The following is a 72,089-nucleotide window of genomic DNA, read 5'->3' on the forward strand; positions in this document are numbered from 1 at the left end:
TTTGGCTTTGGTTGAGTAATTGGTGATACTTGAGTTGTCAAACTCAGCTGTTGATTGAAAATTGGGAATCGCTGATTGATTTGGATCGCTCTAAAGCTAGTCTTTCCACAGGAGTTGACTAGGACTTGAAGATCAAATTGATTGGTCCACTTGACTTTCCTTTTTTTAGTAAGGGTTAACTAAGTGGGAGCAACAAACAATTCTCATCACACCTGATAAAGGATAACTAGGATAGGATTTCCAGTTCTCATACCTTGCCAAGAGTTTTTCTAGTTATTAATTTATTTTTCTTGCCATTTAAATTACTTGTTCTCTATTTCAAAAACCCAAAAATACACGCTTTTTCCATAACCAATAATAAATCATACTTCCCTGCAATTCCTTGAGAGATGACCTGAGGTTTAAATACTTCAGTTATAAATTTTATTGGGTTTTGTTACTTGTGACAACCAAACTTTTGTACGAAAGGATTCTCTGTTGGTTTAGAAACTATACTTACAACGCGATTATTTTTATAAAATTCTTTACCAGCGAAGAATCAGTTCGTCATGGACATATAGTTTGGAGCCTTGAACGACCCATCTTTCAACCTTGCAATATTGCCAAAGCCCAAATTGTCGCCAAAGTGTCACTTCAATAACACTCCACAATGGGCCACTTCTAATACTCCAATTCTTTCATTTATTCTTCAATATTTCAAGCCTATAAGAAGAGACTTAAAATTTCACAAGCCCAAGTCAAGCCACAATTAACAATTAATCAAGCCCACAACAATCATTTAGAAGTAGTTAGAAAATTTGCATTTGATTGTAATTTCATTTGAATTTGTAATTTAGGTAGTTTACAAGTGTAATTATCCGTGCCATGTACGTGATAAAATTGAAGTTATAATTTTAAATTGTTTTATTAAAATTAATTTGAATTATAATAATTTGACTAATAAAAAAATAATGAATTATGTATTGTTATTTTTTCTTAATCTAGTGTTAATTGTATTAACTCTAAAATAGTTATTAACCAGTTTTAATAATCTAATTTCTTCAATAAATTAGACATATATACTGAATGTGACCATAAATAATCTAGTAATACCTAAATCCACCAACAAATTGTTATATGTATAAGAACATATCACAATTAACTGAAAATAAACAACAAATTATTAGAGAATTCTAATGTAGAAAGTTCTCCAATAAATAATAAATAATTTAAATCCACTAAATAAAAATTCAACACTATCCTTTGATGCCTGCAAAATATATACCTGAAACAATACTATATCAATGTTAGTATACAAAATTATATGACTAACGTAATTATAAAATTGTTTATTAGGAGAATAAAATAATACGAATGATAATTCTAATATTCTAAAGTTATAAATGTACAATAAGAATGCATTACCCATTAGTACCTAGAATTTGTCTATTTTTAAATTAATAGTAATAAATTTAATAAATTAATAAATTTAATTAAGAGATTTCATTATTATCTTTTCATTATAAGCTCTCAAAAACTTTACTATATACCACATTCATCGTGCAATTATCTTCCAAGTGTCCGTGATCTTGCAACAGCACTCGCAGACCATCTTTACTAATTACTCTTGATAACGCAACATACAATTGACCATGGGTGAAAACTGGCCTTGGAAGGTATATTCCAACTTTTGATAGAGTTTGTCCCTAAGACTTATTTATTGTCATTGCAAATGACATAATAATTGGGAATTGTCTTCTTTGAAACCTGACCGGTAATGTTTCGTTATTTGGAATTAAATTCAGTCTTGGAATAAGAATAATACCAGCTTTGTTACCGGTTAAAGTCTTATATTCTATCACATGGGTTCTCATTCTTCTAACTTGCATTCTCGTTCCATTGCACAAACCATTAGTTTGGTCTATATTCCGCAGCAACATAACAGGAGCACCAACCTTTACAACCAACTTGTGTGGTGGTAGACCTGAACAATTTATTCCATTTAAAATCTCTGGTGAGAAAGTATCTAACTCAAATTTCATATTTTCCTCCTCAGCACACACGAAGTCAGAAGTTAAGTAGACTCTTTTTTGTCCAACTGGGTTGGGTTATTTTTTACAGCTGGATTGTGTTCTTGTGGCCCATCATGGGCTTTGTCCAAACCAAAAAAAAAAAAAAAAGAGGAGGCTTGTTTTATATATTTATGTCCAGGGTCATTAAATGCAGCAAAGTCTTTGTGTCCATTATGTTTTGATGGCTTTTATGGTGATCATATTTGGTTGATGGTCCTGGCTAGGAGATTATGTAGCTAACCTAAAATCATTGTACGAAATCTTGCCCCGTTCAGGTCAAGGTCGCAGATCAATAAATTTTTCTTTAATAAAATGAAGGTAAGATATATAGTAATATGTCGATAATACCAATATTTTAATTAAAAAGTCTCCAACTTTTACTCCGTGTATCATATAACTAGTTTGTAACTAAACAAAATGAAAATATTTAGACTAAACTTATTGCGTTGATAGGATGGTTGGGTATACAGTAAATCTCCAAAAAGTAATTGCATTATCTTTCTATTATAATTATAAAAACTATTTAATAAGTTATTCTTTGGCAACCTTTCTCGTCTTTATTGCTAAAAAATTGTAATCTTCTCCAACAACATGAGTTGGTTGTGAAACCCATCTTTCACTTTCAACAGCCTCAGAAGCACTCCCAGAAGTACCTGTAGGTTCATCTGCAAAAAAATAAGCTGGGTTTACAACTAAATTCTATTTGTCCCATGTAATCGTAGCACTTCATATCATTATTATTATTATTATTAGAGTAACCGAGGCCAACTTCATATCATTATCATATTATTATTATTATTATTATTATTATTATTATTATTATTATCAACATAAATGGATCACCATTAAGGTAACAACTTGCCATTAATAAAATCATTGGATAATGAATAAGAATTAGAATTATATCAATATAATTAAAATTATTAAAAATACTTTCGAGTGATAATTAGTTTAATAATACATTAAATATTGATTTTATATAATTATAATAAAGATATTTTCTTAAATTAGTATAATTATGTATTATTCATTAAATATTAATTGCAATATTGTAATATAATTATAATAAAGATATTTTTCTAAAATAAATTTATTTAGAGAAACATAAATTGGTTATTAATAACCGGTACTGTTATCATAAAATTACCATCTCATATTATTATTATTATTATCAATATAATTAAAATGATTAAAAATATTTTCAATTGATAATTGATAAGTAGTTTAATATTTCTAATTGATAATTGATTTTAAATAACTATAATAAAGATATTTTCCTAAATTAGTATAATTATGTATTATTACTTATATGCTAATTATAGTATAATTATAATAAAGATATTTTCTAAAATAAAAATAGAAGAGAAAATGGTGCATTCATTTTGGCAGAAAAATAGATTCATGATGAATCGACACCTCATTTCTATTAGCTGGGAAAAAACCAGTTTTACTATAATATAATTAATAATTAATAAAATAAATTCATTTGGAAAAAAAATTCATGTGTAATCTTCATAAATAACAATAATTTCTTTATTTATGTATACGTATATATTAATTTTGTTAAATAATCCTAAATATTTTCTTATTTATACATACGTATATCTTAATTATACATAAAAATATTTAAATCACATATATTAAATATTTTTTGTTATAATTATTTTCTTTTATACACACACACACATATATTATTCCACAATGCATGCAATAAGCTTTTATGTTTGATATCGATATATAGTCTCCAATCCCAGTCCCATTCATATGCAAACTGTATACAATTTTTTTTAAATAGAGCAATTTTAATTTTTAACGGAGCTACTTGCTACAATTAGGTAAAAATGATGCTATTATCTTTTATTAACCTTTATAATTAATTCAATGGAGATAATTGCTCACTATATATGTTATCTACATTAATTATATGCCAATATTTTTAGAAAAGAGCTAAAAGAAGAGATATATAATATTATTGCTATATAGAAAGCAGATATAAATTGCTACGTTCTTTTTTATTATATTATATAACTTAAAGTTATAGTATCATCATGTTACTATTAATTATAGATACTTGCTACAATTATATCAAATTTAATTATAAATCTAAATAAATAAAATAGATAATAATCAATAGTATTTTTTTCTTTTTTTACATTCAATATTTACTGTAAACATAAAAAGTAAAATACCTAATGAATAAAAATATGAGTAGAAAATAAAACAGAATAATTAAAATCACTACAAGAAAAATACCCATTCAGCCACACTTTTTTTAAGCTACATTTGAAAAGCGTAGCCTATTCATAGAAAAATACCTATTCAGCCACACTTTTTTAAGCTACATTTGAAAAGCGTAGCCTATTCTATGAATAGGCTACGCTTTTCTCCGTGTTGCCTTTTTATGAGAGAAAAGGATACACAATTGTGGCATCATTTAAAAAGTGTAGCCTTAGGTATTATAGAAATCACTTATAAAGCGTAGCCCTAGATTTATATCTACGGGTTCACTTTTCGTATCAAAGAAAACGCTTTTAGAGGGTAGCCTATTTGTTAAGTTTTGGGTGCACTTAAAAAGTGATGCCTAATATATCTAGTGCCAAAAACTTGACACTTGGTAACTTTTTTCCCTCTTTTTCCCGAAAGAAAACTTACACTTAGTGAAATTTTTGTAAATTCCCTCCAAAGGTCATCACTCACCTCCAAAGCGCCTTCATCCCTGCATTGATCGTCAAGAAACCCTCTCACCACTCACCATCGCCACTGACCACTCACCATTGCGCAGAAACCCTCTCACCAACGCAAAGAAACCCACTCATCACCACTCAACACTGACCGTCACTCCTGTTCGCCCTCATCTCTGTGCTTCTCACCTTCGCCATTCTCACCGTCGCTATTGCTGCACTGACCATCGCTCTTTTTCTCCGTTCTACCCTAATCTTGTTCTGCGTGCCCTAATCGCTAATGACCGTCGCTGTTCTGACCATCGTTGTTACTGTACCACCGTCACCATCGTCATCTCCGTACTTCTAATCATCATCTTCTTTGTGCTCACATCGTTGAATATGTATGTTTTGATTTCTATTTGGTTCTGAAATTTCAGAGGTTTAGGATTCCGATTTTAGGGGTTTTAATTTGGGAGTTTTAATCTGTGAAACTATAGGTTTGTGAACTATGATTTGATAACATGCATGTTGTTGATGAAGACGTGTGGTATTTTAGGGTTCTCAGTTAAAATCTTTTTTCAGTTAGATATCAAAAAGCTCAAGAAAAAAATTGGCATGTAAATGATGGTTATAGTAAAATATGAACTAACTTCAATAATTTGAAACTGAGGATTGGATTTTGATGGAACGCTTAGACACTATTAGGATTTTTTTTCTATAGAGACAGAGAAAGAACAGAATATTTCCTGGCCTCACTTTTAGGAAGTACAAGAAAATATAAGAATTTTCTGTCTTGGAGGATAAATTTTGTAAATTTGAATAGTAAAACTCAGCTTGTAAACTTTTAAAAATTTGGTGGTAATGCCGTAAGCTCAATTTGGGGACTAAATTTGTAAATTTCAGTGTGACAACCTTTAACCAAAAGGAATAGAACATGATGTAATAGAAATTATTGAATGAGATAATAATTAATAAATGTTCTGTTGTATTGTTTTGGTGTTAGAGATTAAGTGGAGTTAATAACTCAATGTTGTGTGGAAATACAATGAAATGGGATAGTAAGACTCGGGTTCTGTTTCGGTGCTATTATTGCATTCATCTCAAATTGAAGGATAAGAAAATGAAAATTAGAATTGGATAGAATGGTGTGGATTCACTTCATATGTATGTACTTCTTTCTTCATCAGTTTCATATGTAGACTTGAGATTTGCTCGCAACATTTTGGGCCTAAAATGCATTATATTTTTGTAATTTGCGTGTTTCGCCTTGTAGATGCATAATTTGGATATTATGGGTTTGATTGTGTAAATGTGTAATTATGATGACAGGGTGAAGTGGATGCTATTTTTGTTAATGCTATACTAGCTGTGTGGGGTTCAGCAACGGAATTTTGAGGCAAGTTCTAGCTGTGTGATCCCCCAAGAAGTCAGTGCTCACCGCCTCACCCACCCAGGCTCTACCGTCATCTTCTAACTGCTTCTCACTGTTCACCCAGCACCACCAGTATCTGTTGTCTTTGCTGCCGCTCCTCTGTTTTGCAGCCTCTGAGCCACGAACTCCATCGCCGCTTCTTGAGGTTCCTCTTCTTATTCTTCTTCTTGGCTTCTTTTTTCTTTTATTATTATTATTGTTATTATCATTATGTTCATGGATGAAGAACATATTGAGAAATATTGAAAGTCACACACCTTTTTTATATTCTGTTATTAGCTCCTTCATGCATGTGTTTTTTATAGGCCTTCACCCAATTTGATGTTTTCCCTCATAATTTTTCACGTGTCTTTTGCTCAAAAGTGTTACTTTCTTAAACAATTGCAGCATTATCATAATCATAATATAACCTGGTATTCTGTTTTCACCTCACGACATGAAGCTTAGTCTAATTATTGCTGAATAATAAAAAATAATGCTATACAACTACCGAGAACCTTGCATTTATTTATTTATTTATTGCTTGACCAACTTGAGCATTGATTGATGAATTTAAATTATTTAATTATGTCTTTTCTTGTGTTTTAAATTAAATCTGAATAATTATTATTTTGTTCAGGCTATCTTCAACGGGTAGTGTGAAGTCATTGCTTTGTGAAATAGCCTACATGGCCTCCTGGTGACGAACAACTCTTTCTCCGAAGAAATTGAGCACAGAGATCTTCAGGTACATACTTTTCTCATTTTCTGTGAAAAAAATTCTTAAATTTTAGCTTCTTTCTTTCTTAGAATTTGAAGAAAAAAGAAGGTTTCTTGAATCCAGTTTTTGTTAGCTCAAATTTTTAAGACCTCTGGTTAGGATGTTTAGGGGGGGAGAAAAAGTACAAAAGGTAGACAAGAAATCACGTGGTGTATTGAGAGTAAAGCAAAGCTGAATAAGGTAGGGTGTAACTTTAACCATCATTCTATTTTATTTTACTTATTAATTTATTTTGGCCTTACTTAATGCCAGCTAAGATGTTAAGTGGAAGTTTGGTACACTTAAGAAGTTCTGTTTTAGGATTTGAACTAGTATTCGTATGCTGAAACTATATGTGGCTTGAATTCAGCTCCTGTAGTTTTTCCTTTTAAATAACAAAATGATAAAGATATTATATTGTGGCTCTTTTTTTGCAGTGAACATGGGAAATCAAAGACTGCATTTGTGACATTTAAATATCCCAAAGCGCTTGAAATTGCATTATTGTTACCAATAAAAATACTTACTTAAATCTGATAATAAAATTTGTTGATTACGAATGTCATTATGAATATTTTTCTAACTACTTTTCTATATAATTATGCAGCGTAACAATGAAGATTAAGCAATGAAGATTAAGCTGATTATTATTGTGGTTTATTGGCTAAGATAGAGTACTATTTAGAATCTTTACATGTATGGTAGACTAATGACTTTTATTAGAAGATACTTATGTATTTAGGATATATTTTTTTATAGAGTATTAGTAGTAAATTCTACGTGGTATTATGGTTATTTTGATATAGCTATGCTTACTTTAGTGTGAGATGTATGAATTTTACAATTAACTTCATTCTAGTACTTTTGGATCATTATTATAAATATATTTTAGTTAGAGATAATTTTTATTATTTAAAGAAATTATTTAGTATAATTATGTATTTATTTTTATTTTATAATATTCAACTCATTTAAATAAAAATGTTGAATTATTATACATGTAATCATATTACTAACTATTATGTTGTATTAATAATTATTAGAAAATTATATATATATATATATATATATATATATATATATATATATATATATATACAGAAAAAAAACGAGACCTAAGGCTACACTTATATACAGTAGCTATAGTATACAAAAAAAAACACAAGGGACCTATGGCTACACTTATAAAAGGTAGCCATAGTATACAATGTGGCTACGCTTTACAGGTGATGCAGTAGCGTTGAAAAGCGTAGCCTATTCTGGTAAAAATGGAAGTTGAAAAGCGTAGCCTTTAGTCTTGGAAAGCATCACTTGAAAAGCGCACCCTATTCCCAAACGCCAAAAGCGTAGCCCTTGGTGCAGAAAAGCGTAGCCTTTGAGAATAAGCAACGGCCGAATAGGCATCCCCAAAAAGTGTAGCCGTAGCCCAAAAAGCGTAGCCGTAGCCTAAGGTATCTTTTTTTTTCACTTTTGGCTACACTTTTCAAGTGTACGTGAATGGGTGTTTTTCTTGTAGTGAATTTAATTTGTTAACTAATTAATCTTGTGTCCATATATTGTTGTTGTTGTTGTTGTTGTTGTTGTTGTTGTTGTTGTTAACCACTAATTAAAGCAGAAGATAAAGAACCATATACTTAATGAACCATTATTAGGATGGGTGAGAATTATAGCATGAATTATTGTGAATACAACTATCTATTAATAAAATTGTGGATACAATTAATTATTGTAGATACAATTATCTACTAATAAAATCATTGCACATGAATGAGAATTAGAACTATATCAAATAATATAATTAGAATGAATAAAAATATCGATGATTGATAATTAGTTTAATAATACATTGAATATTAATTTAATATAATTATAATAAAGATATTTTTTTAAAATAATATAATTATACATTATTCATGAGCTAATTGTAATATAATTAGAATAAATTCATTTAAAAGAAAAAACAATTCATGTGTAATCTTCATTAATTACAGTAATTTCTTTACTTATGTATATGTATATATTAATTTTGTTAAATAATTCTAAATATTTCCTTATTTATACATACATATATATTAATTATACATAAAAATATTTAAATCACATATATTAAATAATTTTTTGTTATAATTATTTTCTTATATATATTATTCGACAATGCGTACAATAAGCTTTTATATTTGATATTCATATATAGCCTCCAATTCCAGCCCCATTCATACGCCAACTGTATACAATTTTTTTTTAATAGAGTAATTTTAATTTTTCGTTTTATTTTCTTTCACGTACATTTTCTTTTTTCTTTAAATAGTAATATTTTAATTTTTTTTCTTTTTTGTTTTAAGTACACTTTTATTGCACTGATGCAAAAGAAGGCCATTAATTTCTGAAAAAAAATAATAATATGTTATAAAATTATTTTAATAACGAAAAATTTAAAATAAGAAAATTTAAATATATTACCAATAGTTGAAATTGCATATTGTAAGACTCAGAATTTTTATAAAATTTTATTATGAATTAATTTCAATTTATTTATTCATTAAGTACTTTAATCTCAAAAATTATTTTATTAAAGATAATTGAAGCAAATTCTGATTAATTGAGTTTAAAATAATTTAAGGTTTTGTCTGATTTTATAATTATCGAATTATTTTCTATATTTAAATTATAAAGTTTAGCAAATGTAAAATAATAAGAATTTTATCTGATTTAGTTTAAATAATTGAGATTTCAGAATTTAATACTTTAATTTTTATAAACAAAGAAAATTAATTATATTATCTTATAATTTAAATTAGAATACTTAATTAAAAGCTAATTATCAAATTAATAAATAAATAATATTTTTTTAGATTTTAAATTTATACAATATACTCTAATTTTATTGAAATTTACTAAACCCTAATTTACCCAAAATTTCTAATTTTACTTTTGCCCTAAATTAAAGCCTAATTCCCAAATTAAATCCAAACCCTAACTTTAACCAAATTAAACACTAAACCCCCCTAATCTAACCCTAGCCGCCATCCATTATATTTCCCCTAACCAACCTATGGAAGAAAGAAACAAAGAAAGGAAAGGGGAAGGGGAATCAGAGGAAAGAGATAAGAGAGAGCCCTTGGGATCAGAGAGGAAGAGAGCGACAGGGAAGAAGAGAGAGATTGGAAGGGAGGGGACCACGTCCTGCCGCACCGCCACCACCATACCGTCATTGTGACTGTCGAGTCACCATCGGGGAGCTGAGTCGCGGAGAGAGTTCACAAGCGAAAGAGAGCGATGTGGAGGGCGAGAGTCATGAGTCTGGGACCGCTGCGACCGTCGCAACGCTACCATCCTCGCGCCAGTCACCGCCGCGACCGTCGGTGATGATGCTAGTCGCCATCATTTGCACCTCTGTCGCTGTTAGAACCGCACGCCGCTGCTTGAAGGATCTTCGTTGTCATCGTTGCAGCGAAGCTTGCTACCGTCGCGTCTTGCCTAGCCACCGTCATCGAAGCCTCATTGCCGTTGATTAAGCGTGTTATCATGGAGCTCAAGGATAACGCGCAGAAGTTGAATGGTGCCTTCTTTCCACTGCTGAAATCATGCTTGGCGTTCTGCCCTGTTCTGCTCGGATCCGTTCTCCATTCTGCCTCGCCTCTGTTCCATTGAGGTTTGTTGTTCTTCATGGTGAGACTGGATTTGTTTTGCTTCCTTCACCATGATAATTTGTTTTAGTTTCACCTAATAGCCATTTCATGTTACTTATAATTTATGTCAGAATAAACTGTTGTGGTGTTGATGTTGCTGCTGTTGCTACTACTAGATTCTAATGCCATTGTCGCTGTTGCTGTTAATTTGGAATAAATGGGTTTGTCATGTTTGATTTCTGAGTTCGGTTAATCAAGGTAGAGGAGTTTTTTTGAATTCATTTTACTTTCAAGATTTGTTATAAGTTGATAATAGTATGGAAAATATATATTTTTATAATTACGTGAGCCTTTTGAACTGAATTGAACTGTTCGGATGGCTGTGATTATTTATTTGATTGATTTATTGAATTATTGAGGAAGCTGGCTATTCTGATTTGCTGTTTTGGTTTGTTAAGTTGGTCATTGTTGAATTAGCTTTCCTTGAATCATTGGAAGAGGTTTAATGTTGGAATTTAGTTTAATTTTGGAAATATTTGATTTTAGAAAAGACTCAAAACTAGAATTTGGTTTGATTTTGGAAAGGTTTTGATATTTGAAGCTAGTTGGAAACGGGTTGGAAAATGTGATTTTGATGGGACCCATAAGGGTGGCATAGTCCAAATTTTAGAGGAGATGCTGTCCAAATTTTTATAAAATTAGAAACTTCATTTAAAGTGATTATTTAGAAAGATTTAGATTTTTAAGGATTTTATAAGTTGATTTTTGCTGTTGTTAAGAAAAGGGTTATGCTTTGGAGTTTAATTTATTTAGAAACGAATGAGTTATATTTTGAATTTGAATTATTGAAGAAAGTAATAAGTGGTATGATGAGAATGAGTATGAGAATGAAGATTGATTTTTTTAGCATGATTTTTGAATAATCAAATGACAATGAGAATGAATGTGAAAATGAGATTTGTATTTGATTGAGATACTTGGGTAGTAGCAAGGATGGTGGTTCGTCCCGCTTGCTCCAGGTCTATGTTTGAGATTTGATAATAATGATGATTGACTTAAACTGAATGAATGTATGTTTGAGATCATGGGCATTAGCAAGGATGGTGGTTCGTCCCGCTTGCTCCAGGTAAGTGATTGTGACGCCTGGGTAGTAGCAGCAGTAGTGGATTATTCCACTTTCTCCAGGTTGAGCTTTTAAAAACCCACCTGGGTAGTAGTTGCAGTAGTGGTTACTCCACTGGTTCTGGGTTAAGTGGGTAGTAGCAAGGGAGTTGTAGCTCAAACCCACTTGCTCTGCATGGGTGTTTCAGTCCATGGTTAGTTACCAGGATGTGTCGGGTTGGCTATATAACCGACAGATGATATCATCAGCCATAGGATAGTCATTCATCATATGCATTTGTTTGCTTTGTTTTGTTTTGAATTTGTTTTGGTTTGCCTAACTACTTAACTATCTTTAACTGTTATATGAGCTACTTGCTGTAACTGCTATCTATACCTGTGTTTTCCTTGTTTGTTTTGCCTGTGTTTGTTCTGGTGTGGTACTTTGAGATTAATTTTTGGTGTTGAATTGATGATAGTGTTGGTTGTTGGTGTGATTGGCTTCCGATTGAGATTTAGTAAAGTATGAAAAATCAAGCTGGTTTAGCATAGACTTATTGAACCTATGTTTGGAATAGATTAGTCATTCATAATGTTAGGAAACTTTTAATTTTCTTTTATAGGAAAAACTGAGTTTTGGGATTTCTGGATACTTAATCACTAAGTTTGAAAAACAGTTTTCCTACTAAATATCTTCTTATAACAAATTCTAAAAATCTTTAGTGAGACCATGTGGTTAGGTTCTTACCCCCTACAGACTTCTCTTTTCAGGAAACGGACGAAAAAGCTTTTAAAGAGTTGTTGAGTTTAGCTTATGCGATATGGATGTATTAGTTCAGTTATTATTATTCTTCCCTCACCATTAATATTATAATTTTGTAAGAGGGATAGGAGTTGTATGAGTTAGTATGTATATAACATGTATAGGCTACTTGAGTAATAAGTTATGTATATTGGTACATGCTTGTTTGTTTTCAAGACAAAGTAGTTTTTCTTAGTTTTCAAAGAAAATCAGCGGTACGGTTTCGAGTCAAAGGCTCCCATTATATTATTAAGTATATGAAGTCGTCATAATACTTCTTGTTATCAGAGTGGCGCAGTTGGAAGTGTGACATTCTGATAGTAAGGGTGTTACACATATCCGAGTTTGACACAAATTTAGCAAAACTGAACTTAAATTGAGGAAATTTAATCTCATTATGTGCTCCACTTCGAAGATCTCCGGGAAGACGTAGAAAGCATGGAGGGGATGGAACTAAAACTTTGCCTACAAAGTTCTGTGGAAATAATTCCTCAATAAAAAATGTCAAGCTGCTCCCAAGAAAACTAATTTTACCCACATTCCATTAGGTTGGTCATAATATGTGAGTAGATCCAACCATCCTTCGGTAAAATAAAGTTTACTGCCTCTTCTTTGAACGCTTACATCCATGTAGTTAGAACCCGAATCAGTGAATAGAACTCGATGAGGTTGGTGCGCGTGTATGCAAACCTCCACACTATTCGTACAGCAGCAGTACCAGCAAGTGCACTAGATCTTCCAAGTAATACCTAAGCGAGTCAGGATCGATCCCACGAGGATTGTGGCTTGAAGCATGCAATGGTTGTCTTGCAGGTCTTAGTCAGGAGGAATCAGAAGGTTGTATTTGGAGTTGGTTGAAGTATGATGATCATGAAACTATGAAAGCAAAAGGGGTAGAAAATACTGGTAGGAATTATATGCTGGGAATAGAGTTGAGAGTTAGAGTTGCTTTGCCTTTCTGAATTAATTTTGGTATCACTATCTTCTTTGCTTGTGAATGATGTTCCTCTATGGCAGGCTGTATGTGATCAAAACCATTGCCCGTGGTCATTGATCTCCTCTGCTACAGAATGAACGCCAGGGCCCTTGGTCATTCAATCCAATGGATGGTGAAGCTCTAGCAAATCATTCTCCTGGCAATACTACTCAACACGCCACAGACAAGGTCGAATCTTCAGGATCAGAGAACATTGCTTCTTTGGATCTAGCCTATACCACGGAGACCTTAATCTTCCCAGAAATCAGCTGAACTGGTGTCTTGAGAAGTCCCCAACAAAGTCGTGCAATAACCGTCTGAGAGATGTATAAACATAGTTGTTGGCTCGTGCTTTTCTTCCAGGTACTCACACGAACCCAAGTAGACGCGAGTGTTTGTCAGGCACGTTCATCTTAGTGTGGTGAATAGAGCTAATTTTTTAGATCATGCTATTCACCACGATGAAGATCGGATATACATCTTAGAGATAGATCAAACACGGATCGAAGAAGAAATAGTAATACTTTTATTCATTAATAGGGCTCAGCAGGGCTCCTCCCCTAAACCTAGGAGGTTTAGAAACTCATACTGAAAGTAAAATACAATGGTCAAAACGAAAATAGGGCTGAAGATCCTTAACAAAGTGTAATCTTCTACTTTAAATACTAAACTAGTGACTAATAAGGATAAAACAGTCTATCTAGTGTTAAAATCCACTTCTAGGGCCCACTTTGTGAGTGTTTGGGCTGAGCTTTGATGAAATCCACGTACTTAGGCTTCCTTGGGCGTTCAACTCCAGTCCTGGCACCTTTTTGGGCGTTGAACTCCAGCTTGGAACCCCTTTCTGGTGCGGGATGCTAGAACTGGTGAGATGGCTGGCGTTGAACGCCAGTTTTGGGCTTCCTACTCCGAAACAATGTATGGACTATTATACATTTCTGGAAAGCTCTAGAAGTCAGCTTTCCATAGCCGTTAAGAATGCTTCATTTTTACTTTTGTAGCTCCAAAAAATTTCTTTCGAGTGCAAAGAGGTCAAATCTAGATAGCATCTAGAGTGCTTTCTCTGTCTCTGGATCAGACTTCTGCTCCAGCTCCTCAAATTCAACCCGAAAACACCTGAAATGGTGAAAAAACACACAAACTCAAAGTGGAATCCAAAAATGTAAAATTAACACTAAAACCTGTAAAATCTTAATGAAAACTAAGTAAAACATATTAAAAACTATATGAAAACTATACCAAAAAGCGTATAAAATATCTGCTCATCAGAGGTATTTCATGGATGTGATGCATTGTAAACGATTGCGGCAAAAGACAATCGCACTTGAACATTAGATGAAAAGAATAAGTTGGAGTAAGAACAATTATTAAATTATCAAAAAATAATATAATAAAATGAGTATATAAAAAATACTATATAAAATTATAAATTATACCTTAAAAGGATCAACTTCGATGAAAAACAAAGAATACATTCTATGAAATTGTAAAAGAAGAATAATAAATTTAAAGAAAATGAGTTGACTCTCAAATCGAGGCTCATATACCACAAAAAATTCTATATATAGGCTTTATTAAAAAAATAAATATGTAAATTAGTTATTATTAAGGTAATTTTTTATTATTTACGTTAGCTATACATCATATATTTATTTTGTTGAAATTATATGCTTTTATCATATCATATCATGATTAGAATCATTGTTTTTTTTTATCATGAATATAGTAACTGGGGCCAACTTCATATCATTATTATTATTATTATTATTATTATTATTATTATTATTATTATTATTATTATTATTATTATTATTATTATTATTATTATTATTATTATTATTATTATTATTATTATTATTATTATAAATGGATCACCATTAAGGTAATAACTTGTCATTAATAAAATCATTGGATAATGAATAAGAATTAGAATTGTATCAATATAATTAAAATCAATATAATTAAAATGATTAAAAATACTTTCGAGTGATAATTAGTTTAATAATGCATTAAATATTGATTTTATATAATTATAATAAATATATTTTTTAAATTAGTATAATTATGCATTATTCATTAAATACTAATTGTAATATTATAATATAATTATAATAAAGATATTTTTCAAAAATAAATTTATTTAGAGAAATATAAATTGGTTATTAATAACCGGTGCTGTTATCATATAATTATCATATCATATCATATTATTATTATTATTATTATTATTATTATTATTATTATTATTATTATTATTATTATTATTAAAAATATTTTTGATTGATAATTGATAAGTAGTTTAATAATGCATTAAATATTAATTTTATATAACTATAACGAAGATACTTTCTAAGTTAGTATAATTATGCATTATTACTTAAATACTAATTATAGTATAATTATAATAAAGATATTTTTTTAAAATAAATTTAGAAGAGAAAATAGTGCATTCATTTTAGCGGAAAAATAGATTCATGAGGAATCGACACCTTACTTCTATTAGCTGAGAGAAAACCCAGTTTTAGTATATTAAGTAGATAAATAAGGCCTTAGATTCATCATTTTACACACACCATGGAGGGGGTGGAGGTGACTCCACTCCCTTTTCACTCTCATTCTATTCTCTTCTTCTATTTTCTTTCATACAAAATTTTGTAAATATTTTGCTATGAGTCTCTAATTTCTAACATTGGGAAAGAGAGCTCTATTTCTATTTGATGGATTAATTTATTTTTATTCTTCTTCTTCTCTTCATCTTTCTTTGATTTACTTGAATGATTTTCTTTCTTCATTTAAGCATTCAATCATCTTGGGAAAGAGATTGAATGTACATGAATTCTATGTGAACCTTGGGAAAGGAATCATAGAATGATGCTTGAAAATACTTCTCACACTTAAGTAGATTTGGGTATGGATAGGGTATTGTGACATTTAATTTATCTATTATTTGGGTCTAAGAAAGTGTGTGGTATAATTAGGGACCATTCTTCATCTCTTCTCATGAGCAATTAGATCAAGGAATTGGCAATTATTCAAGGTTAGAGAGATTGAATTACCAAGGGATTAGAATTCAATCTCTCATGATTGCCAAGAGACCAATGATTGCATGATTAAAGAGGAGATGAAAACTATTGATCCTAAGAATGCAATATCTCTTGATCCCAATGTTAATTTCATTCTTAATTCTTGTTATTTATTTCTTGTACTTTAATTTTCTTGTCATTTACTTTCTTTCACTTTATTACTTTCTTTACTTTTATGTCATTTACATTTCTTGTTGCTCATCATCCAATTATGCTTGTCTAACTAGAATAATCAATCAACTATTGCTTGCTTAATCTGTTAATCTCTATAGGATTCGACCTCACTCTTTGTGAGTTTTTACTTGATGACTATTCCATATACTTGCCGAAGGAAGATTGTAGTGATACGAAATTCTAATGATCAAGTTTATGGCGTCGTTGCCGGGGATTAATTGTGATTAACAAACTACCGGTTGATTAATTATCTAGATTAGGCATTTTTTTTTTTTTGCTTTTGTCATTTACTTGTTTTTTTATTTCTCTTTTCTTATTGCAAGTTAAGTGTTTGTGTTATTGCCTCATTAAGAATTCCTTATTTGTGACATAAGGAATTTCAATTTCTCTTAGTGATTGTGTTGTTTGATACAAGAGCATTTTCAAAGAAAAATAGAGTATACATCATCTTTTGATCAATCATACCACATGGGTATTTTCCACCACCACAAAATGATTCAAGTTACTATACTAATTGTGGTTGGGGATATCAAGATCAAGGAATGATGGGGTTTAAGCAATCAAACCAAATGGGATACTTCCCAAGAACACAAAATGATTCATACTCCTATAAATGGAACAACTATCCAAATTGTGATTGGAAAGGCCAAAACCAAAGAGAATTCAATGTTTCCTATCCCATCCATCAAGAGTCATTATCCCTAGATGCATTTATGAAAAATTGTCCAACCTCACCTCCAAATTTTTCATATCAAAATTCTTCACCACTTGAGTATGCCTCAACACAAAATTCCTTCCAAAATCCATATAATTCAATTCATCAACCACAAAATTCATTTCACTATACACAAAAATCCTTTCAAAATTCATATCAAGTCCTTCAAAATAATTTCACCACAACCTATGCACCTTTACAAGTTCATCAAATTTTCTCTATCAAACTTTCACCAAAACAAATGTCCCAAACAAGTGTCTCAGTTGGCCATTTCCTTGAGTCCTTAAGGGATGAGCTCTTAAGGAAAAAGAATAGAAAAAGGATTAAAAATATGGAAGTCTCAAGAAGAAATCTAAAGGTGCAATTGAGCCTAATGGCACAACATTTTATTGATGAACCAAACAATGTCTTCCTTAGGCCAAGGGAAGAATACAATGCCATAAGTTTGATGAATAGAGTGGTGCTTAGCAAGGAGGATGAAGACCAATTTGTGGGTGTAAAGGAGGAATTGGAAGAGCAAGAAAAAGAGGGCCCTATACCAAGTAAAATCCCAATGAAGAAGGAAATTTTAAGGGAGAAAAACAACCAAGAGAGTCCACACTCCAATGAAGTAAAGAGTTACATGGTGGATGATTTAATTGAACCATCAATTCAAGAGGTTCTTGATGAAGATAAAACTCCAACCATCACACAACACCTAAGTCTTGATATCAAAGAAGTGAAGGCAATCAAGAAAAACACTCAAAGAAGGATTATGATTGGTAGCACGAATCCCCACACCTTCGTACTGTTGTACCAGTAAGTGCACTTGGTCGTCCAAGTAATACCTGAGCGAGTCAGGGTCGATCCCATGAGGATTGTGGTTTGAAGTAATCTATGGTTATCCTGCAGGTCTTAGTCAGGCAGATGAGAGAGTAGGAGATGTTGGTAAGTTATTTTTAATTGCATAAAAATAAAGGGAATAAATAAACAGGGTAATTAGAACTCAGAAGTCGTGTAAACTATGAAACTAGAATAGTTGAGGATTGGAGTTACTTTGTCTTTCTGAATTAAATTTGGTAGTACTGTTTCCTTTGCTTGTGAGTTATTTCTTCAATGGCAGGCTATATGTGATTGACATTGGTTTGAGCAGCTGCCAATACTCCTTCAGATCTGAACCCCAGGTTTAGTACAGATCTATTCTGATTGAGGGTGAAGCTCGTACAGACCATTCTCCTTAATGATCCTACTCAAAACACCACAGACAAGGTCAAATCTTTTGGATTAGAGAATGCTGCTTCTATGGATTCTAGCCTCTACCACAGAGACCTTAATCTCCCCGGAAATCGGCTAAACTGATTTCTCAAAAAGTCCCCAACGAAGTCGTGGATTAGCCGTCTGAGAGACGTATATTCAAGCTGTTGGTTCGTCATTGTCCAGTGAAAGACGCATTCTGAACCCAAGTAGACGCGGGTGTTTGTCAGGCACGTTCGTCTTAATGTGATGAACAGAACTAATTTGTCAGATCATCCTATTCACCACGATGAAGTACGAATATACATCGTAGAATTAATCAAAAACGGATCGAAGAAAAACAGTAGTACTTTTATTAATTCATAGAACTCAGCAGGGCTCCTCCCCTCAACCTAGGAGATTTAGAAACTCATACTGATGTGAAAAACAATGGTAAAATGTGTATGATAGTAAAAGTGATAAAAAGTGTCCGAATAACATGAATTAAATCCCTTAAATACTAAGCTAATGACTAGTAAGGGTAAAACATACTTTTTAGTGCTAAAATCTACTTCTGAGGCCACAAGCCAATTGGGTAACCATTGTTGCTCAATCTGACAATTTTCGTGGCTCACCTGAGGTATTACTTTGATGACCCAGTGCACTTGCCGGTTAAGTTGTGGGAACTCTAAATTCCGCATCAGGTTTTAATTGGGTTTAGTTTGTTGACTTTGGTTTGTCACTTGAATCATAAGCTTTTTCTTTTCTTCTCTTGTTCCTTGTTTTATTTTGTTTTTCTTTTAAAATCTTCTGAAATCAAAATATTCAAAACACTTTAAAGTATTGCTAACTAATCTATAAAATTATTGCGTATAAAACAAGAACTATTGACTTATTGAATGAAATTTACAAAAAAAAAAAAAACTAAAAATGCAAGTACATTAAGTGGCCAACCTTCTGTATTTTTTGTATATTATGTGCTGAGAGATCGGTTGATCTTAATCATTATTGTTTAGTTAGCAAAACACACTTAATGAATTTATAATCGAAACTACTTTATTCTGAGTGATTGTGTCATTGACTAGTGTTGACAAAACTCGAGTAACATATAGTATATATAATTGGCATTATATGATGCTCTTACTTTATTCTGTATTTTTGGGCCTAAAACTGGGTCAAAAGTAGCCTAGAAATCGCCCCCAACATTTTCTGTTAATTGCAGCACATGACGCTCGTCACGCATATGCGTCATCCACACGTGCGCGTCGTTTGTCTGCTGCACCAGTCACGCATACGCATCATCCATGTGTGCGCGTTGCTACTAGCTTCTCAAAACTTCAATTTCTTGTGTTCCTTCCACTTTGGCATGCTCCTTTTCCATCCTTTATGCCATTCCTACCATGTAAACCCTGAAAACATTTAACACACATATCACGGCTTCGAATGGTAATAAGAGAAGATTACAAATTTGCAATTTTAAGGCCAAAGAAGCATGTTTTCAATCATAGCACAAAATTAGGAAGGAAACTTAAAAACATGCAATTTACATGAATAAGTGTGAAAATAATTGACAAAATCCACTTAATTCAATCCAAAATATACCATAAAATAGTGGTTTATCAGTACTACATGCAATTACTGTACCTATATATCTGCAAGCTTCTCATCTTGATATTTCCACGCGTCAGATTCTTTCTTCAATGGCAAGCAGGTAGCAAACAATCAAGCGGCCTAGAAGTCCATTGCATGCAGGAGATTCACTATGTTGATATTTTTATAAATATATTATTTTATTTTTCAGTTAATTTTGTTGTTTTTGCCACAAGTTTAGATTCAATAAATGAAAAATATTAAGATTTATAGTATTGAAAAAATCCAAAAAGGGCCAAAAATATATCTTTAAAATTAATCCAAAAGAATCAGCGATTTTTAAAAGGAAAATCATTTTTTTAAAAATTTGTATTGAAATTAGCGTAACCGCCGCAAACAGTCATAAATTAACAAACGGTGATAACATTGTGGCGGTTCGTAACTGCCGATAAAAAATGAACTAAATCCTAATACTTGTATATCGCGGCGATTTAAAACCGCGGTTAAATTAGTTGCTGTAAAATCATTTTTCCGCACCAATAACTAGGGCGGTCCACCAAACCGCCAAAATTTGATTTTGCGGCGATTTAATACCGTCGCTAATAGAAGAAAAAATCGCCGCAAAATAGCACCTCTATTGTAGTCGCAGTTATATTTGTTTGACAAAAATCTTAAGTATATATTAAAATTAATTATTAAAATTAGTTAATATATTTGAGTATAAATATATATTTTAATTTATTTTTAATATAAATTTTATATTTTATTGTGTATTAATATTAATAATTCATTTTAATAAATAATTTTAGTATATATTTAATAAGATTGTTAATTTAATTATACAATTATATATATATATATATATATATATATATATATATATATATATATATATATACACGAGGAAAATTAAGTATATATATGGGCACATGTATATAGAGGATTCTGGGCAGTTCCTAGCTATATCTTGCATGCATGCATGCTTGTTGTATCTACAATAATCAGACGGTAGATGAGAGAATATTAGAGTCCATCAATTTCCCCTGGATAAGAATATGTTTCTTTATGTGTGATATATATGGCAGTGAAGATGCATGTGTTCTGTATATGGCAATGAAAGATAAAGTGAAAAGAGGAAAGGAATACTTATACAATCCCAATTCCCAAGTCTTACCTGGCTTCCTGCCAATTACCAATTTCAGACATAATTAATTACATTTTATGAATTTAATTAACTTCTCTATATATTCCAATTAGGAATGCATGGACAATTTTGAGTTACGTTGATTCAGACTGCACCCTAATTAAAGTAGCTAGGTAGTAGTGTAGTACTATATGTCAATAATGATGATGAGGCACTAGCCCCTTAACTTGACTTCGCAGTCTTTGCACCTACTACTTCTACCTATGTTTACTGTCCATGCAGTGCTATTATTATACTGTCTTAAAGTGAGATATTTAAGATATTCTTTTAATAGTAATTTTTTAGGTAAATAAAATTTAGAGTAAAAAAGGTTTTGTCAAAAATTCAAATCACTCGTGATATTTTATTTTTAAATAGTTTTTAATCTATGATACACGGACACTAATATAAATACAGAATACGGCATGACACGCAATACGTTGACACATAAATTTTAAAACACGAGGACACGTATATATATAAGATATAAAATATTTTTTTGATAAATCGTAATAATGTTTTGATATTTTATTGATATTCAAATATAAATTAATTTTTTTAATTAATTTTAATGTCTTATTTTAATTATATCAAATATTTAAAATATTTTTTGTTTTAATAAATAATAATATATATTATACCTAAATTTATTTTAAGAATATATGTTAAGAATAAGACTGAATACACTAACATGTATGTGATGGTATTTAGGTCTGTCCAAACGTATTCGAAAAAAAATTTTTATTTTTTATTAAGACACGATTAGACACAACAAACACTCTGTCGAATAAATGTCGATGAGTATCGTATCTAAAATATGCCCAACATGCAAATACGACAATTTAACAAAATATCCGTACTTCATAATTTCTAACTATACAATTAACTTTTAAACTGATCATTCCGTCAAAAAAATTTAAACTTTAGATAAAATTATTTTTAATAAAATAATATTTATAAAATTAATTTTCTTTTAAATTTATCTTATTCCTATCACATCCACCTCTACTCCCAACTTCTAATTCACCTTACTCTATTAACCTAGAACCCACCATATTTCCACCGCTAATCCCCTAAATCCACACTACAATCCTAACCGTTCTCCTATCACCTCTATGACTCCATCTTCTTTTCTTTCCTCCTTTGCAATTCTTCTCCATCATCTGAAATAGATTCAAAAATATTATTATGAAAAAATAATAACATATATAATATTAAAATAAAATTTATACAAATAAATTATATAATATAAAATATATAATAAAAATATATTAATAAAAAATATATTTTAAAATAAAAAAATATCTATATATTTTTTACTAATAAAATATATATTCATTTTTTATATCATAAAATTTGTCCATCATAAAATTTATGTCAAATTTTTTAGTAACTTTTTAATATAAATTAGTGTATATTTCTGCACCTTATATGGGATAATACATAAAATTATATAAAAAATTTTATTAAAAAATTAAATAAAATATATATAATAATTATTATTATAAATATTTTATAAAGTTATAATTAAAATCAAATTCTCAAGATTTTTAATATTAAGATATTAAAAATAATTAGTATTTATCTTAATCAATTTGAGTTTGTTGAGTGATCATCTCACTCGTCCACTTAAACAACTATTAGGAGTTAGAACTTCACCTTGTGTGTGCAGCAATCCATGGGCTAACGGTAAACCCTTAATAAATGGAGCATCAATACGTGGTTAGACTTAGCAGGAGTACCCGAATACGTGGGTACCCGACTCGTCCATATCCGGTTGGGGAGGGTAATAACTTGACTCGAGTCGGGGCAAATTTTGCTCAAGACAGGGCATGGTCGGATTTAGGGTGTACCCGCCACGGATATATACATATAAACATTTTAGGAATTAGGATTTGCCTCACATCACAGAGTCTTCTTCTTCTCGACTTCTTCACAGCTCCCATCTTCCTTCACAGCTCATGTCGCCATCGCTGCATATCCCATTACTGTCGCTGTTGAGCCCGTCGCCACCTTTCTCATCCCGAGTCCCTTTCCTCTAGGTAAATTCTCCCCCCCCCTCTCTCTATCTCTCTCTCTCTCTCTCTCTCTCTCTCTCTCTCTCATTGTGAGTCTATTAAGTTCTTCTCTTCTTCTTCCACAGACTCATCACTTAGTCGCCGTCACTATGAGCACGAGCGTTACCGTTGCAATTTCATGAGTCTATCACCGAATCAAATAGAATTTTTATTCAAGTTGAACCAGTTAGAAATAGGCATGCATGAGATCATTTTTGCATGTAATTTCTGAATTTTTCCATCCAAATTTGATCTATGTAGTTGAATATTTTAGTATGACGATCATCGTGGTTTCATTGTGACCCTAATGTGATAAAAGCTACGGTAATTTCATAACTAATATATGAGACAGACCAGATTATTAAAGTAATAAGGGAAATAACATTTAGATATGCGCATAAAATTTATAAGATGTGATTATCTCAGGAAAATATATACATAGCCAAAGTAAAAGATTGTTAGGAAATTATTATTTATTAATATATTTATGAGCACTACATATATTAATTATAATTGCATATTAAGTGAAGGTTGTAGAAGGCTTAGAGAAAGGGGTTGAATCTATGACATTCTTTTACTTTAATGAAATAACCCTTTTAAACAAACTTGCAATCTGAATCTATTTGAACTCAGCAGCGGAAAATTATGAGACAATTTCATTTTGTCTCATGAATATCAGAAAAAAGAACAAAGCAGGGAAGAGAGAAGCTGACACCATCATGTATCTTGGTTCAGTTTCCTTGTGCAATGCAACCTACGTCTAGTCTCCACCACAACAGTGGTGGAATTTCCACTATAGTTAAAGTATTACATACACCAATTCCATAGGATTGACACAATCTTTTCACACTCAAGTTCTAACCTAACTTGACTTGGTTATGCTAATACCTAACTCTTCACTCTTAGTGCTAACCCAACTAAGAAAGGGGTACCTCACAGGTACAAGATACAAGACACATACACAACCTAAAGAAATCTGAAATAACTCTAGGCTTTTCACTCATGTATATCTCTCTGCCTCTTTCCACTCTTAGGCTTTTTCAATGACTCTCTCATTTAGTCTTTTACTTCAAGAAATTACAAAAAGATAAACATTAAAAAAAGAATTATAATCTGTAAAACATGAAGGAGATTAATGCTTCAATAGCCTCTTTGCTATGTGATAAATCAGATTTGCTTGCCTCTGATTTAGTTCCTCATTCTGGGAGAATGCTCCTTTGACTAGGAAGCACTGTCCAAGTTGATGAACTTCTTCAGAGAACTTTTCTCAGAACATACACCTCAAAACGCTGGTTATCTCTCCTTTTCTTCTGAATAGTGAGCCAACTTCTTTTGTATCTCCTTGCATGTTGCTGAGTTTCTCTCTCCTAGGTCACCTCTCGAGCAATGTGCTTCACCAACTCATCATCTCACTTTTTCCCGTTAATCTTCAAAATAGGAACTTTGGTTCTGACCTTCTTTCTTGACCGAAAGCCTCATGACAGCCAGGAAGAAATATTTTCAATGGTAAACCCAGATCTTGGCCATTGAAATACTACTTGGTCTCCAAGATAGTAGAGCAGAGATTATCCTTCTCATGTATCCCATTTTGGACTGGCAGCGAGTTGGGAAGAGGAGAAGAAAATAATATGCATGTAAGGTTTGATTAGACCTTAACCTTTCTTGCTTAACCTTCTCTTTCTTTCTTCTTCGGTGACTAGCTTAGGAACTAAGCTCTTTCTCACTTCTCTGATTTCTGACCAAGAGGGAAAAAGTGAACATTGCTTTTGGTGAAAGCAAATGAGGGGGAATTGCTTGCTTTCGGGCTTGGATCGGATCTTTTCATTTCAGCCCATTGATTCCTTGCTTTGTTTTCTTTGGGCTTCTATTGATTTGTAGTCCACTAGCCTTGTTTTTATATTTATCCAATTGGGCTGCTGTTGTGTATTATTTTTGGCCTGCAACACTTAATCATAAATTTTTAACATTAATTAAATAATTGCCCAAAAATAATATTTGTCATCATTAATTAATTTAGTTAATTTCTTAATTCAACAATCCCCCCTTGATGACAAACATAATTAAACATTAAATAAAAGGAATTGAAATTTAATATAGTTAAGAAACTTCCCTTTGAATGATGTTACTTGCTTTTGTGTTGCTCCCCCTTTCCTTTTCAAGAGTAGCTCCCCCTAAACTTATGCTTTTCTCTTCATTCCTGTTTAAATTATACTTATAGAGAGCACAATAAAGAGCTACACATAATTCAACTTGATTAAGGGAGTTTAAACAACCAGCAACACCAAACCAGCCCAATATTCAACATGTCATAAAAAGCAAGTTTCCAGTTTTCAAAAAAATCACAACAATAGCAAAATTTGCAAATCAAATTTTCATGCCAACAACATTATAGCAGCAGCAATCAACATTCCAAAAAGTAATCAAATATTCACAATCCTGCTACTCATGCGCTATTACTCCCCCTTTTGTCATCAAGGGTTGAAAATAGGCAAATTCAAGTAAAAACCGCACCACTTAACCTGCAAGAAAGTGTTAATGCACAGTTTAAAACACCAAATTAATTTAAGGTAAATGCAGCAGTTGTTAAAGTATTACAGTCATCTGGAAATAACAGAAAGTAGTTCAAAAAATACAAGAGAAACAATATTCATGAGACAATAGTGAATAAACAGCAACAGCTTCATGAGACAAATCTAGGCATCTGAACCGTTTTCCTCCGAATCAGCTTCCTCTTCAACATCAGTGGCATGATCTTCATCTTGTTGAAGATTGTCAATGAACTTCATGAACACAGCCACTTGATGTCTTGATTTTCGGAGGAAATTCTCATGCTTGCTTGCTAGCTTCCTTTGTTCCTTACTCATGGCAATCATATGATTGGATTGGGAGACAAATTCTTGGACCACAACACGAACAACATTAAACAGAGCAGATTTTTGTCCAGTGGAGATGGAAGTGCCTTCAGTGGAAGGAGGAGGTGATTCCTCAGGAATAAACTCATCATCTTCATCATCTAGAACCACTCTCTCAGAACGAGTAGGTCATTTTTGTTGTTTCACTGCACCACCTCCCTTTAGATATGAATGTCTATTTTCATAATCCTCATTGGATAAGTCAACACCAAAATGCTAAAAAATACAAGTTAGAAACATTCCATAAGGAAGGGCTTTGTCTTTCTCACTTCTAACAGAGTCAAACATGTATCTTACCATCAAATAAGCAAAAGAAATTTCTGTTTTAGTGAGCAGGGCATACAAAACAAGAGTGTCAGTATAAGATACCTTTTGATTTGAACCACTTTGAGGAAGTATGATGTGATTCACAATTCAGTGCAACTGAGCACGTTCATTTTCTAGGACTTTGTGAGTGTGGGTAATGCCATCAATCAAGAAAATATGTTCACAGATATGAGCCAAAGCATCATTGAAAGAGATACCAACTCCTTCATCCCACTTAATAGAAGTATAAGCACAAGTCCCAACATCAGTGTATTTCAGTGAATCACTGATGGTTTCATTATCTAGTACAATGTCTCTGCCCTTGACATAAGAATGAACACTGCCCTCATGGTATGTCATTTTAGCATAAAACTCTTTGACCAAAAGAGGGTAAACAGGCTTTTTGATGTTAAAAAGGTGATTCCAGTCCAAAAATTCTAAATTTTCAACAAATGGAAAATCTTTCTTTTTCAAAGATGGTAAATCAGCAAGAAAAGAGGGACATAGGATACGGTACTTAATAACTCCTTCATAAAAGTCATTGTTCATGGCAGACTTAAATCTATAAGGGTTATAGTTGGAATGAAAAGTCATGAAGTGGGATTTATGAGCAAATGGATCAATGTCTGGTACTCTAATAGATTTAAGAAGGAGTCGAGATTTACCTCTCTGAGAACGCAAGGGAACAGACCTTGTCTTAGGTTGAGTGGGCTCAGTGGAAGGTTCAGTCACGGCTGGTCGTTTCCCTTTTGAAGAACTCGGCTTCGACAAACCAGGTTTGGATGGAGGTTCCTTCGGTGGTGGTGTCTGCTTGGCTGAAGGAGGAAACCTTGATGGGTTTTTCGTGCATGCCATGGGATCAGACCGAGGAGGTGAAGTAGGAGGTGAGAGAGAAGGAGTAAAGGTTCGGTCTTGAGAGCGAGTAGAAGGTTTTGGCTTTGCCGGAAGCTTGAAGATTTTTCACGAGGAGGCTTTTGAGATATGGTTTCCTTCCTCATTTGGTTGGTTTCAAACATTTGAAGGAAGAGAAGCAGTAAAGGTAGTGGGCAGAAAGCGAAGGGTTGGAGGAGTTATGGAAGGAGAAGAAGAAGTATTGGTAACCGTACCCAAAAGAAATTTTCTAAAACCATGCAGCTGCATTACCTCATATTTGACTTGAAATGACTTGACATCACAAAAAAAAAGGAAAGATTTGATGTTATTTAAAAAACTTAACAAGGAATTTAATTTTAAAATTTGAAACCTTTTTAGACACAAAAACAAAAATAAATAAACTAAGACACACAAGCCAACAAAAACAAACAAAAGGAACAAAAAATGTAGCATCCATATTGGGCCCAGAGGTGATTTCGTTTAAGAAAACATGTTGGACCACCCATGTTCTGATTTTTGAGGTTGGCTCAGATGATTTTGTTCATGCAACAAGGCCTTAGAACGCTGATTTGAGAGAGGGTTCTTCACTTGCCCAGAATTGTCTCATACCTGTTTATGAGACAAAAACTCCAGCAAATACATTAGCAACTTTCAAATAATGAATCATAGCTTAAAATCCCTAGACTAGTCCTAAGCATGCAAAATATGTCCTCAACTAGTGGTTTAGTGAAAATATCAGCTAATTGCTCCTCTGATTTAACAAATTGAATGCTAATATCCCCCTTTAGAACATGTTCTCTTATTGAGTGAAATCTTACTTCAGTATATTTAGTCCTAGAGTGCAAAAATAGATTTTTAGAAATATTAATAGCACTCATATTATCACACAACAAGGGAATATTTTCAGCATTTAATTTGTAATTAGAAAGCTGTGTTTTTAACCATAAAAGCTGAGAACAACAAGAAGAAGCAGCTATATACTCAGCCTCTGCAGTGGATAAAGCCACTGTTGGCTGCTTCTTACTTGACCAAACATTCAAAGACTTTCCAAGGAAGCAACATAAGCCTGATGTGCTCTTTCTATCAACTCTATTACCAGCAAAATCTGCATCATAATACCCAACTGCAGAAAAATCATCAATCTTAGGATACCAAAGTCCAAAATTGGATGTGCCATGAACATATCTAATGATCCTCTTTACTGCAGAAAGATGAGACTCTTTTAGTTTTGATTGGAATTTAGAACACATTCCAACACTTTGCACAATATCAGGTCTAGAGGAAGTTAAGTACATAAGAGAGCCAATCATTCCTCTATACATAGTCTCATCTACATCTTTCTCAGTTTCTTCCTTGTCTAATTTTGAATTAGGGTGCATGGGAGTTCCCATGGGTTTGGCATTTTTCATACCAAATTTCTTAACTAGTTCCTTGGCATACTTCTCTTGATGAATGAAAATACCAATTTCAGTTTGTTTAATTTGTAGCCCAAGGAAAAAATTAAGTTCACCCATCATACTCATGTCAAATTCACTTGTCATAAGTTTTTCAAATTCAGTACAAAGGGACTCATTGGCTGATCCAAAAATAATGTCATCAACATATATTTGAAGAGAATGAAAGAATCATTAGAGTTCTTGATAAATAGAGTTGTGTTTGTGGTGCCTCTTTAAAAACCATTTTTCACAAAAAAAAGTGCTAAGTCTCTCATACCAAGCTCTAGGAGCTTGTCTCAAACCATAGAGAGCTTTTGATAATTTGAAAACATGGTTGGAAAATTCTTTATTTTCAAAACCCGATGGCTGCTCCACATACACTTCTCTATCTATCACACCATTTAAGAATGCACATTTCATATCCATTTGATATAATTTAAAACCACAAAAGGCAACATAGGTTAAGAGAAGTCTTATGGCTTCCATTCGGGTAACAGGGGCAAAGGATTCATCAAAGTCTATTCCTTCTTCTTAGTCATATCCTTGTACCACTAGCCTTGCTTTCTTTCTTGCAATGCTACTATCCTCTCCTAACTTGTTCCAAAATATCCACTTGGTGCCGGTCACTTTCTTTCCATTCGGCCTTGGAACCAATGTCCAAACTTGGTTCTTCTAAAACTCATGAAGCTCATCCTCCATTGCCTTTACCAAAGAAGGGTCATCAAGGGCTTCCTTGACATTCTTAGGCTCCATTTGAGAGAGAAGAGCAACGTTTGACTCTTCACTTACCTTTCTAGTTGAAGACCGAGTTTTAACCCCATGAGAGACGTCCCCAATGACAAATTCCTCAGGATAATTCTTCAAGAATCTCCATTCACGAGGTCTGGTGGACTTGAAAGCAGATTCAGTTACCAAGGGATTAAGAGAACTGGTGGCTTCAGGATCTCCTTCAGATTCATGAGACCAAATAGAATTGTCTCTTAAATTTTCAGCAACTGTAGTTTTTTGTTCAGCTTGTCCAGAATTTCCATCTTCATGATTTTGTGCAGTTTCATCATCCTTTTGAGCTTGATTCCTTGTATCACAGCCTTCCAAAATACTTTGAACCAAATTAGTATCACAAAATGTAACATGTATGGACTCCTCAATTATCCTAGCATCTTAATGATAAACCCTATATGCTTTACTAGTTGTGGAATATCCTACAAACAAACACTCATACGCCTTTGGATCAAATTTCCCCAAATTATCTTTGTTATTAAGAACAAAGAATTTGCATCCAAAGATGTTCAAGTGATCCAAGTTTGGTGGGTAACCTTTCCAAAGTTCATAAGGTGTTTTCTTCAAAAATTTCCTTATGATGGTTTTATTCAAAATGTGGCAAGCCGTGTTAACCGCTTCAACCCAAAGGAATTTTGGAACATTGCTCTCACAAAGCATAGCTCTTGTCATTTCTTGAATGCTTCTATTTCTTTTTTCCACAACACCATTTTTGTTGTGGTGTTCTTGGACAAGAGAAGTTGTGAGATATTCCAAATTCCTCACGAAAGGATTCAAACAAATGGTTTTCAAATTCAGTTCCATGATCACTTCTTATAGAAGAGATCTTTAAATCCTTTTCATTTTAAATTTTCTTGCTAAAAGCTTCAAAGGCCGAAAAGGCTTCATTTTTTTGTGCAAGAAATAAAACTCAACCAAACCTAGTATAGTCATCCACAATCACTAAACCATAATATTTACCACCTAGGCTTTAAGTTCTTGTTAGACCAAATAAATCAATATGTAGCAATTCAAGTGGCCTTTTAGTAGAGATGTCTTCCTTTGATCTAAATGAACTTTTTGTTTGTTTTCCCATTTGGCAAGCATCACAAGTGATGTCTTTGTCAAACCGTATCAAAGGAAGACCTCTTACTAAACCTTTCTTTACAAGTTTGTTTATTTGAAACATACTTGCATGACCCATTCTCTTGTGCCATACCCACTTTTTAGATTCTTTAGAATAAAAACAAGCTACATTTTGATCCTTTAGTTCATCAAGGATAAGTCCATACACATTATTGTAATGCTTAGCAACAAAAAGTACTTCATTAGTATTTTCATTTACCACACAGCATTCAAGTCTTTTGAAAGTCACTAAATATCCTAGATCACAAAGTTGACTTATACTCAAAAGGTTGTGCCTCAAGCCATTTACCAAAAAGACATCATCAATGAAAGTGGAGTGATTATTACCTACTTTTCCAATAGCCACTATTTTACCTTTACCACCATCTCCAAAGGTCACAAAACCTCCAACATACTTGTTTAGTTTGATGAAGAAAGTTGACCTTCCAGTCATGTGCCTTGAGCATCCGCTATTCAAGTACCACATATCCCTTTTGTTCTTGGATTCTAGGCAAATCTGAAATAAAAACTTCAAGTAACCTTAGGTATCCAAATTAATTTGGATCCTTTGAAGTCAATCCATCTTGGTTGCCCAAGTGCATTGAAATCACACACAACATTGTAAATCTGGTTACCTAGAATTCTTTTCTCAATGAAGCATTATAGATATGAGTGACCAATTTTTTTGCAATTAAAGCAGTGATTTTCTGATGCATATTGCTAAAATTGAGGTGATTTATTATGTTGGAAATGATTAAAAGATTGAAATTTTCTAGTTTTTGGAAAAGGTGCATTTTTTTTTTTGACAAACTGATTTTTGGTATAATTGTTCCTCTTTGCAAAAGCATTCCAACCAGAATTTTTGAAAGCTTTTGGACTTTTCGAATATGAGGTTTTGTTGTAAAATGGTGGTTTTTTTAAAGCAATCTCATTATTCAAAATGTATCCCAGACCTGACCTATTTGAAGTAGGTTTGGTTCTTGGTGAAGGCTCAGTTTCACTGGTGTACACTTCATCAAATTTCTCCTCAAGTGTGGAAATATATCCAATACCAGATTTGTTGGATGTGGATTTAGTGTTTGATGAAAAAGCCACAAATTTCATAGAGGAATTATTAAAAATTGCACTTTCCTTGGTAACATAACCTAAACCAGATTTTTCAAATAATAGTCTTTGACTTGCAAGTAATTTGTCCAAGTTACTAGAAGTTTGAGCAAATTTTGCTAAATCACTATTCAGCTTTTTAATCATTTCATTTAATCTTTTATTTTCAGCAATAAGCTTTTAAGAAGGATCCACAATGTGCTTTTCTTTTAGTTTTTCAAGTTCAGATTTTAGAAATCTGTTTTCTTCAATAATATCTAAAGCACATTCAGTTTCTTTCACCTTTTCTCTTAAAAATTCATTTTCAGCTTTTAACACATCTTTTTCAGATCTGCATTTATTGTATTTATCCAACAGTTTTGAGGAATTTAGTGTAAGATCATCAATTATAGCATACAAATCATCTATGGACAAGTCATAATAATTTACCTCATCAACATGATCATTACCAGCTATGAAGCAGATTTTGTCTTCACTTTCAGAATCTTCTTCCTCATTCGAATCATTCTCAAGCTCCTCCCAAGATGCCATGAGCACTCTCTTCTTTTCTTTCTTCCCTTTGTCCTCCTTCTTGAGCTTTGGACAGCTTAGCTTGAAATGTCCAGCCTCCTTGCAATGATGACAAGTCACCTTGATCAAGTCCATCTTGTGTTCCTTTGAGCTTGAACCCTTGTACTTGCCCTTATTCTTCATCATCCTTCTAAGTCTCCTTACAAAAAACATAAGCTCATCATCTGAGATACCATCACTAGACTCACTCTCTTTTGATTCTATTTTTGACTTGGGGGCTATTCCCTTTTTCTTTGAGTCCGGGTTTGTGTGTGTGGTTTCATAGGCAAGGAGTTTTCCTCTCAGCTCATCATAGGTTATAGGGCTTAGGTTATTGCTCTCGGCTAGGACAGTGGCAGTGGTTTCCCATTCCTTTGTAAGGCTTCTAAGGAGTTTTCTCACTAGGGTTTGTTCTGAGTAGTTTGTACCCATAGCATCAAGGTTGTTGATTATGATTGAGAATATCTCAAACACTTCATCAATGCTTTCTCCATCCTTCATATTAAACATCTCGTACTTTTTTCGCAGCATATCAATCCTCGTTTCTTTGACCTGTTTAGTGCCTTCGTGTGTAACCTGGAGTTTTTCCCAAATTTCTTTGGCTGTCTTGCATCTAGACACCTTTCGGTACTCTTCAAAGCTGATAGCACAGTAAAGAAGGTTGATGGCTTTAGCATTCAGCTCTATCTTCTTCTTGTCATTTTCATTCCATTCAGCTTCTTCTTTTGGAGTCACCACTCCATTAGCACTTATTTTTGTTGGAATCTCAGGACTGCTCACAATAATCTTCCATATGTTGTAGTCAATGGATTGGATGAAGATCTTCATCCTCTCTTTCCAGTAGGCATAGTTCTTCCCGTTGAAGAAGGGAGGCCTATTGTTTGACTGGACTTCAGTTAGAGTGTAGGCAACCGTGGTTGTGTCCAAGTTGTTCGCCATTGGACCTTTGCTCCAAGCGGTGAAGCTTGATTCTTGAGACCAAGGCTCCTGATACCAATTCAAGATTGTACAAGTCTTAGAGAAGGGGGTTGAATCTATGACCTTCTTTTACTTTAATGAAATAACCCTTTTAAAATAAACTTGCAATCTGAATCTGTTAGAACTCAGCAGCAGAAAATTATGAGATAATTTTATTTTGTCTCATGAATATCAGAAAACAGAACAAAGCAGGGAAGAGAGAAGCTGACACCATCATGTATCCTGGTTCGGTTGCCTTGTGCAATGCAACCTACGTCCAGTCTCCACCACAATAGTGGTGGAATTTCTACTATAGTTAAAGTATTACATACACCAATTCCACAGGATTGACACAATCCTTTCACACTCAAGTTCTAACCTAACTTGACTTGGTTATGCTAATACCTAACTCTTCACTCTTAGTGCTAACCCAACTAAGAAAGGGGTACCTCACAGGTACAAGATATAAGACACATACACAACCTAAAGAAATCTGAAATAACTCTAGACTTTTCACTCATGTGTATCTCTCTGCCTCTTTCCACTCTTAGGCTTTTTCAGTGAATCTCTCATTCAGCCTATTACCTCAATAAATTACAGAAAGATAAACATTAAAAATAGAATTACAATTTGTAAAAAATGAAGGAGATTAATGCTTCAACAGCCTCTTTGCTATGTGATAAACCAGATTTGCTTGCCTTTGATTTAATTCCTCATTCTGGCGAAATGCTCCTTTGACTAGGAAGCACTGTCCAAATTGATTAACTTCTTTAGAGAACTCTTCTCAGAACATACACCTTAAAACGCTGGTTATCTCTCCTTTTCTTTTAAATAGTGAGCCAACTTCTTTTGTATCTCCTTGCATGTTGCTGAGTTGCTCTCTCCTAGGTCAACTCTCGAGCTGTATGCTTCACCAACTCATCATCTCACTTTTTCCCGTTAATCCTCAAAATAGGAACTTTGGTTCTGACCTTCTTTCTTGACCGAAAGCCTCATGACAGCCAGGAAGAAATATTTTCAATGGTAAACCCATATCTTGGCCATTGAAACACTACTTGGTCCCTAATACAGTCTTTTGACCGTAGATACACAGCAGTGTAGAGCAGAGATTATCCTTCCCATGTATCCCATTTCAGACTGGCAGAGAGTTGAGAAGAGGAGAAGAAAATAATATGCATGTAAGAGGAAATGTGTTACCTTTGACCTCTGCCTTAGCTTGATTTGGTTTGATTAGACCTCAACCTTTCTTGCTTAACCTTCTCTTTCTTTCTTCTTCGGTGACTGGCTTAGGAACTAAGCTCTCTCTCACTTCTCTGATTTCTGACCAAGAGGGAAAAAGTGAACGTTGCTTTTGGTGAAAGCAAATGAGGGGAAATTGCTTGCTATCGGGCTTGGATCGGATCTTTTTATTTCAGCCCATTGATTCCTTGCTTTGTTTTCTTTGGGCTTCTATTGATTTGTAGCCCACCAGCCTTGTTTTTATATTTATCCAATTGGGCTGCTGTTGTGTATTATTTTTTAGCCTGCAACACTTAATCATAAATTTTTAACATTAATTAGATAATTGCACAAAAATAATATTTGTCATCATTAATTAATTTAGTTAATTTCTTAACTCAACATTAAGTAATTTCACATTAAATGACTTATATAACGGTGATCTCATTTATTGTCATAAATACTGAATTAAATAATTCATTATTACTTTTGATTTTGATAAATGAGATTAAAACCATAGATAGTATTTTATTTGAGTTTTAGAGTTTAATAAGTGTCATACTCAAATATAAATAATGACTTCAGAATTTTGGTATCCAACATATCAAATTCGCCTCCGTAGCTCTTTTTCCACAGTAGAGTTGTGATTCATCCCTATCAGATACAGAAGGTTTTGATTGACAAAGATTAAAAAATCACAAAAGTCAAACTCTCTGATCTCAATCATGCTCTTGAATGAAGGGACGCTTCTGCGCTCTTAGTTACATTTCTTAATGATTTAACATGGATGATCTTGAGGTTGAGAAATCATAAAATTTTTAGATAAAATATCATTTGTATTCAATCAAATGATGATAAATAATTTTATTGAATTAAATTATATTAATGTGATTATTGGATGATAAAAAATGATAGAAAAATAAATAAATAAATAATATTTTAAGAGTATAGAAATATTAAATTGTCATTTTAATTTACTTTTCTAATCTACGACAATAAATATCTTGAATTAATTAAATTTTTACAAAAAATTATATATCTAAAATTATTTCATTTCTTCAAAAATCTTTTGAACATATAATGGTTCAATGAGAGGTTGATTATTGAAAATTAAATATAATATTTTTAAATTCGTATTTTCAATAAAAAAATGTACTTAGTTCTGCCCATCCTAAATAATTCTATATTCACTATTACTTATCCATCTAAATAATTCTAACATTGATAGAATATTATTTTTAATGCAAAAAAATAAAAAATATATTTATTCTATTTTAAAAATCAATATTCATATTTAACTTAGGATTTCAAGAAATATGGCAAGAAATATTACATTTTTTAGTTAAAAAAGTAAAATATCTTTAAATATGATTTTGTGCTTTAGCTTTAGACTTTTCAAAAAAAATTTGATGAGTTAATCGAATCAAATCATATATTTATAACATATATAAGAATGTATATTACACATAAATAAAAAATGTTAGGTGTAATAAGAACAAATATATAAATTAAAGTAAAATTTAGAAAAATAAGAATCAATAAAATATTGAAAGAAATAAATATAAATAAAAGAGAAACAAAATTATTAGATGAAAGGAAAATAATTTAATAAACTTTATCTGTATATAAAAGAGGAATAAAAAGAAGATATACAGTATCTTATTTAATTCAGCAAGATTTATGTGAATAAACACATAGAATAAGAGAATAAAAATTAATAATAATAAAAAACTAAATATTGATTTAATATCAAAAATAAAAAATAATAAAATAATGATAATCTATTATATATAATTTTAATTTTTTAATATAATTAATAATAAAAATATAATTAGTCTACCATAGTCTTAATCTAATTTTTTAATATAATTAATTTTAATTAAGTAATCAAATAAATTAAATATAAATATATCTAATCTAATCGTATAAAAAAATAGTATATTTTTTACAATTAAACATATATATATATATATATATATATATATATGGGGAATAAAATATCACTTTAAGATGAGATTATTATTATTAATGATATATAAATATTAAAATTATATTAATACATTAATTAAAATACATTATTAGAAAAAAAATTGCAAGAATTAAAACAACTGAAATTTATTAACTTTAATTAGTAAAATTAGCATAAAATAAGAAAGAGATGATTAATTAGATTAAATAAATTAAAAAATATTACTAAGCAAAGCAAATGTCACAATAATTATATTCCTAATTAAAAAAATTAATTTAAATTTTTATTTAAAATAGACAATTAAAGATCACCAATAAATAAAAATAAATGGGATATAATAAAAAATAATTTTGATAGTATAAATAATTAAATTAAATTATTATATACAATTTTTATTTTTACCTTATTATAATTTAAGTTAACATTAATGGTAGAAAACTAATTTTAAATATCCCAATTTGTATTTTACAACATAATTAAAGTACAATTCATAATTTTTTATTTTGTGATTAATCAATATTTTTTTTAAATTTTTTTGTTAAGTATTCTGTATTTTGTGATTGATAAATTTTCTCTACAAAACACAACTTTGTGATGAATTATTATAATCATAATTAATTAAGAAATCAAGAAAAAATTATAAAAAAAGATCAAAATAGAGTAAAAATTTATTTTGAAACTAAAAATTTGTCAATTGTGCTAGAAATTCTAAAAATTTTATATCTTATTATATAATCAATTTTGTTACTCACTTCAACTTTATTATCCCTTTTGTATTCAAAAAAGTATATAATGTCACACTTATTTTAAAAAAGATAAAACTATTCAAATACACAGTATAATGTATAATTTAAGAACAATAAGATAAAAAAATATCTAGAATTTTATAATAGTATTTGAAATTTTCAATGACGATAATACAAAGAGTTTAAATCTACCAAATGAATTCAATAGTTACCCTCTGCACATCTTATTTAAATTTGTATTTTAAAATTTAATTTGTATCTTCTTTTTTTCTCCTAATATAAATTATTTTTGACAAAAAAATAGAGAAAAAATCTATTAGACTAATAAAATATTCTATCAAAAAATTATTATAAGGAGATTTATAATTAGAGAAGAAAATAATGAAAGTATTAATAATAATAAAGAAAAAGAAATGAAACTCGTATTAAAGAATGTTAGAATAGAAATAATAAATTTCATATTAATAATAATAATAATGCCGAGGAATGATATTGCTGCTTTAAGCTTCTAACCTCCGCTTTTGGCCATCGTTTTTTTTTTTTCTTTCTTTGCTTTTTTTATTTTAATTATCATGTCATAAAAAAATAAAGAACAATTCAAGAAAATGAAAACAGCAAGATCAATAGTAACTATACAAATTAAAATATATAAGAGAAAAACAAACTATTATATAATAGAATTAACATGAGTATATTTTATCATTAAATAAACAAAATTAACGCAAAACAAAATTTCACAAAGAGAAAAAAAAGAGTTAAAATATCCAACGTGATAAAAAGATTATTTTTATAATTTTATAAAACAATGAACTTCTAACTAAATTAAATTGTATTTATTATTATTATTATTAGAAATGGTAAAAGAGATCAGTAGAGAAAAAGTTTGTGTGTATTCAAGTTGTGTAGAATAATGCAATATAGAAGAGTATTTATAGGTGCTAAGAGAATCAAAATAATAAAGACGTAATATCCTATAATAAATATTCAGATATATTAAATAATGCTAATTGATCTAATTGATGCTAATTGTACTCTAACATCTCCCCTTAAACTATTTGAAACAACTAAATAAAAAAAAAGCATAAACTGATAGAACGGGTGCAGACAGAACTGCCGGAAGGAAGCGTAGACGAAACTGCTGGAAGGAAGCGCAGACGAAACTGCCACAAGAAAATCCAGACGAAACTGCTAGAAGGGAGCACAGACGAAACTATCGGAAGGGAGCGCAGACGAAACTGTCAGAAGAGAAAGGGGAGAGAGAGGAATAGAAAAAAGGTTTGTGGGTATTCAAGTTATGTAGAATGATACAATATAGAAGAGTATTTATAGGTAATAAGAGAATCGAAATAATAAAGACGTAATATCGTATAATAAATATTCAGATATATTGAAGAATGCTAATTGATCTAATTAATCATAATTATACTCTAATAATTATATTTAATTAATTGATATACATAATATTAAATTGTATGATACTTAAATATCTAATCAAATTAATTAGTTGCTATAATTAATCTATCGTAATGAATTGTATTTAATGAATTAAAAAAAATAAATTAGGAAACTCTCAGAAGCATGCCACGTTAGCTTTATCATTAAGTGTAAAAATTCAACTTTTATATAATAAAATAGATAAAAAATTAACAAAAATTCATCTATTTTATTTTTGAATCTATTTTTCACAATATTTATAATTAAAAATAATCTCTCAATTATAACAATTAAAACAGGAAAAGTTAATATAAAGTGAATTAAACGGGTAATCAAAATATGCGTTAAAAATTTGAGTAGTGCTAGGGAGCCAATGGCCTAAGCGTACAATTTTGGAACTCTAATACCATATCCTGAAACCACTCATCCCAAAAGTATAACCTGATAGGACAATGTAACACTAATAATCATATCTCTAATACTTTCTAAACTTTCATTGTACACATTGTACGCTTAGGTCATTGGCTCCCTATACTTTCTCTTATTAATTACATTTCCATTGGATTATTTGCCAGAGACCGGCCTCATCACAACCATTCATTAATTACCATCATGACTCACCATTCTGACGCCCATGCATGCACACGCTTCTAATTTCTAATAACGCCATCCCGTTACACAAATGCAACACACACCTTCTTACTCTCCATCTTCTTTATCTCGTCTGCACGCACGTGCACCGCAAAAACTAGGGCACAAAACCACGAGAGAGACCAAAAGTTACAAGACATTCTTGCTATGCTGAATTTGATGCTATGTTAAGAGGAATTATAATTAGAGGAACAAGTGATTTATCTTACTGAGATTGCATTTGAGAATTACTTTAACTGCTACTGGAATTGTAAGGAGAGATAAACTCTCCAATTCTTTTGCCTCTCCATATTGGAGGATCAAACGGAAGATTGTTTTCTTTAGAGGATAAAATAAAGTAAAATATACACACACACGTCATGTAGTTTATTCCTCTCGTTGACCCGTGTTAGAGGAACAAAAAATTTGAGGAGTTCGAGTAGCAAGAAATAGACAAGATGTCATCATTTCATTCATTGTCATTCAACTCTTTGCCATCCAACCATCCACTTTAAAATCGTTTGCAATCATACACCTTTAGCCAAATAAATCACTCCTCTTTATTATTTCACCCGTTATCGTTCATCAGAACATAGCAGTTGTTATAACTTATAAGAGCCTAAAAGGGTAGATAATTAGATATGTGTAGTTAAAGAGCTAAGAGACGTTCTTTCACATTCTTCATGCATGAAGTAATCTTGATCCTTAATATGAGATTTAAAGGTAGATGCTAGATAGGGTTAGGGGAGAATGAACATATTTTGCTCTAAAGAGAAGAATAATTTTTCCGGTGTCTATGAAGTTGGGATCCATCCAATCATACGTATCCAGTCCAACCCTGGATTAAGTGGATGGGGTTAGCTTAAGTTTTGCTTCAGAAAGCATGCTCTCAATCTTAATTAAAATGACTTTCGTGGATTTATGTCTCTCTCTTGTACACACCACATCTGGGTCATGGTCATAAGCAGTTTAATTGTTTAAAGAAGAGCGGCACAGTAACTCCAGGGATCGCAACATGATACATTTGAATTTGATTATTGCCTTGATTTCTAGACTTTTACAGAACAACTTATACATATTTGAAAACCGATCAACCCAAAATTTGGATTAAAGAAACAGAAAAATAATGAGGTGGAGAAGAAAAAAAAAAGGAATGCACCTAAAATGAATTGCCCCTACTAACAGCGACTGGACATTAATTTATACACAAAATTAGGCCACCCAAGTTAATAACAATATGGCCCAAGTTACCATGTTAGTGAATGGATCCGGTTCAAACTCGTGACCCTCTCTGCCAGCAGCGTTTGGCATTGATCGTCTCCTGAGACTGGTCCGAAAGGCATGCAGTATATATGTATTCCTTTACGACGGCAAATGTATTCTCTTGGACAAACTCATTTGCACTATGTTTCCTGTCTTCCTCAAAAGTACAAGCCATCTGATAGAGCAGCAAATTGCATTTCTGATCTATTTTAACATCATGAATTATGAGAGCCTTGAACCAACAAAGTAACACGCTTAGCACTGTCTGACCGAAAGCTGTCCCCCTTATAGGGAATCTGGAAGGATAAATCATATTCAGGATCCTCTCGAGACTTGATGCAACAATGCTATAAAAGATTATAAGTCCCCCTCCCGAGTTAATTAAGCTATGAAGTTACCTCAGATGGACTATCAGGAGGGAACCACCGCAGCAAAGCACCAAGATGTACCACGGCAGGAATTAACTTGAAAAGCAGAGGTGTAGTCACCTGCATTATTTCCACCAGCATAAGCTTCAAAATTTCTACGAATAACATAATCAACTAAAAATACCTGAGAATTCATAATCAAATCTTTATAAGATTACCCAAGAAATTGGCTATAATGTTCAACTTTAGAATAAGAATTCTTACACAGGAAGACCCAATATATTACTTCCAAGTCATAACCTAATGAAACTTTCGAAAGTTACTAATGATACCCTGCTTATAGATGTTTATGATTGTCAAATGAACAACAAAATGAATATAATATAGTTATGTACCTAAAGAAACATTACTAATTTGACCTCATGACAGATGAACACATTGGGATTGCTTGAAAGAACAATAAATCAACAATGTTTTATTAGAATACTATGTAAAACTATCATTCTGTCAAATAGTTGATGCATACCAGACTGAGAGCCGTTGTTCCAAGGAGTAATAGATACAACTTTCCCTGCAGTAAGGATCAGTTCAGTTGCATACAAGTATTTATAGGCAACAAAATAATAAAGTTCATACTTCAAATGGTAATAACACAGCCACGAAAAGTGCTACAGTTGTCTCCAACTACTTAGGAAGAAAAGGTACATTGTCTTCCTAAGCCTAAGCATAAGCACAAAGAAGCTCAAACCAACATTCGTGATGAAGCAATCACCTCCACTAGATGAAGATTTGAAGCACGACTGAGAAGAACAAAGGCAAACTCCCCAATTTGTGCCAAAGACATCCCAACCTACACATGTAGAATAACCTAAGGTTCCTCCGTCAATGAAACTTATGATGTAATCAACAAGTAGATGTAATTGTATTTACTGATGTCAAATCTTACAAGAAGTGAAGTCTTGTTGTTGTAACCAAACCCCTTGACAACAGATGCAGCTACAATTGTCTTTATGATGATCACCAGTATAACAGCTGCCAATAAGATGTCAACATGATTCCAAAGAAAATGGACATGTATAAGCATCCCAATGCTGGCCAAGAACAGTGCAGCAAAAAAGTTGCGAATTGGCTCAACCTAACATCAACAAATTGGGTAAGCTCAAGTAAGCATTAGAGAATATTCTTAAACTTATCTGCTTCAACAAGTTTCCCTGAAATTTAGTTGGGTACTGCCTTTAACTTATTAAGCTAAGTTGGCTTTGATAGATGGGACAAAAGAAGAGAAGATTATTATATCCTTCACCAAGGAAGATTTCATCGGAATAACTTTATGGCTACACAACATCAATGATAAAAATTTGAACAAAGAATAATCAAACAAGTAGCAAGAGCTAAGAGCCAAGAAGGAAGGGGGACCTATGTACCCTGTAACTACCAAGTCTTTTAATATATACGCCAACTCAACTTCATCTAAGTTGATGGCCCACAGAGAATAATAAAACTTTTATATGGCTACTCTGTTACATTGGAAATTCCTACTACTAATTTGAGGATAGAAAGAATAGGAACAAACACAATCAAAGGCCATTTTGCATTCTTCTACAATAGTTATGAAAAGATCAAACGGATGGAAATTTATAGAGGTTGGAGCCATTGGGAAGCTTCCAACTCCTAAAAACATAACATTTTGATAGTTTGAAAGTACAAAGAATATAAGATACTCAAAAAAAGAGAAAAGAAAAAAAAGGGGGGGGGGGGGGAGGAGGGGGGGGGAGGGGGAGGTGTTACTTGTTCTAGTGTATGTTGACCAAGATCTGTTGTTGATATCATCACACCCGCAGCAAAGGAACCAAGTTCGAGACTTAAACCCAACTTATCACTACACTGAAATGAAATAACAAATTGTCAAAGGCGCAAAAGTTGTTTGGATGGCATCAGAGAAGAAAATATATAAAGAACGACCAGGACTTCATAATGACAAAGGGCAATCTCATAGATACTAGATTACAAAACAGACTATGATATATCCAGAAGGAAATACTTTTGCGAAGTAATGAAGATTAAGAATAGAAGAAGACACACCCAAGCCACAAGTAGGCAGAATGCCACTGATGCCAATTGATAAAGTTCATTGGTCTGCACAATAAAAAAGAAGTTAAACTAATGTATGAAGAAAACATTCAAATAGAAGAATATAGTTCTATTTTCACCTGAGATGATAGGCTTATCATAAGCCTAAGAAACCATGGTACACAAGTACGAGATACTATCGACAAAATGGCCAAAAAAGCAATTAAGATGACCAACCTGAAGCAAGGAAATTAGTAAAATCATAAGGAATAACCGAATAAGTAACTGAAATAGGTATATCATCCAAAAAAAAAAAAAGAAAAAAAAGAATTTAGTCAGATCAGCACATCAAATCAAAGTGGAACACAATCAATTGTATAATTTACTCACGATTTAGTCATGGATATTACTCCCTGAAGAACACCTGATGTTCCACCCAATACTGGAAGCAATGCAAAGAGCAAACCAACAGCACAATCCTGACAGGAACCAATGATTTTGAATATTGCATCAGAAATTGTGTGAGAGAAAACCTCAATAAAGAATATCAGCTTATAGCATTAGTCTGCACTCTGTTTTTAAGAATTGGTTGAAGAACTGTTCCAGTCATATATATGCATCTGAAATATAAACATAATAGTACAAACCTGCAGAATCAGTGTTCCAATTGTAACCTGACCATGAAGGGCATTGACACTATTCCTTTCCATCAAGAATTTCAAGACCTATGTGTCAAACAAGAAATAAAAGCGTTAAGTAGCAGTACTTTAACGCAGAAATAAAATATCTGAAGAGAAGTCTTGGTGTTACTTCAGGAAGAATAATACCATAAAAATTAAAGTGATAAATAAAGCTTAAATTCTTCAGAATTTATTCAATAAGTAACTTCACTAAACTACACCAGTCCAGTCACCAGGTCATGCCACATAAATTTCTCCTTGACAATCTAACACAAGTAGAAACAACGTGTTCAAGAAATTACCACTGCTGTCGAAGACATAGAAAGAAATGCACCCACAAATATTCCTTCAGATGATTTACCACCACATAGCTGCAGGAAAGATTTAAGTGAATTCATTTATAAAACAATTTCAACTATATATTAGCAAATGGACCCAAATCCAAAATTTAGTTTGTATATTTAATTAGAATCAAATCACCTTTGGATAGTATTGTAAAAATATCAAACATACCGTAGCTGTTATTCCACACAAGCACATAAATAAGAAAATTTGAAGTAGACCGCCAAGAATAGCCACCGCTCGAACAACTCGAAGCTGTAAAAATGAATAGACAGGTTCATAAAAAATATGGGTGAGCTAAAATTATGTGAGTATAAGCTAACTGAATATATAAGTATACAAGTCAACCTTTGTTGTTGAAAATTCTAATCCCAATGCAAAAAGCAAAAAGATAACACCAAATTGAGCAACAGTCTCAACCTGCAAGTGATGGAAGCAGTATATGAGATTATTAGAACCTAGAAGACAAATTGGTCTACATTTTTATTTACTACTCGATGTCAACATATCACATATGATGATATAAAGACATGATAAATAACATCTTGGTCCCACTCACATACTACCTTTCTTTTTAAATTATGTGACTGGAGAAAAGAAAGGCGGAATCTTAAGGGTACATAACAAAAGAATAAGGGCAACATACTTGGACCATTTCACTAACAAAACTCAAGCCACCAGGTCCAATGAGTGATCCTGCCAACAGATATCCTGTCATAACCTGAAATTTTGAATAAGTAACCACTCTTAAGATATATGGCAGAAATATAAATAGAAAAAGCAATTTTTATGTTCAAACCGGTTGTCCAGCACAAGCAAAGGCAATGCCACCACATGTTGCAGAAACAATGACAACCACAAGATCTGATATCAATCTGCAAATATGGCATACCAAACAGTTTTAGCAGCATCACTACTTCAAAGTTGCAACCACAGATACAGTTAATGCTACTTGAAGAGGAAAGAAAACTGAAAATGTAAAGAACAATAACTAAACCTCAAATCTACTTGAAGAACAGGATACTTTGACTTGGGATTGGAGATGATAAACACATTATCCTGAAGATGAATCAATAGAAAAACATTAAAAAAATATATTTTGAAAAAAAAAACCCTCCACTTTTAAGAAGATAGTGTACAGAAATTTCAAGCATATTATGATGAAGTTTTGGTAATAAATAGCATTCTCAAAGTTTGAAATATCACTTCAGGAGCTTGAATGAAACACACCTTTCGATCAATTAAGGTTGGCATATCCTCTGCACGATTCTCAGTATCCAAATGGAAAACATCATGAATATGAAATGATCTGACAGAAACTTATCAAATGTCATATAATGAAAATAGTTATATTATTGCCTTGTATTTTTAAAAGTCGGTTCCCTCTTATAAAAAGAAAAAAAAAATCCTATTCTTTCTTTAGGAAAGATGTGCTTACTTTTCTTCTTTGCTCTCATTTTTCTTGGACTTAACTCTAGCAACAGTTTCCAAAACAGCCTGTACAACGAGAAGGAAGGACATTAGACCATAAGTATATTCAATGGCTAATAATAACTCAAGCAGTCAAGCACATAAAACCCTAAAAGCATCATGAAATTCATCACCCGGCTAAAGAAATCTAAATCACGATTTGATGCATCATAAGAGAAATATGCATCTACGTCATTATCAATTGTGATTTCTATCCAAGCTCAATTCAATTCTCTTCTAACAAAATATCAACAGTGGACTTAAATTCCCAACAGAATGAACCATGACCAAGAGCTATACCTATATTACTGAAATCATGATGACTAGAGTGCTAGACACAATTGGCCCAGTATTGCTAAAAGCAATTCGCTACATACCTGCTGTTCAGCAACACTATTGTTGAAACCGCCAGCATCATTACCTGCAAAAGAATCCAAGTATATGCCAAAATTCATTTGAGTAAAATTTTCCACAATCACACGTGTCAGTTTATACCAACGCGTTCATTGAAAATAAAAGTAAATAGGAAGGTTGGATCAAATTACTTATATGCATTACATCCTATTCTCAATTTCTGTAAGAATACGTATTTTCAAGATAAGCACACACTTCTAAACTTTAACGTTACTTAAAATGTCCTCATGTCCTTGCATGATTTTAGAAATGGATGAAACTGATATAAGTAACTTCATATAGTCTTCCTGACAGGAAAATATTCGAAAGCCCAAAGGATTCCAGTGGTTCTCCTTGTTCATCATAAAAACCGAAACGAAATGCATTACTAAGAGAATAAAGAAAGCAGAAGAATCTAAACCGGAAGCACGTCCAGCTCACAATTCAAATCCGGAAATTACAGATTAAGGCATTCAAAGGAAATTGGAACTGCAACCTCACGGCATTTCAGAATATTCATATTTCACAGGCATAACTCATAAACACGATCAGAAGAGGTTCGGCTACCAAATTAAACAAGCCAAATACAGAAAATGTGTATGAATAAGAAAAAGTGAAAAGAACGTAGATCTGCGAACCTTCATTCTGCTCATTCTCGGGGAACTCTCTCTCGAGCGCCCGATCAATCATGTTGGCGAAGCTATCCTCGCCGGATCTCGCAAGCGAGGCATTGCCGGTGGCGGTTGCGTTGGCTCCCCGGAGGAGAAGCTCCGGCTCGGACTCCGACTCAGCAGCGACGAGAGAGAAGAATGAGGGGCAAAAGAGAAGCAGGTCGCAGAGAAGGAGGATGTTAAGAATCGAATGCGATAACAACCTCATCTCCCAGACGAGAGAGAGAGAGAGAGAGAGAGAGAGAGAGAGAACGGGAGAGTTGGCTACACTGCCGGAGAATTAATAAGAGGAAGGTGGTTGGCGCGCGAAAATGGCTATGTTACGCAAAGGAAGATGCAGCAGAGGGAAAATGTGTGAAAGCAGTGAGAGCGAAAGGGGAAAGAAGCGTTGTGTTGTGGAGTGTAAGTGTGAAAGTACCAAATCATCCTCCAATCCTCCATGTTCTGCGACTGCAGTGAGGAGGGCAGAACTCAACTATGCTCATTCAGGCGCGTGTTACACAGTGCACCCCCCAAAAGAATAACATAATGGGAAGTGTTACCCACAAAGTAAATTTTGTGATTTGTAATTATTAATTAATTATTATTAATATTTTTAATAGTATAAAATGTTATAAAATAAAAGATATATATAAAATAAAATTGTATAAATAGAAGATTTTAGTATTAAAATAATTAGTTCAATAATAATTTATATATATATAATAAAATTATATGTTGTATTGTGTATATATATACAAAGATAGAAAGAAGTATTAAAAATAAAGAGAGAGAATCGCATTTGTTTATTGTTACAATCTCAATATAATAAAGATGATTAATATTGCTATTAATATTATATGTAAAGAGTAATAGAAAATAGAATTTAAAATACTTATAAAATAAAAGAAGAGAAAGAATTATAGTAAAAATATAAGGAGAAGAGTATTTGATTGCAGCATAAAAGAGGATTGATTTATTATTATTTGCTTGTGTATGAAAAGAAAGGGAGAATGGTATTTTTTGTTCTGTTACATTCACAGAGGTTCACCTCCTATTTATAAGCTTATGGAAGGGATATTGTCAACCTTCATTTATTTCATTCTCTTTTGAGAATGTAAACTTTATATAGGAAATGGGCATCCACGTCCCATTCCTATCACAACACTCCCCCTTAGATGACCATTTAGGATTATTGCCTCATTAAAACCTTACTAAAGAAAACCCTGTGGGAAAAACCTTAGTGAAGGAAAAAGAGTACAATATCCTTTGTGATTGGGACTGCCTCATTAAAAACCTTGTCAAGAAAAACCCAATGGGAAAAAACCTGACCAAGGAAAAAAGAGTACAGTCTCCCCCTCTTGCCGACATCATTTAACGTCTCGAAATCGGCGCATCCCAATCTCATGTACCAATCTTTCAAAGGAGGATTTTGGGAGTGACTTTGTAAATAAATCTGCCAGATTGTCACTTGAACGGATCTGTTGGACATCAATTGTCCCTTGATTTTGAAGATCATAAGTGAAGAAGAATTTGGGAGAAATATGCTTTGTTCTATCACCTTTGATGTATCCACCCTTAAGTTGAGCAATGCATGCTGTATTATCTTCAAACAGGACAGTTGGAGCTATCTTATGATCAATTAGTCCACATGATGACAGAATATATTGAATTAGACTTCTCAGCCAAAAACACTCGCGACTAGCTTCATGAATCGCCAGTATTTCAGCATGATTAGAGGAGGTTGCTGCTATCGTCTGTTTCGTGGACCTCCATGATATAGCTGTTCCACCATATGTAAACAGATATCCTGTTTGAGATCTCCCTTTATGTGGATCAGACAAGTATCCAGCATCTGCATAGCCAACTAGTTGTGACTTGGATCCATAGGGATAAAACAATCCCATATCAACCGTTCCATGAAGATATCGAAAAATTTGTTTGATTCCACTCCAATGTCTTCTGGTTGGAGAGGAACTATACCTTGCTAGTAAATTCACCGCGAATGATATGTCAGGTCGCGTATTATTAGCAAGATACATTAGCGCTCCAATGGCACTAAGATATGGTACTTCAGGACCAAGGATATCTTCATTTTCTTCTTTAGGGCGGAATTGATCCTTTTTCACATCCAAAGATCTTACGATCATTGGGGTATTTAATGGATGTGACTTATCCATATAAAATCTTTTCAAGATCTTTTCTGTGTATGTTGTTTGATGAATAAAGATCCCACCTTTTATATGCTCGATCTGCAGGCCGAGACAAAACTTAGTCTTTCCAAGATCTTTCATCTCAAACTCTTCTTTTAGAGTTTTTATAATTGTTGGAATCTCTTCAGGAGTCCTAATGATATTTAAATCATCAACGTACACAGCAATTATAACGAATCCAGATGCAGATTTCTTTATAAAAACACATGGACAGATATCATCATTCTTGAATCCGTTTTTGGCCAGATACTCAGTAAGACGATTATACCACATTCGTCCAGATTGCTTTAGACCATATAAAGATCTTTGCAATTTGACTGAGTATAACCCTTGCGAATATTCATTGGATGGTTTAGATATCTTTAGTCCTTCAGGGACTTTCATATAGATATCTCGATCTAATGAGCCGTATAAGTAGGCTGTTACCACATCCATTAAATGCATATGCAGTTTATGATATGCAGATAAACTGACCAAATAACGCAATGTTATCGCATCCACTACAGGGGAATACGTTTCTTCATAATCTATACCGGGCCTTTGTGAAAAACCTTGTGCTACAAGTCGGGCTTTATAGCGCACAACTTCATTTTTCTTATTTCGTTTTCTCACAAATACCCACTTATATCCAACAGGTTTTACATCTTCAGGTGTACGGACTACAGGTCCAAAGACTTCACGTTTTGCAAGTGAGTCTAATTCAGCCTTCATGGCTGCTTCCCATTTTGGCCAATCATTTCTTTGTCGACATTCTTCAACTGATCTTGGCTCAATATCCTTACTTTCATGCATGATATTTAATGCCACATTATATGCAAATATTTCATTGACAATTGTCTTATTTCGGTCCCATTTCTCTCCTATAAAGACATAATTTATCGAGATCTCGTCATTTTCACAATTTTCAGGTACCTGAGCGTCTTCTGGTGTTATATCAGAATTTTGGACAACTGTATGTGTCTTTACTATGTCTTTTTCAACAGGAATATTATTTACCTCTTTTCTCTTTCGAGGATTTTTGTCTTTGGAACCGACAGGCCTGCCACGCTTCTGGCGTGTATTTGCTTCCGTGGCTATTTGTCCTACTGGGACATCAATTCGAATTGGGACATTTTCCGCCCTGCCACGCTTCTGGCATGAATTTGCTTCAGTGGCTACTTGTCCTACTGGGACGTCAATTCGAATTGAGGTATTTTTCGCTGGTATGTAAGATTTGGTTATCCTCTTTGTATCGGAAAATGCATCAGGCAGTTCATTTGCTATTCTTTGCAAATGTATAATCTTTTGAACTTCTAGTTCACCTTGCCCTGATCGAGGATCTAAATGCATCAATGATGATGCATTCCAATTAAGTTCCTTTTCAGGAAGCTTATTCTCTCCCCCTAATGTTGGAAATTTTGATTCATCAAAATGACAATCCGCAAACCGGGCTTTAAACACATCACCAGTTTGTATCTCAAGATACCTCACTATAGAGGGAGAATCATATCCAACATATATCCCCAATTTTCTTTGGGGTCCCATTTTGGTGCGATTAGGTGGTGCAATGGGAACATATATCGCACACCCAAATATTCTTAAATGGGAAACATTTGGCTGCTGGCCAAAAGCTAATTGTATAGGAGAGAATTGATGATAACTCGTTGGCCTCAAACGAATAAGTGCTGCGGCATGTAAAATAGCATGCCCCCAAACCGAGGTTGGGAGATTTGTTCTCATAAGCAAGGGTCTAACAATTAATTGGAGGCACTTAATAAGTGATTCTGCTAACCCATTTTGTGTGTGAACATAAGCTACTGGATGTTCAACACTTATTCCATTAGCCATACAATAAGCATCAAAAGCTTGGGAAGTAAATTCACCAGCATTATCAAGACGAATTGCTTTAATTGGATTTTCTGGAAATTGTGCTTTTAATCGAATAATTTGAGCTAGTAATCTCGCAAACGCCAGGTTGCGAGAAGATAATAAGCACACATGTGACCATCTCGAAGATGCGTCTATCAGGACCATAAAATATCTAAAAGATCCACATGGTGGATGAATAGGTCCACATATATCACCTTGAATCCTTTCTAGGAATTCAGGGGACTCAAATCCAATCTTTACCGGTGATGGCCTTAAAATTAACTTCCCTCGAGAACATGCAGCACAACAAAATTCACTAGTTTTAAGAATCTTCTGGTTCTTTAGTGAATATCCATGAGAGTTTTCAATAATTCTTCTCATCATGGTTGCTCCCGGATGACCCAAACGGTCGTGCCAAGTTATGAATTCATTTGGGCTAGTAAGCTTCTGGTTTACAGTGGCATGTGATTCAATTGCACTAATCTTAGTATAATACAACCCAGATGAAAGAGAGGGTAATTTTTCTAATATAACTTTCTTATTTTAATCATGAGTTGTGATATATAAATACTCATGATTTCCCTCATTCATAGTCTCAATATGATATCCATTTCGTCGAATATCTTTAAAGCTCAACAAGTTTCTTCGAGACTTGGTAGACAACAGTGCATTATTTATTATAAATTTTGTTCCTCCAGGAAACAAAATTATAGCTCTTCCGGAGCCTTCTATCACATTGCCTGAGCCAATAATAGTGTTAACATATTCCTCTTTTGGCACAAGATGGGTAAAATATATATCACTTTTGAGAATAGTGTGCAAACTTGCACTATCCGCAAGGCATACATCTTCATTACATATCCTTGCCATTCTTCAAAAACAAATAATAATAAAATGAATAGTATGCACAGTTAAATTGAATACTTGATCAGAATTATTTTTCTAAGAAACACTGTACATAAAATAATGTCATATACTAAAATTTTATTTTAAAATTTGACACATTTAATAATTTCAAAATTCATATTAATATTTCATTATTTATGTACATCACATTTGAAACTTAAATACATAGAAAATAAAACTTAACAATAAGTTCTTTACATTATTTATTTACATATATACTTCACAATCCCACATATTAAACTATTCCATCATTGATCAAATAACCAATATTTCCTTCAGGGTCCTCAAAGAAATCAGATACATCATAATGAGTGGTGGAGTTCTCAGCATCATTTGAAACAAAATTTGTTTCCTTTCCTTTGTCGTTCTTTTTCAAAGATGCCTGGTAAAGATCGACTAGGTGCCTTGGGGTACGACAGGTACGTGACCAATGGCCCTTTCCACCACAGCGGAAACACTTCTCCTCGGTTGATTTATTCTGCCCGATATTCCTTTCTTTGTCCCACTTCTGGTGAGATCCTCTTTTTTGAACATAATTCTTTTTCCTTCCATAATTTTTCTTGTTATTAAAAGCTTGCCATTTACCTCTTCTGGGGTAATGATTTGTCACATTTACTTCAGGAAATGGGGCGGCGCCAGTTGGGCGCGCTTCATGATTTTTCAATAACAACTCATTGTTGCGTTCGGCAACAAGAAGGCAAGAAATTAACTCAGAATATTTTTTAAACCCTTTCTCTCGATACTGCTGCTGCAGGAGCACATTCGAGGCATGGAAGGTTGAGAAAGTTTTCTCCAACATATCATGATCAGTTATTTTTTCCCCACACAATTTCATTCGTGAGGTGATTCGAAACATTGCAGAATTATATTCATTTATAGATTTAAAATCTTGTAAACACAAATGCGTCCATTCATATCGGGCCTGAGGAAGTATTACCGTTTTCTGATGATTATGCCTTTCTTCAAGGTCTTTCCAAAGATCTGCAGGATCTTTTAATGTAAGATATTCATTTTTCAATCTTTCGTCAAGATGACGACGGAGAAAAATCATGGCTTTAACTTTATCCTTCTGGGATGCATTATTTTCAGCTTTAATGGTATCTCCAAGATCCATTGAATCAAGATGGATTTCAACATCTAGTATCCATGATAAATAATTGTTTCCAGATATATCAAGAGCATTGAATTCAAGATGAGAGAGATTCGACATAATGAAAATTTGTTACCTGAGTCTTCCTAAAAATTTGATCAGAGTCTCGTGCTGATAACGTGTTGTAAAATAAAAGATATATATAAAATAAAGTTGTATAAATAGAAGACTCTAGTATTAAAATAATTAGCTCAATAATAATTTATATATATATAATAAAATTATATATTGTATTGTGTATATATATATATATACAAATATAGAAAGAAGTATTAAAAATAAAGAGAGAGAGAATCGCATTTGTTTATTGTTACAATCTCAATATAATAAAGATGATTAATATTGCTATTAATATTATATGTAAAGAGTAATAGAAAATAGAATTTAAAATACTTATAAAATAAAAGAAGAGAAAGAATTATAGTAGAAATATAAGGAGAAGAGTATTTGATTGCAACATAAAAGAGGATTGATTTATTATTATTTGCTTGTGTATGAAAAGAAAGGGAGAATGGTATTTTTTGTTCTGTTACATTCACGGAGGTTCACCTCCTATTTATAAGCTTATGGAAGGGATATTGTCAACCTTCATTTATTTCGTTCTCTTTTGAGAATGTAAACTTTATATAGGAAATGAATATCCACGTCCCATTCTTATCATAACATAAAATTATATTTTATGATGTGAGATTAGTTATTTTTTTATTTTTAGTTAAATGTTAACTAAATTTTAATAAAAATATTAATTTCTACACTTTTTCTATCAAATGCCAATTACTATAAATTAAGGGCACGTTACACAATAAGTTTTTTTTTTTTTTTTTTGGCATGACTTTCACAATAACGAGAGGTGTTTGTCAAAAGACAATAAGCAGTTATGGCCCAAAAAGGAAACAACAAACTAATAAGCCAGCATCAGTAACCCAAAATATTTGGGCTAGAGTAACAAAATAGAATGGTCATGTCAATGTTCAGTACAATTTTTTAATTAAATATTTACAACTTTTTGTCACCATAAAAAATAACAAAATTTTATTTGCTATATATTATTCGACGGGATAAATATTGATAATCGATAAGCCAAAGCCGATTTCATGATAATAGGAGACTGGGGGAGGAGTTGTTGAAAGGAGAATTTGAAAAGAATTCAAATTCAACATAGTTGCTTATAAATCGACGATTTGTAAAGGATTTGAGGTGGTCTCAGTAATATGGTATTGGAAAGAGATTTTCGATTTTTAATCTTTTTAACTAACAAAGAAATCAGCTTTTAAACTTGGTAAACGTGGAGTATGAGATTGATGGAAGATATCTTTAAATAAAATGGCAAGCGATGAATAAAGAGTTAATTTTTTTTTTTTAAAAAAAGCAGTCAGACATACATTCAAACTCCAGCAATTTTTTAAGCAGGCTTGCTATACATACAAGTCTTTTTGGCTTACAAACTATACAAGTTAGCCCAAACTCAAAAAAAAATTATGCGCACTACCTCCTTAACAATCGAGGGTACACGCACGCGCCTTAATCAACTGTTGCGTTTTTCCAAAACACGCTCATTATGACAGACTCTTCCTCTTCTTTCTCAATCAAAACCCAAACCGTCAAGATTCAAGCCACATTCGAAACAAACTACAATTCTGAAGAAACGTTTCAACTCCTCGCGAAGAGTAGAAGAAATCAAGAAGAAAAGATACAAATCTCCATCAAAAATCACCAGAAAGAAGGAAGAAACATTATTCAAGGTACTGTTTTAATGTTCTTCTAAGTTTTTCACATTTCTGTTATATGAAATCGAAGCACTATATCGTCAGTATTTCTCTCTCTATTTCACTGTTCTTGGTTTAGATCTCATATTACTGTTCTGATGACATTGTTCTTCGTTTACGCTATTTCACGTACTTCTAGCGAATGCTTTAACGTGTGTTTTGATCTGTTTTGGTACACGTTTTGTGGATGTTTACATGTTTTTTAAGTAGGTTTATGCATGCTTACATGAAAGACTCTTCCTCTTCTAAATGAATTTTGGGTGTACTTGGCAGATTTTTGGGTGTATATGTCGGACTTGGCATGCGACTATTGCTTCTAGTGGCATTTCGAACTTAAATATATTTTTGAACTCATATAATCCAAAAAATGTAGAGGTGTATGGGACTGATATATATATTAGGATTATCGAAGTCTAACTGGTACTGTTCTAATTGTGCTTGACCTTGTAGTGTCATTTTATACATGTTTGGTTGATTTGGATATGATTTTGAACTCATTTAATTTCGTTTAATTGAAAAAACAAAATGTTTATGGGACTAGATTTGGGTGTATGTGGCTGATATTTGGGTCTATCTGACTGATATATGGGTGTATGTCTCTGATTTTTTGTTGTATTTTTTATCTATTGACAGCATCTCTTTTTTATTGCAGTAAAAATGGCAAGCAAGAACCAAGGTGGAAAAAATACAACGTAAGCACAAATATATGTCTTAGAACAAGTCAATTTTTCCTAATACAAATATATCTTATTTTAATGACTCTAATTTTTCTTTGTTTACAGCAAACCAAAGACTTGAAGTGTGCAACCAGATTGTTGAGTGAAAAATTTGAAAATATGAGCGAGGCAAAGAAAGCGATTGTTTGGGAATTAGGTTTTGGTGGACTGATGCACATCTCGCCAATGAAGGTGCATCACAAACTATTAAAGGAGTTGGCTAACTCCTTTAAATTGGGGAAAAACACACTTGAAACAAGCTACGGTTCGTTTAGAGTTAAACCCAGCACATAGGGGCTGCGCTTGGCCTTAATGCATTAGGTAACTGATTACAGGAAATCTATATACTTCCATTCTTCGTAATATCTTATTCTGCTATCATGTAATCAAGGAATAGAAATAGGTGTATATGAGTGATGTTTAGGTGTATTTCAAGTGATTTTCAATGTAACTTGTTTTCTTTTTTGTAGGAGATTTATTTCCTTAGAAAGTTAGTTATAAGAAACTTTCTGAAGAGAACAAACAGATTTTTAGAAGATTCCAGCGGAAGACTCTAAAAAATCTGACGGATGAGATGATGAGTATTGGTGTTGAAAATGAACAGGATCGCCTGATGTTCAAGAGGATTTTCATCCTCTAGATACAGATGGCATTTCTGCTGCCAACAACAATAAACAAAATCTCTCATGTTCACCTAGCTCCAATTTTTAAGATGGACAAAATAAAGGAGGGCAACTAGGAAGCCCATGTGCTTATTTTCATCATCAAGGGCATAACTAATTACAATCTAAAAAATAAAAAATCAATCAACGGCTGCCTCTTTGCCTTGATGATACTCTATTTCCATCTGTCAAAAAACAAAGATAAGAAAGGAGAAGAAAGACCTGCACGACCCTTGATTACCAATTTGAATAGAGAGCAGTTGGTTGAAAGGATGAGAGTAGAAATGGATGGACATATGGTAAGTGAACAGAATACCTTGGGTATATTTTATTTACGTAGATGTTGTTAACTAACATTTCTATTGTTTCAGGGAATCGTAAAGATGGAAAAAACAAAAAAGAAATTGAAACAAATGAAGGAAAAAGAAAAGAAAGAAAAAAACAAAAAAAAAGGCAAGTTCATCATCATCTGAGAGTGATGCATCTGAAAGTGAAGTTGATTCTTCCTCTGAGTTTGAGTATGAAGAAGACTCAGAGGAAGTAAAAAGGAAACAACCCACCCGAACGGCCAAAAGGTAAGTAATATATTTGGGTGTATTTTGTCACTTTTAGGGTATTTTTTACTAATGATTGTTTACCTTGCAGAATGGAATTCAAAAAAAGGAAGCAGATTCAGGAGGATTCCAATTCAGAAACTGAATCGAATGATGAGTAAGATTCTAAAATTATCATTGCTTTCTTTTCTGTTTATTTTCAAAATTTGATGTATTAACACACTGTTTCCCATTAACTTTCAGAAGTGAAGAATCATCACCAATAAAAAAACAAAAAATAAAGAAAAAAATTCAGACTACAACAAAAAAGTAAGCACTGCTTTGGATAGTATTTTATGATCAATTTTATTTTGTTTTTCTGATTCACTGTTTTTTTTTTCAGGACGCGATCCAAAAAGAGAAAGCTCATTGTTGAGGATTCGTCTCCTGAACAAACTCAATCTTATAATGGGTAAGATACTTTGTAAAGCTATATTACCATTTATCAAGAAAATTATATTTGTTAACATGTTCTTTTATGCATGTACTGTCAGATCTGAAATTGGAACTAAAGTATTAGAAGAATTATTAAGGGAATCAAAAAAGAAGAAAAATAATGAAAAAGCTACTACACAGGGGTTTGTTATATTTGGGGTGTATATTACCGATTTTAAGGTGTTTTGGTTGCTGATAATTGTTTTTGGTTTTCCAGGAAGAAGGGAGCTGACCTGCGATCGACAGAAGGTCACTATGACTCATCCGAAACGTAAGAACCTTTATTTGATAAAATCTTGTTATCCTTATTTAACTGTATAGTATTTTTACTGAATGATGTTTATTCTATGCTTAGAATCTCCGATGTGAACTTAGGAAGTGAGAATGATCCTTTGTCTCAAGGACAAATAGATCAAAGCAGCATAAACAAACCGGCGGATAGCATATAATTTCTCTTTCTAATACCGGTTGTTTTTATCTTTTATTACCTTCTGCTTCTAATTTTGATATATTTTTTTATAAAAAAAAGTCCTTTAATATTTTATTCAAGAAAAAAAGGCAGGAAAAAAAAGCAAAAACTGCAACGGCGTAAGTTCTCAAAAAACAAAGCCTGTGTTTCTTTTGAATGCTTCAGGTGTATTTTGACTTTTTTGGGTGTATTTCAGGTTGAGCTTAGTAGAAGAATCAGCCAATGACCCAATTGAATAGAACATGATGGTTGTGCGGGTGGAGACACAGTCACAAACGGAAGCGCTTTCAATGTGAGTTGTACAAGTAAATTTCAACCTTATAATAATGAATTTTCACGGGCTTTCTTAACTTTTTATTTTTGTCTTGTTTAGAGTTTCGATTCAAGTTTATGTCCCTCTATCCCAGACAACTCCTGTGCCAGAAATTGAACCATTTCCTGCAAAGTCTCCGAGTGAGAAAAATAATGAAGAAAGAACAAAAAGGTAAGGAATAATATTAGGGTGTATTTGGTTATTGTTTGGGTATATATTGTCCTTGTTGGGGTGTATATTTTACTTATTTGGGTGTATATCTTCACATAAGATCTGTAACTGGTTTTTTTATAATATGATTCATTTTATCTAACCCTGCAGCACTCCAGAACCCCTAAAACCTGATGAAAGCACACCCACAGTTCCACCAGCTCCATCTAAAATGTAAGTTTAGCAGAGTAAAATTTGGTTTTCAATATCATTCATCTATTCTTATTCTTATAGTACGTTATATGTCATCACACAGTAATCCAGCCCCAGAAGACGCTGCTGCACTAATGATGATGGCACAGACAGCATCCTACATTCCTAAAGAAGGTCTGATGCCATCATTCATCCTTGGCTTGACTTATTCAAGCCAAGAAGAAGCAGCGACGCAAGAGGGATAGAGGGCAAAAAGTCCTGAAACACCAAAACTAATCGAACAATTAGAGGAGTTGGTGAAAAAAATTACAAACAGTGGGGTGAAAACAGTATTGGATTATGCAAAAAGTAAAAGTCCACAGATTGAAAAGCAGTGTGGCAAAGAAATTTTTGAAAAGTTTGAAACTCCTGTGAAGAACAATGAGATCTCGGCTGAAATAAAGGAGAAATGTTACGTCTGGGCCACACATGTAAAGACATATGGAGATGAAAACACTAATGAGTATGACCCAGTGTGCACCCTCAAAGCCCAAGATCGATTCATTTTGTCAAAAATTCACTTTGCATCTCTGAAAGCTGATACACATATAGAAGCTGAGGTAATATTAGAATAACATTAATGATTTTATCATGAAATGTAACTGCAATTCATGTAAATTGATTTGGGTTTTTTTTTTTCTAGATTGTCATTGTCATGTGCCTTATCCTAAACTAACAACATTAAAAGATTTCAAGAAGAAATATACTGTCTCTCCCTTGATATTGTGGTAAGATGTACTTCAATTCAACCTTGGGTGTATTTTATGTATTCATTTGGGTGTATTAATTATTTCATTTGGTGTTTCACAAATGTTGCAGAACATGGCCATTGGAAATCATCCAGATAGCGAATTCTTACAGCCTAAAACCAAAAAGCCATTTAGGGTCGAAGACTACCCAATGTTTATACCCTTTTTGGACCTCAAAAAATTAGCATCACATCCATATGTAAGTTTTCGTTTCTAAAACTTCTTATCACAATTCTTGACTTATGTGCCAATTAAACTAAAACACTGTTCAATGTGGAAATGCTTCAGATTTTTGCACCTATTTGCTATTCAGAGCATTGGTGGCTATGGGTGGCTGATGTAAGAAAGAGAAAATTTTATATACTTGACCCGTATCACAAGACATGTCCATCTGAAGCCAGAATGAAGCTAAACAAATTTGTTGTAAGTTGTTTCTGTGTTTTGTATTTTAATATTTGGGTGTATTTCTGTTCAACATAAGGGGTAGTTTGTGATTTCTTGGGTGTATTTTTTTATTTAATTTATTTATATATTTTGATTTGTTTTGTGTTTTAAGAGATATATAATTTCAAGAACGAGGGTATATGCTGGGGGCACCTCTCAGGAAAAAAGGATCAGGAAATTGAACCACCATACATTAACATCTCAGGCCAAAAAACAAGGTATAAATCTTTCACTCTGAAAATTAATCTTTCCTATATGTAATTTGCTAATTTATTTTTTGTTTTTCAACTATGATTGTGCTATTTATGTAATGAAGTGACTTTAAATAATTCAGCCCAAAAATGTTAAAAGGGGGAAGTATAAGTGGGATAATTGGACTCAAGTAATTGTGTTTAAAAATATCTATTACTTTACTAAATTAACATGGTTGATTAAAAAGAATATTCTTTTAAACTGTAGGACGTGGTGGACCACTTTAAAGTAGAATATGTTTTCCGGATTCTATTCCATGAAATGAATCAAGACAGAGTTGAAGCCATTAGGGGAAGTGATGCAATAAGATTGTCCAAGCCATCCTCACTATTGTTGAGTCCATATTGTCAGATAGATTCTTATGATATTGACACTGATTAATCTAACTGTTATGTAGTCTTGTAATAATTTGAACACATGGTGTAAAATTTTGCCAATGCAATCCAGTTTTATTATAAAAACTTTTTTCATAATTAAATTGTCTCTGCTGTATTCAAAAGGTCTAAATTACAGGTTCTAAAAAATGAAGGAAAACATCAAACCATATATACACCCAAAACATGAAATTTTACACCCAAGGCAAGTTCAACATACACCCAAACTTCTATCCCTTGATACTGGATCCCTAAAACCGTAAATACTAAAACCCTAAAACCTAAACGCTAAAATCCTAAAATCCTAAAACCCTAAACCCCTAAACCATAAACCCTAAAATCCTAAACTCCTAAACCATAAACCCTAAAACCCTAAACCCATAAACCTTAAATCCTAAACCCTAAAATTCTAAACCCAAACATGAAATTTCTAGTGACTGTCTCTACTGTATTCAAAAGGTATAAATTACAAGTTCTAAAAAATGAAGGAAAATATCAAACTAAATATACACCCAAAACATGAAATTTTACACCCAAGGCAAGTTCAATATACACCCAAACTTCTATCCCCTGATGCTGGATCCCTAAAATCCTAAAACCCTAAAACCTTAAAACCCTAAAACCCTAAACCCTAAACAATAAAACCCTAAACCCTAAACCTTAAAACCCTAAACCCTAATCACTAAACCCTAAAACCCTTAAACCCTAAACCCTAAACACTAACCCCTAAACCCTAAAATCCTAAACCCTAAATCCTAAAACCCTAAACCCTATACCCCTAAACCATAAACCCTAAAACCATAAACCATAAACCCTAAACCCCTAAACCCTAAAACCCTAAAACCCTAAACCCTAAAACCCTAAAAACCATAAACCTTAAACCATAAAAATTAAACAAAACAATAATTTCTAACATAAAATAGCAGCATCTGAAAATATATAAATGTAAAATGTCAAACACAAGAAAATTCAGAAATACACCAAAAAAACTGAGAATTACACCAATATTCTATTACTATACACCCAAAAAACTATCCCCTGCTGCTGGTTTCTTGAACTAATAATTCATAACATGTCCGTGATATTGGCCAGAATTTGGTTGCACCACTGATGCAGCATCAAAAAGGTTTAACTGGAAATAATAAACTCACATATTAGCAAAACTATTAACAAGAAAATTAAACTCAATCACCACCTATTTAAAGAACATCACTTTTACCTCATTTAGAGCTTTTGTTTTCTTCTTCTTTGAGGCATTTGCAATCTGTTTTGTCCAACTTTGAACCTAGCCTATTTTTTGGATGTCCTCTTGTTCGAACCCTTGAAGGGCTTTGAAGCTTGTTAACGGATTCCATGTTGGCATCTTCATGAGATAACGAACATGTCCCCTTCCTTTTGGCTTTCAATTCTTCCATTTCAACCATGAAGTTATCGTAGGCACAGTGCAGAATGGCACTCAGCTCCTTCGATTCTGATGCAAATTCGCAAATATTTTGCGAATGAAACACCAATTCGTCAAACTTCTTGCTTCTTGGCTCCAATAGTGGCTCATCATGACTGCTCTTGATGTGTGTGTGTGTCACCTCTTTACCTTCTTGCTCCATCGTTCCAATATATATCTCGATGACACTTCAGTTACTCGTTCAAAGCTTAACACACTTAGGGTATGACGGCACAATATGCCTCTTAACTCGAATAATAAGCATTGACATTTCACTTGGGCTGCTACTGAGTCATAAGTAACCACAAACTTGTTGAATATTGAGTTGAAAACTTGTTCTCCAACTTCATATACTGAATAGCCTAGAGCGGAGTTCATTAATCTTGTGATGCAATTTGCCTTTCCTTTGAATTGTGCTTGGACTTCCCTAAACTTTTGGTGAGTGTACACATGTTGAAACTGGGTTTTAATGGAGGATTTTGTTGCACACGGTATGACCGTATGAAAATCTGTAGCATCTGATTTTCTCTCTGTTTGCTCCCTGCTTCCGAGGCAATTATTGTATTGTTTGACAAATTGGATAAGTGAGCTGTTCCGTGTAATGAACTTGTTAAAAAATGAATGCATGCTCTTGCTCCTTTGTGTGCTTCTCATCCCTGCCCAAAAGTGCTGATCTAGATAAATTGGAACCCATATATGACGGTCTTCGTAAAGATCTGTAGAATACACCCAAATCAGACTATATCACACCTAAAAATATGCAATTTACACCTCTGCTGCAGATTTTAAACAACATTATCTGAAAGTCACTTATTGTCCACAAGACTATACTTCAGCAGAAAATCATTCCAATTCCTATCAAATGAGTCTTTGCTATGAGAGTTCCAAACAACTTGACTCATTTCTTGTTCAATTTCTGCATGACCCTTGTACCCATTTAATTTTCTTGAAATCTTCTTGATGATGTGCCAAATACACCAACGGTGAATTGTTGTTAGCATACAAGCCTCTACAGCCCTTTTCATTGACGCGCATTGATCGGTGAGAATCCCTTTTGGAGCATTTCCTTCCAAGCAACGAAGCCAACATTGAAATTACCATTTGAATGATGCAATTTCTTTGTTTTTCATCAAAGCACATCCAAGAAGTGTTGATTGACCGTGGTGATTCACACCGACAAAAGAACCACAAACCAAATTATACTTGAAACAAATTACGAGATTGCAGAATGAAAATCATTATGTACACCCAAAAACATCCAATATACACCTCTGCAGCAGATTCATAAAACAATATTAATTTAGCATCATAAACAAGAACAACATAATACCTGTTTGTATTGTAGGTGGTGTCAAATGAAATAACATCTCTGAAATACCCAAAGGCAGCTCTGCTCCTTGCATCGGCCCAAAAAGCTAGCTTAATCGACTGATCATCCTCGAGTTCGAGCTCGAAAAAGAAATTTTGATTCTTCTCTTTCATTCTTAATAAATATTTCCCGAATTCTTTTGCATCTTCTTGTTCCGAAACATTCCGCACTTCTCTCGTGATGTAATTCCTCACGTCTTTTTTGATAAAATTTAACTCGCGGTGACTCCCGGCTGCCGCAACGAATGATTGGTAAGTTTTTCTTGGTCTAATACTGGCTTCCTTGTTATTCTCTATTGTACGACGAACGGTGATAAGTCCATATTTTACGATATATTTTGGTTTGATTTAAGTGGATTTCATCACATAAACTCACATTTACTCATCTAAATAGCATGCTTTTGAGATTTCTTCCTAAATTGTGCTTAAAAGTGAAAACATGCTCTTTTGTGCTTAATTCTAGTCAATTTTATTCACTTTAATCCCTGACGTTAGGATTTTTGCTAGTAAAGAATTTATAAAAATAGTCGCGTTGTAGATATAGTTTCTAAACCAACAGAAATCCCTTCGTACAAATGTTTTGGTTGTCACAAGTAACAAACCCCTAAATAAATTGATAACCGAAGTATTCAAACCTCGGGTCGTCTTCTCAAGGAACTGCAGGAAAGTATGTTCTTATTATTGGTTATGAAGATTGTAAATTGGGGTTTTGAAGATGAGGAACAAGTAATTTAAATTGCAATTAAAGTAAGTAAAAGACTGTAATTTAAATAAATAACTGTAAAACACACTTTTGGCAAGGTATGAGAAATTAGAAGTTCTATCCTAGTTATCCTTATCAATGATGATGAAAATTGAATCTTAATTCCACTTAGTTAACCTTTGCTAGAGCAAGGGAAGGTCAAGTGACTAATTAGTTAGATCCTCAAATCCTAGTTAATCCCTAAGGAAAGATTGGGATTATTGAAGTTCAATTCAATTAGCAAAAATAACGATTATCAATCATGTTGAGTTTGATAACTCCTGAGTTACTGATTTCTTAACCAAGACCAAAAGGGGAAAAGTAAATCTACTGGAATAAAAATGTCTTCAGATTGGGGATAAAAGTAACATAATTAAAAGAAAGCAATTGTGAATTGAAATACCTCAAATAACATTAATTCAAAGAGTAATCTGTAACATAGAAAAATTCATAAATTAAATTGAGAAAATAATAAAAAGGAATATTGAACCTGGTAAAGAGATAATCCTGAAAGCGCATAAAATCCTAAATCTAAATCCTAATCCTAAAGAGAGAGGAGAGAACCTCCCTCAAAACTACATCTAATTCATCAATGCTGACTAATTGGAGAGTCTCCCTGAATGGATGCATTTCCCCACTTTATAACCTCTGATCTGTGCCTTCTGGACTTGGATTTGGGCCAAAAAGGACTTCAGAAATCGTTGGGAGCGTTTTCTGTAATTTCTGGTGCGTGACCTCTGTCACGCGGCCGCGTGGGTCACGCGGCCGCGTGGGTCACGCGGTCGCGTCAATTGGAGTTTTCCTTGTCGCGCGGTCGCGTCAGTCATGCGTCCGCGTCATATGCGTTTCACTCAAGGCACACGATCGCGTCAATCACGCGGTCGCGTCGCTGTTAATTCGCGTTGGCATGCGGCCGCGTCGTCCATGCGATCGCGTCGTTGCCAGTTTCTTCAAAAACTCCGTTTTGTGCTTTCCTTCCACTTTTGTATGTTTCCTTTTCATCCTTTAAGTCATTCCTGCCTTAGAAGATCTGAAACTACTCAACACACGAATCACGGCATCGAATGGTAATAAAAGGGTAATTGAAATTATTACTTTTAAAGCACAGGAAACATGTTTTTCACATACATCACATAATAAGGAAGGGAAAGTAAAACCATGCAATTAATATGAATAAATGAGTAAAGGGTTAAATAAATCACTTAAATTAGGCACAAAATGTATCATAAAATATGGGTTTATCAACCTCCCCACACTTAAACAATAGCATGTCCTCATGCTAAATCCAAGATAAAGAGGAAGGTAAGGTTGAAGTGGTGGAATCTCATGCAATGCAATCTATTCTAAATGCAACTACCTAAATGCATCATGCAATTCTTAATTGTTATTTACTTGTATATAAAGCTTACATGTAGTTGAATTAATTCACATTCTCAAGGAATCACATATACATAGCCAAACCTTAGATAATGATAAAGCACTTTTACAATTGAGATGGGAGAGAAAAACATTTTATAAACTTGCAAGACAATTAATAATTCAAGCAGAGATATATGTTAATGAGCTATTGAACTCTTACTGGATTTTGTGTTTACTCTCTAGTCACTCGGTGTTTATTGGGTTAATCACTCTATTCCTCTTTTTATCCTTTCTTTCTACAACTTTGTTCTTCATCTAACCAATCAACAATTATAGAATATAGACATACCAAAAATCATGAGGTCTTTAATTAAGGTTGTAATGGGGCCAAGGTAAAGGCAAGGGTATATGTATAAGGCTAAGTGGGCTAATTAAGCGAATCCTTGATTAGTCTAAGATCTCACCTAACATACATACTTTGTAAAGCAGAGCTTCTTTACTTATTTTCCTATATTTTTTCCACTTTTGATACATGCTCATATTTTAATTTTTATCTTGTCCCATGTGTATTGCTTTATTTTGCATGTGGGGAATTCTTTTGTATCCCCTTTATTTAAATACTGAAAAATAAATATACCATTTTTTTTAAATGCACATGGTATTTCAATTATTTTGATTTCACATGAGCATACTTCCCAAAAAATTTTATTTTGAATTATTTTATTCTTTTCAACTTTCTACCCTTTGTTTTTATCATCCATGTTCCCAATAGGTTTTCCACACTTAAACAATTACACACTTTCTATCTTAAGCTAACCAAGGATTCAACTTGGGATTTTTATTTTATTTTTCTGCTTAAGACTAGTATTGTGGTTTATAGAATAAGAGGGGTTTTAAAGGCTCAAGGGGGTTGACAAGGGTGATGTAAAAGGTAGGCTAATTTGGGATGAGTGAGCTAAAATCAAACAATGGCTTCAATCACTCTCTTGGTATGTATTTCTATTCTATAATCGGACATATAGATTTAGAACAAAGTAAAGAACACCAGAATAAATAAGAAGGGTGGAACACACAGGAATAAAAATTATGGTTTGAATGTAACCATACAATTAAGCTCAAAACTCACAGACTGTGTGTTCTCTAACTCAAAAATCATATATCAGTTATGTATGTCATGCAAGTAAAATTAAAAGTTCCCATTATTCTCAATGTAAAACTTAAGGTGGCTTTAAAGTTCTAGTGTTTCTCCTTGATGAAATATTGTTAACTAACTAACATATAATGCTATATACACAAGGTGTGTGGATTGTTTCTATTATGTCCAAGTTTCTAGTTTACTTCCTTTTTATATTTTCAATATAAACTAAGCTATCTTATGCTAAAAAGGGTAAACTATACTAATTAATCCATAATTTCTATAACTAATAAGTTAGAATTGCAACTAAACTAAATGGCTAAAATATGAACCAAAAATGCAACATGCAGAAATAGAGTCAAAATACATGAAAATAGCAATGTATAAGTACTGGGAAAATAAAAAAAATAAATAAAAATAAAGAGGAAAATACAGAAAAATAGCAAAATAAAATGAAAGAGTCTGTAGTGGTTCACCAAAAAAATACGCCAGAGATGGCGACCGCCCCACACTTAAAATGAAACATCGTCCCTGGTGCTCACTCAAGCAAGGTGTGAAGGGGTGTCATCACTGGATGGGTGGGTAGCTGGAGTCTCTGTGGTGGTGGTCTGAGGGTCTGCCTGCTGCAGAGGAGGTGCTGACTGAATAGAAACCTCAGGGTCTGCAGCCTAAATCTGATGCGGGGCCTCCTGCTGTGATGCAGCCTGCTCTGTGCCTGCCTGCGCAGCCTCGCTCTGTGGATGGGTCTCTGCCTCGTGATCATCCGCCTCCTTCTCAGAAGGCTCTGATGGTGTGTCAGGCTCGGAGGGGATATCGCCAGATCGTATCATCAGCTTCAGGTGCTTATAGCATTGCTTGCTGCGACGCTTAGCTCTCTCATATCGGCGTCGGTTGCGGTGCTCCATCTGGTCTAGCTGTCGAAACAGGCGGTGCACTAGGTGATAAACTGGCTTTGAGGCAGGTGGAGGTGCAGTGGTGGTAGCAGGGGTAGCTGTAGAGGAAGAGGGGCCGGCAGATGGTGTGGCTGTCTCATCAGTAGGAGTGAGGAATGGAGGTCTGTAGCCCAAAGCCAGAAAGTTCCTGCTGTGAGGGATAATCTTCTTGCATTCTGCGGCAGGTGGTTTCTCATCAGCATCCTCCCAAGGCACGTCAGCTCGACGGCCTAGCTGTGTAATCAGATAAGGAAAGGGGAGAGTGCCTCAAATGTGGACCCTGGCCATATAGTACCGAATAAAGCGTGGCAGGTACAGGTCCTTACCCTCCATCACACACCATAGGAGGGTGATCATAGCGGCAGGTAGCTCCGTCTCGTGAGTACTCGGCATAATAAAGTTGCTAAGGATCTGATGCCATAGCCGAGTCTCATCGTTCAAGTATGCCCGCTTGATTCCCTTAGGCATGGTGGTGTTCTGACCCATGACCCATGGGACAGTCGGGTCAAGGGCTATCCTAGCCTTGACTGCATCCCAATCAAACTTCATGAAGCGCATATCCTCCTCAGCTTTTTGATAACCATCCAGCTGATCGGATTTAGGCAGAAGCTTCAGAACATCCTCTATGGCATCTTCAGTGACCAGAATCTGCTTCCCTCTAAGGTTTACTGCATCTAGGGAAGTTTTGAAGTAATTGCAGTAGAATTCCCTTACCCAAGATGCATTGACCTCAGTCAGGTTTCTCTCCAGGAAGAACCAGCCTCTTTGTTTGATCTGATCAGAGGTGTATTGCTGGAGTTCTTCTGGGATCTTCAGAGTCCTTTCCAGGTACAGGTTCCTGGAGTTTGCAAACACCGGATACTTCAGCTCGCAGTATCAGTTTGCAAATTTAATGGGATCAGTAGCAGGAAGTAGTTGGTCAGCCTTCTCCTGCGGGGTAAAGTGTTTCTCCCGCCAGGAGTCATCATGCATGAGGTCTAGGATGGACATGGAGGATTCTCCTCTTTTCTGTTTGCCAGTGGTAATTTTGAAGTTTTCCTTTTCTCTGGGTGTCTGACATCCTGGAAAACAAAAAACCAGGATATAAAAAAAAATAGGAAAACAAATAGGCAAAAAATCAAAAGAAACACAAAGTGGCAAAGTAGCAATAGAAGAGAAAATTGAGTTAAGTAAATTTGCATTAAGGATTGTATAAGAGTTAGAATACTAAGAAGAAAAATGTCACAATCCAAAATGTACTTCAATTCAAGTTAATTAGAAAAAGTATCATCATGCCTTGGTTAGAATGTTAAAAGAAAGTGAAAAACCAGAAGAGATGGTTTGAAATGTTAGGTTTGGTTAGAATTGAAAAAGAGTTGAGGAAGTTAAAATTAGTGAGTTAGTAAAAAGTGGGTTAAAGTAAGTGGCATAATGATCATATTCCAAGTAACAAGCATTCACAATTAGAAGCTATAGGTAATTCATATCCAAACAAGGAAATTAGGTTGATGATGATTCAAATAGATATAGATATAGCAAAAATTGGAATCTAAACATCAAAAATACAGATTAAGAACCAGAAAATCAAAAAGAATAAGAAAGCTTGCCCTGGTATTCATGAATTGGTTTGGTAAAAGCAGGGGAAAGCAGAGTTAAAAATGCCAAAACCAAAACATGAATGAAAATCAAAATAGTTTACAGAAATTTGGGCAGCATTCCGGCTAAAACTAGTTTTTTCCAGAAAATAAATAGCAATTAGAATAGTTCATATGAATGAAAATATAGCTGCAATTACATATAAGGAATAAGAACATGTAAAGTAGTGTAAAGAGCAGCATGAAATAAGAAATTACAGCATATGAACAGTAACAACATCACAGCAGCAGCAGAATTGCGAATTGAATAAAACAGGTAGCAAGAACAGCGCAATTAATCAGGCCTAAATCCACTAACCACATCCTAGGCTACCTAACAACCTAGAAAGTACTACAACATGCATATCTAACTAGCCTAATGATGAACATAAACAGAAAAATAGAAAGTTAACGATGAATGGAAAGAAGGGTGACGATTAGCGGAACCTGGAAGGCGAAGGAAAGAAAGTGGGGCAGAGAGGTGGCTGGGGGATGGCGGTGGTGGCGGCAGACGCGGCGGTTGAGGGTGGCACGGCGGCGGTGGTGGCTGTTCGGAGGTAGGGTTTCGGGTAGGGAATGGGGGGGGGAAATGGGAAGGAAGGGAAGGGGGCGTGGGTGGCGGATGGGTGGCGCGGCTGGGACGGAGCGGCGGCAGTGGATGGTGGTCGTGGAGGGGGCAGTGGCGGTGGAGGGAGGAAGAGGAAGAAAGAAGAAGAAAGAGGGGGAGAATGAGGGAGGGGGTGGTGGTACGGTGAGATCTGGGGGTGGTTGGCAGTGCGGCGGCAGCGTAGGGTGGCTGGGTGGTGGTTGGAAGTTGTGGGTGGTGGTTGTGGAGAGAAGAGAGGAAGGAGAGGGGGCTGGGGGGCGCGAATGGGTAGGGTTTCGCGTGGCTGGGGGTTATTAATTTGAATCCACGCGATCGCGTGGGGGACGCGGTCGCGTGGCTGGGGTGAAATGGGGGTCGACGTGATCGCATGGGTGGCGCGATCGCATAGAATGGCTAAAAGAGTGAATGACGCGATCGCCTGGGGCATGCGATCGCGTCGCTGGAAATTGTGCTAAACGCACGATTCCAGCATCGTTTCAGCGCAACTCTCTGTCTCCTTTTGGGGTGTTGTGTAATCCATGCGACGCGATCGCGTCGCTCACGCTGTCGCGTGGGCTTGATGTTGTGTAAGTGACGCGATCGCGTTAGGGACGCGATCGCGTTAGGGACGCGATCGCGTGGGCGTTTTGTGCAAAACGCACAATGGCCGCACGATTCCAGCCTAACTTTCTGGACGTTGGATGTTTACGCCGATCTCCAGATCACGCGGCCGCGTGAATGACGCAGACGCGTGGGGAGTGTTTTCGCAACTTGACACGATCGCATGAATGATGCGGTCGCGTCGCGCACCCTCTTTTTTTTTTGATGCAGTATGCAGAATGCAATGCTTAATATGAATGCTATGCAAAACTCCAAGTTCAATATAATAAAATAAAATAAAACTTGAAAACAAGTAAAACTAAATAAAAAATATAAAAAAAAAGAATGATCATACCATGGTGGGTTGTCTCCCACCTAGCACTTTTAGTTAAAGTCCTTAAGTTGGACATTGGATGAGCTTCCTGTTATGGTGGCTTATGCTTAAATTCATCCAGAAATCTCCACCAATGCTTGGAATGCCAATAGCCTCCGGGGTCCCAAACTAGGCATGTAAAGCTTCTGAGCAGCTTCAAATAGATTCTCAGGCTCCCGGGGTGACGAATGTCAGAATATTCCAGGATCCCAAACTTGGCTTTTAAATCCGCCTTCGTCTTGATCTATATTTTTCCATCCGGGCGGTTTAGAAAGTAGATTTTCACCAAGGTGACCAAAAGTTTTCCGAGATCCATTCGATAGATCATGATTCCAATCCGCACACTTTAAGTTGAAGCGTGGAACCTTATTGAACCTTGTGCACCAGCTCTGAGCACGAGCCATTTCCCTCTTACTCTTAAAGCCGCAGAGAGCTCTAAGCTGGCCATCTGTTTCAAGCAAACCATATTCAAGTGGAAAAATAAAGCTAAAGGTTAAGGATTGTACCCACTTGAAGCTTGTATTGGGTCGTAATGGCCTTGGGATAGGTGTTTCCAGTGGTTCTGTGAGCTCTACTCCCTTGTGCTCTTCTGTGAATTTCTCCACTTCTTTGCAGAATTCTTCAAATGCAACTTCTTCTCGATCAAAGTCTTCTATGTCTTCCTCATCACTCAAGTCATAAGCGGGAGGTTGGGAGAAATCTACCTCCGCATCATCTTCGTATTCACTTGGGAAAGATTCTTCGATCTCAGAGAACTCACTTGCGGATGCAAGTTCATTACTAGGAGAACTTGACTTGTGACTATCATCATCAAGAAAACTTGCTTCTTGGATTATTCCGTCTAGTTCTTCATAAAAGACTTGCTCTGGGGGTTGTGTACTATCCTCCTTAGCATCAGTTGTAACGTCCTTGACAGAATTCTCCACAACTCTGGATTTCCATGAAAGTTCAGCGTCTCCTAAGTCTTCAACCAACTCTTCTTCTTGTATAATGACAGCTTCCTCTACTTGTTCTAATACGAAGTCATGCTCTGTCTTGTCTACTGGAGTTTCTAATATCTCCTTCATGCTACGCCCTTCATTAGATTTTCCACATGGGGCTCTGGGAGGTCCTTGAATGTTCGAACGTCTAGAAGATAATTGACTTATTGCTTGCTCCAGTTGATGAAGGGTTGTTTGAAGTTGATCTACTGTTTCCTTGAGGCGAACTTCTGATTCTCGGGGTGATGGATTTGGACGTGGTACATTGGGAAGTGGTGGTGTTTGGGAGTAATTGGATTGGAATCGGGGTAAATGAGGATCATATAGTGGCGAATGGTGAAAAGGAGCTTGTGAGTGTGGTGGTTCAAAGTTGTGTTGAGAGGATGGCCTATAAGCATAGGGTGGGGCTTGCTGGTAACTACAAGGTTGTCTACTATGTCTATTGTCTTGGTATACATTGTAGAATGGTCTTTGTCCATGATATCTTGGAGGGTGTTGTTGCCTAAAGGGTTGATCAGATCCTCTTGGCTCCATCCATCTTTGATTGCTCTGACCTTGATGCATGTTCCTGTTATAACTTTCACTCCTTTCAACAATATTCGAACCAAACTCGAAGCGAGAGGGGTGAGAATTCATAGTAGCTAATGGAAATAAAAAGGGAGAATAAAGACAAATAAACAAGTAAAAGAAAAATATTTACAATAACCAATAATAAGGCACACAATTGCAGTTCCCCGGCAACGGCGCCATTTTGACGTTAGGATTTTTGCTAGTAAAGAATTTATAAAAATAGTCGCGTTGTAGATATAGTTTCTAAACTAACAGAAATCCCTTTGTACAAACGTTTTGGTTGTCACAAGTAACAAACCCCTAAATAAATTGATAACCGAAGTATTCAAACCTCGGGTCATCTTCTCAAGAAACCGCAGGGAAGTATGTTCTTATTATTGGTTATGAAGATTGTAAATTAGGGTTTTGAAGATGAGGAACAAGTAATTTAAATTGCA

General features: G+C 33.7%; 1 protein-coding gene across 3 annotated transcripts; it reads right to left on the reverse strand.

Annotated features, from left to right (window-relative positions):
* Nucleotides 1–40,444: 40,444 nt before the first annotated feature.
* Nucleotides 40,445–47,204, reverse strand: LOC107633344 (K(+) efflux antiporter 4). 3 transcript variants are annotated; one of them, XR_015907368.1, is made up of 20 exons: nt 46,650–47,204; nt 45,996–46,039; nt 45,587–45,645; nt 45,379–45,457; nt 45,146–45,207; nt 44,948–45,023; nt 44,795–44,869; nt 44,497–44,568; nt 44,320–44,403; nt 44,109–44,177; nt 43,774–43,851; nt 43,517–43,605; nt 43,267–43,363; nt 43,139–43,192; nt 42,845–42,940; nt 42,003–42,191; nt 41,829–41,924; nt 41,583–41,627; nt 41,087–41,176; nt 40,445–40,984 (listed from the first exon to the last, which is right to left on the reverse strand). XR_015907368.1 is itself a non-coding variant. In XM_088508849.1 (20 exons), the coding sequence occupies exons 1-20, from the start codon at nt 46,888–46,890 to the stop codon at nt 40,904–40,906; spliced, it is 1,758 nt and encodes a 585-aa protein (XP_088364975.1). In that variant the 5' UTR covers nt 46,891–47,204; the 3' UTR covers nt 40,445–40,903. The 3 variants fall into 3 exon arrangements, 2 of the variants coding, with proteins under 2 accessions (XP_088364975.1, XP_088364976.1); XM_088508849.1 differs by having other exon boundaries at nt 41,829–41,906; XM_088508850.1 differs by lacking the exons at nt 40,445–40,984; nt 41,087–41,176; nt 41,583–41,627 and having other exon boundaries at nt 41,786–41,924.
* Between the last annotated feature and the right edge of the window lie 24,885 nt (nt 47,205–72,089).

Source organism: Arachis ipaensis, chromosome B3 (assembly GCF_059453495.1).
Source record: "Arachis ipaensis isolate K30076 ecotype BB chromosome B3, ASM5945349v1, whole genome shotgun sequence".
Lineage (NCBI taxonomy): Eukaryota > Viridiplantae > Streptophyta > Magnoliopsida > Fabales > Fabaceae > Arachis > Arachis ipaensis.

Coding starts and splice junctions, on each gene's coding strand:
- LOC107633344 (XM_088508849.1), bottom strand. CDS start 46,890: ATGAGGTTGTTATCGCATTCGATTCTTAACATCCTCCTTCTCTGCGAC. Junction 43,193..43,266: donor TGATAAGCCTATCATCTCAG/GTGAAAATAGAA, acceptor TTTATTGTGCAG/ACCAATGAACTTTATCAATT. Junction 41,907..42,002: donor ACAACAAGACTTCACTTCTT/GTAAGATTTGAC, acceptor CTACATGTGTAG/GTTGGGATGTCTTTGGCACA.